This window comes from Hydractinia symbiolongicarpus, chromosome 13 (assembly GCF_029227915.1).
Source record: "Hydractinia symbiolongicarpus strain clone_291-10 chromosome 13, HSymV2.1, whole genome shotgun sequence".
Taxonomy (NCBI): Eukaryota; Metazoa; Cnidaria; class Hydrozoa; order Anthoathecata; family Hydractiniidae; genus Hydractinia; species Hydractinia symbiolongicarpus.
The window spans coordinates 10621639-10691945 of record NC_079887.1 but is presented as its reverse complement, the minus strand read 5'-3'; the positions used below and the strand labels follow the sequence as shown (position 1 = coordinate 10691945).

Here is a 70307-nt window from a genome sequence, read left to right as displayed (position 1 = left end):
AACAAAACACGCTAACAAAACAAAACCAAAAAACAAAACAAAACAAAACAAACAAAGAGAACAAACAAAACAAAACAAAACAAAAAACAAAAAACAAAAAACAAACTAACAAAACAAACTAATAAAACAAAACCAACAAAACAAAATAAAACAAAACAAAACAAAACAAAACAAAGCAAACAAACATACATCTGAAACCAGTTTACATACCAGCATTGCATTCGTACTTCGCATTTGGAGTTAAACCAACAACAAATAGTCCAGGCACAAATACGTTAGAACGACATTTTAGCTTAATAGTCTCTGTGTTGCTTCCAGGAAAGTCACAATGATGCCTATTTGATCCTTTAAAACCAACCTAAATATAAGTTATTTAACATCATACTTTGAAAAGTTCTACCACATCATTCTTCTTCATATCAATACCTATTTAAAAACTAATCATAGAAGAACGCTGTACATAGAAATAAAAATGGATTCTTTTTTATTATTTTATATCTTATGGAATGTACTTACTTTTGCAATACGCCCTCTTGGGGCGGTGTAATATTCAAGATTGTCGTAGGTTATCACAGCGTAAGATGTGGTTCCGTTTGAAGCGATTATTGCTTGAAATGTATTTTTCTATTATAATAAAAAATGAAAAAAGTAAGAAAGAATTTGAAAATTGATTAAAAATAATAAATAATAATGAATGAATAAATGAATAAATGATTGAATGAATGAAGCCATCATTTATTAAAAACAATAAAAACCAAATTGATAATAAAAACACATAAATATAGATACACATAAAAACCTCTTACCTTGATATTGTTATAATATGCTGGCGCTTCGTGCCATGTAGTTACCATCGTCCTATCACTCAAGGCTATGAAATCCGAGTCTTTCTGTTGTATTAAATCATTTATTTTATTCACATCAGCCGAAGAAATGTTCGTACGATGGTAGACATTGCAATCACCACATGCCGAATTCATTTTTGCATCGGCATAATACACGTATAACGAGTTGCCAGGTAACAGTTGCCATGGATGAGACGGATTAACCTGGCCGTAATTTTGCGAGAAAATTACACCATTACTGCTAATCTAAAAAACGAAATGAAAATCTCAACATGAGTCTTGATATAAAATTCGGTATTTGTATACGTTTTACTTCATGTTTTTGCAACATCTACCCAGATGAGAGCTGTGCGCTTATTTATAACAATAATGTGAAACACGTAAGACCTCAGAGACACAGTAGGTGGACTCCAGACGGGTTGTTCATTATGACGGTGGATTGAAAAACGTTTCAGATGTCTAACTTGAACTTTAAAACTTGAAGAGACATGCTGTCATAATTAAGAAGGCGCTAATGTAAGAAGATATACAGTTTAACTTCCCTAAAGCGGACACCTCCTTAAGACGGGCAAACAACGATGTCTTAATAAACTCTTATAATAAATCCTTCCAAAGGCGGACAAAATATTTGGTCATGTAAGTGCCGCTTTTAAAGAAGTTTCACTGTATATTTGTTTTGCGGTCAAAGAATTTTTCCATTAGTAGCGCCGGGAAATTGTAAACGATTTATTGTGAATGAAAAAAATTAACAATCGGTTTGGAGAAATACAATTAACACTTAAAGCAATTAACTGTTTTGCTAACAGAAGCACTTTTTATGTAATGTCATCAAAAGTTTCGAAACTAAATAATTGACAGAATGTCATCAAGTATTCATAAAATGACAAATATGTGCAACATGTGTGTTATACAGATTTAGATTAAAAATTCAGCTTGTGATTGAATACCTGTACAACCATTTGTTTCCAAAAAAAGTTTTAATAGGAATGTAAATGTAAACCATATTTGTTGCCTAGGAGGGCTTTGTGTATTAAATTCTCCAGATTGCCGAAAATGACTTTCCCAGCCTCCTTGTTGCTGTTTCAGGTAAGTTCCGAATTTTAAAGTTCCACTCCAGCCAAAAACAGTGGAGAAGGGAGAGCTCCTTGTTTAATACAACTTCGGTACAAGACGAGTGTGGCTCTGAAGTTACTACCCAGGTACTTACCCTAATATAATATGAATAATTAAATTTAATTGACCATGGCTGTGACAAAAATGGTAGGAAGTAAAAAATGGTAGTAGGAAGTAAAAAAGATTTTGTGTTCAAATAGTTGGCTCCTATTTCTTTTATTTTACTACTACTTGTTGTGTGTAAGGTGTCCTTGCTCGTTTAGATGTCAAGAAAGGGAGTGAGAAGAAGGTATAAAGAAGGTTAAGCCTGCAAAAGGAGATTAACTTACAATATTTTTTAACTTCAAAAACTTGGTAGACAAAGAATATTATTTTTAATTGATGTTTCTTGTCGATTGGCCTGTGCCTTCATTACTATAACAGTTCTGCATAAATGTCCCACAAAAAGTTTTATTAGTATTAATAGCAAATGGCGATCAATGAAAGTATTTTTTATGCATCTAAAATGATTATTTATAATAGAAAAGAGAGTTTCTTTCGAAGCTTATTAGTTTGTTGTTTCTTTAAAGAAAAAATCATAGAATACTCTTTCAAGTAACCGTAGCCACTATTTTGATACCATTTGACCTTTCTAATATTATCATTAACTTGTCTTCTTAACAAATAAAATATTATGCTGTTGTCAGGAATTTTTTGCAAGCTCAAAGTGACTATTTGTTGTTTACATGATTTGAACCTTGGAGGAATTGAACTCACCTCGTGTCTATCATATTGTTTTTTATTTTTACTATTGTTATTATTATTATCATTTATTTATTTATTTATTTTTTTTGCATTGCAGAAATAGAATAATTTTACCAAAATTAAACACAACCTTTGAAATTTAATGCATACTGCAATTATGAAGAACAGGTTAAACAGGTAATTTTCAGTAACTTCTTATTGGTGCATGCTATTAGAAAAGTACGCCGCGAGGAGGACGTACAGCTCGCCCCCTGGGTATGTCGCAAGGAGGTAGTATCCTCGCCTCGTCTGTTGCATAGGCTAGGAAGATAGCATCAGATCGTTGACGAACGTTCTTGGTTATAATTTCCACTCGATCCATTACCTTTGAAACACTTTGGAAGTCTATGCGCAGTGTTAGTATTAAGGAAAACACAAGTCTTCAAATTTTAATAAGCGAGGAAAATTTGTAGCAGTTGGACAATTTCATTTAATTTCACCTTAATCGACCTTGTTTTAAAAAATCGTCGACATTGTCAAGTCGAATGTCTGGAACACGGCAACAAATTTAAACACAACAGTCGTATTAAATATAATTTTAAAATTAAAGCTGGTAAATATTACTATCTAGCAACGCGTAGAGTTTTAAGAGGTGTTGGTAAATAATGCAAAAAAGGAGCTTGAGTGTTCTAATTTTTTGACCTAGCTAGAGAAACTCATTTGTTTTCAATCCGTTTCTGGCAACATTTGTGACGATCTTGGGCGTGCTACATTCTTTTTTGATCTATTAAAACTGCGCGCTTTAAATAACTTGTATTTTAGAGAAAAGAGTGAAAATCAGCCTTATCATCGTTCTTATTTTCTTCTTATTTTTCAGTCTTTCCTAGTTTAATTATTCTTATAAAACTATTCCTTACGTAAAATAAAAATAAAAATATTGTTCTTGGGTTTCATGATTCAATCAAAATTGTTCTCGACATCAAATTTATTCTCTTATTCTTATACTCTTGTTCTTATAAAACTGTTCCAATAAAGAAGGCATCACAACAAAAACTTACATAAAAACTTGTTCGATCTGTAGTCCAAAATCTAATTGGATTTGGCGTCGTAACGAGATAGTTGTTATCATCGTCTTGTCCTAGTCTTCGATCACCAACCGCCGTCCCATAGTCCAGAAAAGACGCATGGTACAGTTCAAAACTGAAGGCTAACAGCAGCAGTGCATTCAATTTTTTGGTTTTCATTTTAAATATGTTCTTCTTACTTGTGATCCTTCTTAGTTATGATGTTAGGAGTTTGCACACTCGCTTTTATATTTCACATTAAGGAAGTGTAAGTGAGGATAGGAACAATAATCATAAAAGAATTTAAATTGTGGTTTATTAAATCATCCGGCTATGAACGGGTAGTTTTGCGATGAAATTCCCTCCAATTGTTGCTATAGTTACCAACGCGTAAAGCAGTTGTCTTAATTTAGCATTTTCGGTTTGGTATGGGTTTTTTTCGATTTGTTTTGCGTCATTAAAGAAAATGGCATAAAAAATCAATTTTTCTGAGAACATAACTTGCAATAGTTTACCAGAAAGTATTCAGTGTTTTAGGTATTTCAAGTTGAAACATCTATCCCAGCAACAATGCTAAAGATGTATGTAATGTTACATGTCCGGGTTCGGATTTCTAGATTGTTTAAGTTTTCATAAGAATTTGTTTGCTTTTTGTTACTTCTTCAAACTTTTCGCAGGAAAAGTTACTATTTCTCCATGTTCAGAAAAATCGCTTTTGTCAATCTTCGTCAGCCAGGACATGAAGTTTGCATGGCATATAAATTATATGATTCCTTTAGAGGCCTTTCTGATTACAAGTGATTGAAGAAACTTTATGCCAACTGTAAGGATTAAATAGTAAAAGAAAATAATTCATCGAATTCACTTGGCAGCCGAAATAAAAGAGACATTAAATAGCAGGCGAAAAAAAGAGACACACCATTTCATTGCAGTTCGGTAATAGACAAATATAGACGTTCCTACTTGAGCAGCTCGTTCCTAGATGGGTACCTCAAACATTCGCCCAACAAAAAGAAAGACACTTTTTTTGCTTGCGAGAGTAATTTAAATTTAATTAATTTTGCTTAGTATGCAATTTCGCGGTGTTCTAAATTTACGTAAAATTTGCAAGCAACGGGCACGAAGTGACACCAAAATTCATAAGTTTGAATTCTGTGTGGTGACGAGACAACAAACAATGCATCATGAATCTTGTATTCTAAGTTCCAGAAAAAATCCATTTGTAAACATAACAAGGGCATAAAAGACGTCAACGGGTCATCAATTTTACGTTTACAATAGTGAAATAGCGAAATTTTAAAAAAAGCATTTCAATGTTTTTCTTACTTTTAATCACAAATATATATCGCTATATATTGCTATTACCCGTCTCGTGAAAGTATTATCTGTGTATTGATGTTATTAAGATGAGGGAGATAACAAAAGTAGTGTAATTGTCGCTTATTGAAATTATTTTGCTAACGCAGGCGTATGTGTCTGGTCATGACAATTAAACAATGCACCGTAGTGGTGTTTGTAATTGTATGTTTTGTTAACTGATTAAGAACTTGAAAAAAAAACAATTTATTTTCTCATGGCAATAGATCTTTATGTCAAGAACTTCAACCATCTTTTTATTACAATTGCATTTAAAAACACGGATACACTATTCTTAAAATTGCAAAAACAGAAGGAGCAATCACCTGACCGCCTATGATTATAGGTCCTTTTTTTCTCTCATAGCTTAGACGCTGCGTATTTTATCAATAACTACAGTTTCAAAGTCTATTTTTGACCTTATTAGGTCATTCCCCTTCACCTTTCCAGCTGTTATATTTCTTGTACCCGCCTATCTATCAATCATTTTGCTACTCTATCCGACTCATAAGAAAACTGTCAGTGTCCAAACATTGATAATTTGAGGGGCTTAGAGCTCATTTTAACAAATTATATAGGAGACCTATATGCTATGACAATACTAAAAGATTTGAGTTAGACAAAAAAATCATATTTTTCTGTCCTTTACTTCTCCAAGCTTTCCTTTCAAGTCTTTTTTTACCGGTTTGCAATTACTTGAACAATTTAGGATTCGTTAACATTTTTAGTTATTTTTGATAACGTTTTTTGTTTGATTTGATGAAACAAAAAGAAGAACAATGCGGTGCAAAGAGACAACATGCGAGAAGTTTCTATTCGGCGACAATAACTAATTTGATCCTCAATGATGAATAGCCTACGTAATTGGATGGATCCATGTATCACAATCCTATCATAAAACTGTTTGTACACAAAAGAGATCAAACAAAATTTATTTTTGTACAGGTCAACAAAAAGTGTAAGTGTAGGCAAATTTAAAAAAATACCCCATACAAACGATCAATTAACATATCAATTTAATTTGATGTTTAAAAAGATTGATCGTGTCAACCATCTTTCAGATTTTGTTTTTACACCTTCTTAAAACTAAACGTCTTTTTCTTCTTCTTTTTTTCATTGTTATTAAAGACTAGTTAATAGCCCGATGGTCGTTTTTCAGATTTTCGTTCGTTGTTTATATTTCACGCATCGGTATTAAGCATAAAGTACTTAAATTAAATTTCAGGCTATGTCCCAAACTTCCTAATAAAGATCAAGTTTATTATATGCCTGTTTCGAAACACATATAAATTAAATAAGTGTTCGGATCGTTTAAAAAAGTGTTCACGATATAAAAATATGTTTTTTCATAACGTTTGTACATTCTCATCTTTTTCGATATCGTCTGTTGCATAAGGTAAAGTCGTGCATCTAAATTTTTGTGAACTTAAAATAAACAATGTAAACAGATACACATTTCATCAACTTTAAATTTCCAAAAAATAAAAAGTTCAATTCAACTTAATTGTTTGCAAAATCCATTTTATAAATTCAAAGAGGAGAAGATAGTTTCGGGTGTATGGATCTCGGACAGTTAATTAAGGTGAATTCCCCGAAGATGTTACACTTCCTTTTACTTATTTAGGATTTATTAGAATTTAATAATTTAACATTAAAAAAAAACAAATTGTTACAATAGAAAAATATGTAATAACGATATGTAGGTAAACACCTTTGTAAAAGGATACTCACAAAAGACAGAAAGCTAGTCTTATCATTGAGAACCTGTTTGAATAATGTAATGCTTGGAAAGATTGCTCATGTTAAAAATATGTACGGACAAATAAAATAACATTATTTTAATTATTAAGAAGAGAGTTATAAATGTTGTGTTTATTATTCCAGATAAGAGGATCACGATGTGAAATTGAGAACTGACTGGTCTTAGTTTTCCTGTATGATTTTCTGTATGCAGACCGAGACCGAGTAAATTTCCTGTATGCAGACCGAGAAAGACTTGGCAGGAGGTTATAAGGACAGACTTGATACAGAGGAGGTTGAGTTTAGATCTAACACAGTCTAGATCAGACGTTAAGCCGAGAATAATGAATGATGATGATGATGATTGATAGTACTGACCAACTGACCTCGTTGAATATTTACTCTTTTTCTCCGTAAGCTTGACTAAACAATTTTCCATATTTGGTTATCAGAAATTATTGATGGTAAAATTTTCCTTTCAATTTATCAATAAAACATACGTTCTGGAGTATTTATCCGAAAAATATTTAATGTTTTATAGATTGTAATAAAGAACACCAACAGATTTTGAAACCTTGAGGCATACAGTTTTAATGTGTCTTCGCAAGGTAAGGTTCTCATCAAGTAAGTTCAAGAAATTTAGTTTCTGTTTAACTTGAGATTCTGATATCTCCGATTTTCAGTTCTGGTAATATCAAAAGTTATTGAAAGGTTGATAAATACACCCGCAGTTTATATTTTCTGTTTGAAAAGCTATTGCTCGGCATGTTAACTTCTAAAATGGTGCGTATTGAAATTAAAGTTCTCACATAAGACGGCTTAGATTGAAATGAAATTTTCAGAGGAAACCCTGAGTTTAAACCGGCGGACAGAATAAACAATATATCATTCACAAGCTTGTTTGCTAGCGCGACCATATATTACACTCGTAAAACACAGTCCTATGTTGACCACCAATACCATTCACTCTGAAAATGAAGAAGAGAAAGTGTTTTCAGCTTGAGCAAAATAGTAACTGGGTAAGTAATAAGCTGGACAAAACATCCAATACAGTCATCGGTATTAGCCAATATTTTTGTAATAATTATTGAATTGTCTTATCGTATTGTCACAATTCACTGATTCACCGTTACATTTTGCTCATTTGTCCCAAATTTAATCTGATCTGTTTCATCTCCTCAGATTAATCTTTAATCAACAATAAGAATGTCCATTGTTAACATTTGTATGTATATTGATCATCATGAAAGATATTTTTTCGCAAGTCATTTGTCTGAAATAGAAGCGATATGATTTGACTTTAAGACAAGATTTAAATACAAGATATAGTGATTATAAAAAGTTTTCAGTAACAGTGCATTTGGTGTTCCACCGATTACTTGAAATCTTGCAAAACATTTTTGTCAATCTTTATTTCAATATAAAAGGAAACATTTCAACCTTCAATTTTAACCTACATCTCATACACAACACGAGCCTCGAATATTTTAACAACAACAATAGAAACTTAACCGTTCTTTTATCATACCTCCTAAAATAGGTTTCTCTACCTATTTGGTTTGCAAATTTTTTTTTAAAAATTGAATATGGCGGAGCTATGCGTTGAGAAACAAGAAGTAAAGGTGAAATGTGTTTTTATCAAAAATAGAGAGATTCGGTTTGTTAAGCGAGCAGTTACATTGCAGTAAATTTGTATTTGTAATATGCATTTGCAAAATATACGCTTTGATTATTAAAAAAACCCAGCCAAGCCACTACTCCAAAACGCTATCCCAATTGGGGTACCCCACGTTTTTAATTAATCCGAAAATTATTATTTAGAGTTTGTCGTGGAAAACTTTTAGCCGGAGGAAACATTAGACACTGACTCTTAAGATTAGTCCCTTTTTCAGGGGCTTTTAGTCTTGCTAAGGTACCCAGTGCATACGTTAGTTAGGTTTTAGCAACTTTTTCTTCCGTTTTCCTTGGAAAATACACAACATCGTAAATCACTTTTAAAAATTAATCTTTCAACCTCAATATCTTTGCAGTCAAAGATACATGATCCTATAAATTTTCTTCATCAGCATTTTAAATTCTATACGATGAAGACCACAGGTATAAAAATTTCTAAAAAAAAATGTTTTGTGTTTTGGCGGGTCTTTGCTGACTCATTAACTCATCTCATTAACCATTTCTACCCTTATATCTCATTAACCGTTTTAAGCGCTACACAATAGACGCTACGTGAAAACAAGGTTCTAAATTTTTTGTGTGCGGATGGGCTGCTGACGTCATCAAAATTCAAATTACACTTCTTTTTCCATTGTTCTTCTACCTAAGTGAATTTTGCACGGGGTTTATCGACTATTTTTAATAAATAATTGATTCTATATTTCAAACCAGAAGATTAGATTTCAAAAGTCATTGCAGATGCGATTCAGATTGTTGCTAAAACAGCTGGCATTTAAACGCGTAAACTTGTTTAGCTGATTTATTGAATGATGCCAGAATAAAAATGTTCAAGCTCTGCGTTGGTTATATTAAAAGCTCTTTTTGGCTAATTCCCAGGTGGTAAAGATAATACAAACAAGTTACTTCACATTTCTTCCAGGTTTTATTACAAGCACGAGAACTAAAGTTTAAAGCAATAACTTTTTGACATGCATTATAATCGTGTTAATTGGGACTTTGTGGCTAAAAAATCGGACCTACTTAGCCAATTATTTAATTAACCCAACCAATTTATAAGTGGAACTTTGTCTAAAAAACGTTTTTAAAAGAAAATTGCGTTTAGGGAGAAGGGAACAAGCCTGTACCAACCACAATTTATTTAAAAATGTGTTTAAATTCCTTTTAAATGCAATGTGTTCTAATTTGTACTTTCTTTGTCTCTACATTGCATTGAAGTCACACTTAATGAAAGTTCTATGGTTGATAGGAGAAATTTTTCTCACTAAGTGAAAGTTCCAATTTAGCAAAGTATTTTTGTTTGAATTTAGTAAGATATTTCAACTGACCGAGAAATATGGTCCCAGTTAGCAATCGTTTAACTGACCCAGTATACGCTAGTCTATTTTGCTATCTTACAACCTTTCCAGTAGCTGTGCACGAAATTTATTTTGTCATAACAAGTATGTTACCGTGTTTTGACTCAGATCTAAATGGTGGGATAGTACAGACTTAGTTTAACAGATACATTTTGCACGGTCGTTTCACGTTTAGCAAATGAGAATACCTACTAAAGTTAGAAGGTAAAAATAAAACAAATTACTTTTTTGGTATTGTTATTGTTGGCATGGAGAGATATGAAAAAGAGGTCTGTTAAAGTAGCTGACAGAACTTATTAAGAAAAAAAGTTAAACACTAAAAAATCTCTTAGAATAGATAAATAATTCGCAAAATTATTTATTTCTAGAATAAGTAGAAAATAAAAGACCTATATAATAACTACAACAACAATAATGTAAAGAATATTTCATTTATGTTGTCAAACATATTCCAAATTGGCATGACCAATATGGAATATTAACAAAACGATAGGTGTAAAAATTTCCACAATTTCGCACAAGAACTTCTCCGTGTTTGTCTCCACAATAGTGTTTGTAATACCGAAGGTTTTGTGACACAATATCATCATCTACTTCAGGGTGAGGACCCTGCAACCAACCAGGGCTTCTTGTTCCACAATGATTTGGAGCGTTAATCCAGTTGCTTAGTATCTTTGTGCCAATTCCAACATCAAATCTATGCCAGCCGTATTTCAAATTTCTAGCATCGCATGAACTTTGATTAGTTTGGTCGTTACTGTTGTTATCCAGCTCGTATAGCCTCCATGATTCTTGATGCAGTGTGTAGTTATAGCATTCGGTAATGGTTAATACTAAAAAACAGAAATTAAGTCGGATAAAGTAATCCGATAGACAGTAGAACCCAACACGTAGTTTAAAGCTGAAGATATTTTCCGCCTTTCATGGTATTTGGAAATACACAGAGTAACGCATGTTACTGGTGTTACTAATTCCAGTTAGGTGTGTTCTCATTTGAAGATGTTTAAATAAAAAGTCAACACTGTTGACAATCGTTTTGACTGAAATGTATTTTATTTATGTCAGCTCAGCCCTGTAATGATAACTGTATTTTATGACTTTTACTACTTCCTGCAAACAAGCGAATCTTTAGAGCGAATCTTTAGATGCATGAAAATGTCTGGAATGGAAGTATGTCTACAATGAGCGAACTCCGTGGATTTTTTCACGGGCTAACATCTAGCTTTTATGAAGTAGCTGTATTCTGTCTTCAATATGGCTGCTTATAGTTCTTCAAGTAAAATATGCATCACTGGGTTAGCAAAACGCTACATCTGGTGCGTAACGACAAGGATCCTGGTTAGTTCTATATAATATTAAACAAATAGTGTCTTAATTTTAAGCAAGTACTTACAGTCAATATCGCATCTTTTCCCTCCAAAACCTGTTGGACAAATACACTGGTATTGATTGGTTCCTGTTTGTATGCAAGAACCTTCATTTAAGCATAAGTGAGCACAAGATCTTTCTTTTAAATTTGCACCTTAAAAAACAGCCAATGAAAAGGTGACAATGAGAAAAAGGTTTTTTTAATGTTAACCACGCTCTGCCAGCTTTTAAGAAACGCGAAAGGTCATGTGGTTTTCGCAACTATTAAACACAAATGTAAATATTAACACTGGTATAGAAAAGCACTTTGGCGATACCTTTTTCGCATTGGATATTTGCACATTCTGTACATGATACATCATCCCAGCCAGCAACATTACTTGTTCCATCTACAACAGCACAATTCTCTTGCGCACTTCCGTTTGATTAATTTGGTAACCACTTTTGATACGCAGACATTGATCCACTACTCCATGTCCATTTTCCTTTACTTTGAACATCTGTTAATCCAATCCATGTCTTATTAGAGGCGGAAGTTTGTTCTAAGAAGTACGCTTCCGCAGATCCTTCGACGGTAGGTAGTGCTGCAGAGATGCTGTTACATTGTTGTTCGGCTGTATTGTATGCCTGACAACCATCCATTGGTTTGTAACAGTTCCCCTTTACATAAGTCCAACCAGGTTCACATAATGCTAAAATACACAAGCTTGGTAAATTCTAATTTGTGAGAAATTTGATTGAAACTAATTAAATAACACATAAAGGAAGGGAACATATGATTACATATTTCCAATTGCGACAAAGTGAAGTTTGTATATAAATACAACATTGTTTTGAAACTGGTACTATTAAATAAATCTCAAATTTTAAAGTTGTGCAAGGAACAATCGAAGCATTCCGTTTTCATCTAAAGCAAATTTAAGGTTATGAAGATTACAAAAGTACGAGGAAGTACAGGTAAAAAAAAAAAGGAATTACCTGGAATAACTGTGTACGATACTTTAACTTGTTCAGTAAATTGATTGTTTTGGATTGCTTTGTAACAGAATTTCATGTAAACTGTACCAGTGTACTAGAGAAAGCAAGTGATAACAGTCAAATACATAAGCAAAGGTTGCATAAGAACCTTGTTGATGGCTGTAACACAGTATAGCTGCATGTACGAATTAACCCTACCTCTATCCAAGCTGCAACATCATTGTTGGAGTAGATAGACGATGAAGAAGTGGGTGTGGTAGCTGATATAATCACAGTAGGGTTAGCTAGTGTTGGGAAGTTCTTGTTGTATTCCACTTTCTAAACAATGAAAAGTGCGTCATGTGATTGAGTGTGCATAAAGTTGCAAAGAAAACAAGAGCTAGCTATTATTAAACCAGATGTTAGTTATTATTCCAAACTTCCGACTTGCAGTTTGATTTGCTTAAAGGTTTCCTCGAGCTACAGATGTTGTTTGAACGGCTGCCAAAGTTTTAAAAATTATTAAAAATCCCTTCAAAGAATTCTGATTTCACCACTAATTAATGGATTTATTGCCAATTTTTTACTTCATACACAGCCTAAAAAATGCTCGGTTTAAAGTTAGGGAAAGAGGATCTCTTCCATAAAAGAAAAGAAAATAAAGAAAAGAATTATGTTAGAGAACACAAAAATACATGTCGCAATCGATTGAAACTCGGTATAGCAATGTACTTTTAAAGCCGTAACCAAAAATAATTTCCCCCTTGCATTTAATATAGCTGGTACAAAAATTGTTTCGAAATTTTGCAGGTTTTAATAGAGTTGCTCATAAAAGTATTGGTGATAAATTGTTTGCTTAAGTGTATACAAATTGTAATTTTTTTTCTTTTGATTTCAATATTTATATAATGTGTGTATGGTGCTCAAAGCAGTCTCTCTATAAGGATAATACCAAAATAGTAGCTGATTGCCACTTTGTGTAACGGATGCACGAAATAGCGATGCTGGAAATAAATACGATAGGCGAAAGGTTAAAGGCCAACAGACTCGTTGATTCTTTCACAGGCTTACGAGCATATTAACGTAACGCATAAGTTTAATCAAGTGTTAGTTAAATTTTGTTAAAAAATCGTTAGAAAAATTTTGCCATCCAGGTCTTACCTTACAGAAGACCGGCATAGAGTCTCCAATAAGACGTCTTGGAAATGTGATCCCATCAGTCTCAGTGATAAAAGGAGGTGAAGTTCTGTGAATAGCTGTCCAATATATTTTCTGTTTAAAAAGCTATTGCTCGGCATGTTAACTTCTAAAATGATGCGTATTGAAATTAAAGTTCTCACATAAGACAGCTTTACTTCTAAAATGGTGCGAAAATGAAGAAGAGAAAGTGTTTTCAGCTTGAGCATAGAACAATAGCAAGTGGGTAAGTAGTAAGCAATACAAGTGCTTTGCCAAAAAACATTCATTACGATACAGTGTCTGTCTTTTCCCCCACCTTACTCTTCCATTTCTCATTTTTCCCAAATTTAGTTAAAGAGAATAACCCCTGGATCTCTTGAATCCTTCTAAATGGACAAAGAAACAATTCTAAATGTATAAATTATTATTTTTGATTTGTTGCCGAATTAAGACTGTGTTTTGAACATTGGTGAAAATGTGATAAATATCCTGCCTCGAATGCAGGGCTCTTTGTGTCTTTATTATACCGGTGGTCCTTAGGTCAAGGTTGAGAAATGCTATCAGGGAGATGAGAAGTTTTGAAGACAGACCTGGAATCAAACAAGTAGGCGAATTAGAATTTTTGAAATAGGCCACTGACGTAATGTTTTGTGTTCAGAATAAACACAATTCATTCCTGTAGGCACAAATTTAAACAAGAGACCACTAAGTCAACTAAATCTGTTTAAAAAACAAAATATTTTCTTAAAAATAGTAAAATATGGTTTTAAAAAAAAATAAAAACTTTAGTTCCTTTGGATCTTATGGCTTAAACAAATCCTTATAAATTCCAACAATAGCCAGTTTTCCCCATATGGTCCTGCTTTTTAACAACGTTCCAAAATCCGCAAAGCTTTGCAAACTTTTGTGAAACTAGCAAGTCATCGCTATTAGCTAGCACTTTTGAATTATTAGTGAATTGTCTCATCTTATGGACACAATCCACTGATGACGTTGTATTTTGCTTATCTGTCCAAAATTTAATCTGATCCGTTTACCTCCGACTAATCAGTTTTTCTTTCCACAGATTAATCTTTAATCACCAACAATAAGAATGTCCATTGTTAACATTTGCTTGTATTTATTGATCATCATGAAAGATATTTTTTTGCAAGTCATTTGTCTGGAATAGAAGCGATATGATTTGACTATAAGATTTGCAAAAGAGATATGGTGATCACAAAAAGTTTTCAGTGACAGTGCATTTTTTGTAACACGAATACTTGAAGTAAATTCCAAAACCTTTTTGTCACTCTTTATTTCAATGTAAATGGAAACTTCAGTTTCTATAAACTTTTTTTATACAATAAGCTACATTTATAGACAACATGAGTCTCGTATATTCTAACAACACTAATACGGAATTTTAACCCTAATTTTATTTTATTTTATTTTATCCGAAGTAATGTTTCCACCTCTATCTGTTTATTTTTATAGCCCTTGTTTTGTTTTTACATTTTATCGGAGCTGGATATAACATAGATTTACATAAAGAGACATTTCTTTTGATTTAAATATACTTGTCCTGGACGTATTAAAGGTGAAATGGGCAAATATGAAAACAGTGAAAGTGTCTGAAAGAATTAAAAAAGTTTTTTGGAAAAAAATGATGCCATCAGCATAAATTAATTGACGTCAGCATTAAGTCAAATCACTTCTTTTTTGGTTAGCTACTGTGCCAAATTACATAGCCATAGACAGCGTTTGTCCTTTCTGAATTTAAGTGGTAGTCTTAAAATTATCACCCTTCCCCCGGTCACTTTTATGTGATTCCGAGCAAAATGCTCACCTCTGTGTTGTCCCAAATAGGTTTTTAAAAAGGGTAATAACTTAGGAAATAACTTAGGAAACATTTCGCATTCACGTGCAAACCAATCCCGTTAATTCATAATGGTAACTGTCCCAAAAACATGTTCTGAGAAAATAGTAAGATTGAAGGTAACCTAAACTTTTTAGGTAGTCAGAGGAAGTTTTAGTCACCAATAGTTAGCCGCTTTCCACAACTAAAGCTGGATATTTTCTTTTGTTATCTTTTCTTAATTGGCAAGAGGCATCTCGTCTGCAAATTATTTTTTAAAAACTAAATATGGCGGAGCTATGCGTTGAGAAACAAAAAATAAAATAGAGAATAAAATAGGGAAGTTCGGTTTGTTAAGCGAGGTAAAAGTTGTTGTGTTGCACTAAAGCTGAACCCTAATGTATATTTACAAAATATACGCTTCGCAAACAAAAAAACATAACCTAACCGCTACCCCGAAACGCTGGAATACTCTATGTTTTCTATTAACCCGAAAATTATAATTAGGAGTTTGCCGTAGAAAACGTTTAGCCGAAGGAAACATACACCGACTCTCAAGATTAGTCACTTCTTCCCGGGCTTTTAGTTCTACTAAGGACAGCGCATACTGAAGTTAGGTTTTAGCAACTTTTTCATCCTTTTTCCTTGTAAATCACATTTAAATACCAATCGTGTGCTAGATAAAATCCAAAAACAAAAGCTATAGAGTTTTCTTATAAAACCACAACTGACATATTATGGGCTGTAATCTGACGAATCTGTGTTATAATCGTTTCATTTTGTCTCTGCTTCTTTTTGTCTAAGACATTTTAAATTAAACCCGTTGTTGTCAAGAAGAAATCGACATTGCGCGGGAACAAATAAGCGCGAATAATTTTATCTGCCCAATCAGACAATTATTGCATGTGGAAAGAATTTTGAGAGAAACCTTCGCAATGTTAAAAAAAGCTGGTAATAATCTTTTCTTTTTCTTCTGATTTCCTCTTATACAAAAAATACGAGGTCACAGGTATGAAAGTTAAATGATCAAAATAGTTTGGATAACTGAGTTTAAATCGAACGTTAATTAAAATTTATCGAAATTATTTACAATTTAAACACATTATTTAAACACATTGCTGAAAATCACGAAAATGCGTTTATTTCTATTGTTATTATTTGCAAAATTGTTTTTTAGATACAAACATAACTAAAAAAACAACAAAAAATTAAAAAAATATTTTAATTTAACGTGAATATAATTTGTTTAGCGTGGTATCCTGAATCAACAAAAACATTCGAAACGGGTTACAAATAATCAAATTAGCCATTTTTTATTACTAATCTGTTGACACAGAATATTCACTAATTACATTTAAAGACAAAAAAAATTCTACATCTTATATTTATATTTCGTTTCCAGCTCTAATTTTACTAATATATACCACGAAATTTAACACTTAGTTATTTTCAGATAAAACGGTACCTGGAAGATAATGGCTATCTTCAAAGTAGTTTTTGTTGTTGCGTTGGTCGCCATCTTTGACGTCAAAGGAGATGATGCAAAGGTGATTTGTCTACTTTGATATCAGGAGTTTGTGCAGTTAAAAAGTTTCGCGGGTTCTTCCTGCGAAAGTATCTTCCTGTAAAAATTCAAAATTACATTAGGGTTTTAAGAGCAAAATTTAATTCCGTGTATCCACGATATTATGTTGCAAATTGTCAAATATTATGTGTTTATTTTATTTTCATATATTTTGTTATCATTATCATTATTAATTTATAAACCGAGAAATTTTAAAACATAATTTTGTCTTTTTATAATAGTTGCGTCCCAGCTTTACTTCGTAACCCCTGTCATGTAATTTACTATTATTTGTCCACGGAGTAACGACTTCAAAGTACTATCCGCTGTGTCTACTTTAGGATTATCTGACCAAATATGGTTATTACAATCCATTTGCATTCGATGGTGGAGACGGCATGGCAACTGCTATTAAACAATTCCAAACATTCCATCAATTACCAGTTACAGGAGTGTTGGACACTGCAACCAAAGATGAGATGTCGAAGCCACGTTGCGGTATGTCTGACGTTGTCAGTACCAACGCTTATTTCGCAACACGAGGGAAATGGAGAACTACCCAGTTGACGTATTATTTCGAGAATACAGGTAAATAAATAAACTTAGGTACCAGTGCTCTCTATATACATACACTATCTTATAACAATCCGAACTTAAATCGTACATCTTGCCAAAAAACAAGTTAAACTCCATCCTCGTCCCAGGCCATCGGGGCGTCGATCGTCTTATTGCCATCCCGATGTCAGAAAAAATACAAGATACCGTGGGGACGAGGTTGGTTGAACCCAGTTCAAATAGTTTAAATGTTTATCTCAAGAAACTGTTAATTTCTTCGAAAACACCTTACTAGTTTCCGAGATTTAGATCGTTCTGCTAATTATGCGAAAATACGACATCATAAGTTTAAAGCTGGGAAACAATTGCTGACATGAATGATAAGTAAATATTTATGTAAATATGTTCACGATACTGGACAAACTGAAATATCTTGATAAAGCAGGCCTATCATTTATATCAAATACATGATGCCATGCATAATTAGCATAATTAGCAGGCAAAACTTTTGAGTCTAAAATCTTCGTGAGCAAAAATGTTTTTTCACAAAAATAAGAATATTCATCCTAGACTTCGTTTTCAGCTTCTTTATATGATAATAACTTGTTTTGCGGATGGTTTGAGATCATGAAAGTTCCAGTTAGCCGGTGTTGGAGTTACCGGGAGTTAACTGATGTCCCTGAGAAGAGCTATTTTTGTACGACTATTAAATTCTGCGGATTAAAAAACCGGACACGCAATACTCACAACGTATGATAAGACAGTACATTTCCTCGTTTTTGTTTTGCGTAAAAGCGACGTGCTTATATTTTTTAGGACGCGATTTGGCCATGAATGTTGTCAAGAATGAAATTAAGAAGGCTTTTGATATGTGGGCTGCAGTGACACCGTTAACATTCCGAGAAGTTTCATCACGTGGACACATTAACATTGGGTAAAAAGAAGTATTAACTTGCAGTGTTTACTCCAATTTCGTTTCGTTTGTTCCATTTTAACTAAAAAAATTAAAATGGTAGAAGCGACCGACTCCATAAAAAGTTAGAAGACATGAACCACTTAGTTTCCATTCTTTCCACAGCTCTGTTCTTCTCTTATTAAACAATTTAGTTCTAATTGGATCCTTTTTATTTATAGTTGGTATGTCGGTAACCATGGTGATAATGGTCCATTTGAAAGAAGACGTGGAGGTGTTTTGGCGCATGCGTATTTCCCAGAAAATGGTCGTCTACATTTTGATGAGTATGAAGATTGGGCAGTCAATGGAAACCGAGGTACAGTGTTGAAAAACAGTGGCGAAGTTCTGAAGGGTTACATTTTCATAGCATAGGCGATAATAAAAGTGGTGCACATAGCTCAGTTACCCGCAGTCTCGCTAAGCTATGATATCGCTATACTAGCTACCTAAAGTGTATTAGCTTTTGCGCGGTTTTAACTTTTGCGATAAACACCAATATTCCCGACTTAAGTTGTGATCTGATCAGTGACAAAACCATTGGTTAATATAGTTGCAAACTTTTTGGTGGTTGACAAATCGTCGTATTTTTTTTGCTGATAACGCGTGTGTTAAAAACTGGTGGCGGTACGCCCTTTTATCAAGGATTTTAGTTTACTCAATCTAGCTCAAGATCAGCTTAACAGACTGATCGTCCCTGAAAAACCAATGATAGCAGATCCAACCGAACTTGAAATAACAAAAAATACCAATTAAAAAAAATAGTATTTTGATTATCTTTTTCGTTTTTATAGGTACTGATCTACTTTGGGTAGCTGTGCATGAGATTGGACACGCCCTGGGTTTACAACATTCACGTGTTAGCGGAACAATCATGTGGCCTACGTATTATGGCTACAAAGCTGGTTTGAAACTTCACCAAGATGATATCAGTGGTATCCAAAGTTTGTACGGCAGAGGAACAGGAGGCACCGGAACAGGAGGCACTGGAACAGGAGGTTGGACTTATTTAGAATTCTACAAAGAATTTTCTAGTTACTTTGAGTTTTGATTACCGTACCGTAACTAACTAATTATTCATCCTGAGCGCTTATTAAAATCTTCACTTCTATGGCGTGTGTTTACCAACGTTGGACATAGCATACAGTTATCTTTCTTTTTAGGAGGTAACTGCAATAATAATCATAATAGATGCGAAGAATGGGCAAATCGTGGCGAGTGTCGTATCAATCCAAGATGGATGTTAGTAAACTGTAAGAAAAGTTGTAGACAATGTTAAAACAGATCCTGTCGGTTTACAATAGGAATTCTTTAATTCTTTCGCCCCTTCTTATTTCCATGACGCTTTTCGCAATTAGCTAACTTGCCTTATCAATCTGCATTATTTTACCAGAAAAAAAAAGATGAACACGATTAAAAACATAGATAACCAATTTAAAGGTTCCGGAATAAAGTAACCAATTTTACACACTTTGAAGGAGAACTGTAAGGCTCGTGCAGATGTTTACTTCTGAAGTTAATTCAAAATGTCTTGTGATATTTTAATAGAAAACAAAACAAGAAATGAATTTCGCGATTTTCGACCTTTTTAAAATTTAATCTCGCGAAATCGTTCAGGATTTCGATTCTCGAATTTAATTCGGAGGTAAATTTTTTTTTAAAAAACCATACACAAAAGTGGAGCAAATGGCGGTGAATAAATTGTTGAACACTGTGAAGATAAAGACAACATGTAAAATCATCTTATATATCACGCATGACATGCAAATATAACTTAAATGACAAAAAAATTCCCTTATTTTTTATCCAAAATTCAATAAATCAAGTTTTCTGATAAAATTAACTTAACTTTTTTTGCATTAGCTAGCTAGATTATTTATAAACAGGTTGTCTGTACAGTTGTCACCGCTTTGTTGCCGTGGTAGATTTAGACAACTGCGCCTACATGAAACCGCCGAGGTTGCAGGGGCGCTGTCTGCTAATTAATTTAATGATAGGCAGTGGCCTAACTTACCGCCTTTCTTAACGCGATGCTTAACAAGTGACTAGGGTCGCTCAAGATAATGCCTCTGTAAGCGCAGCAGATTTATGTAGACGCAGTTGTCCAAATCCGCCACGGTACCTTTTACTTTCATTGCTCCGGTCAAACATAAAATTCGCATTATGATTTTGTTGGCGTTAAGCGAGCGCATGACGATCAAAATACTTTTTGCGATGTAATTTTGTTTTCCGCTAAACAAACGATAAAAGAAAACTACCATATCTATCGAAAACATCTTTCGTCGTTTTTGTCAGATGAATAATTCTATCTTGCGAAAATGTTTATCTATTTTCAAATTACTTCTAACTTTCCGAAGAAGATGAAAAAATGTTTATAGGTAAGGAAGGAGCATTTATGTTTTCTACAACAAGGACAATTTTTCGATAGTACGACGAAAAATTCCATTTATTTCTCAAAATTTAATTTAAAAGAAAATCTTTTGTGGGACGTAGAAAACTTGTATCTCGATTATAGGGAGATTGCCCTGTCAATTCACATATTTCATACATATACAAAAAAATAAATACTAGAAATATTAATACTCATATTCTCATTTAACTGATTCCAAAAACAACTTCTGGTACAGCTCAATATCAATTTCATCAACAATAAAAACATTGCATTGTTTCGACTCACCCACCTGTCGAAATTCGGGCTCCCAATCAATGACCACCAGTCCCTTTGTAAACGAACCATGCATTTCCACAGTGGCGTATACTTCGTGCTTTTTTCGAATAACCTCGCGATTGGTTGCCACAGCAACAGCCAACGCATCGCAAAAACTGCGTTGCGTTGCAGGTACAACTTCATTCATGAATTTCGATTGCTTATTGTCATGGCTACGATATTCCTCCAAGTGACTAAGTTCAAGAAAAGGCTGTTTTGACAGTTCCCACGTGACTAAAAATTTAGGACACGTGAATTCTTCCATGACAATATGAGCTGCAACAGGATCGACAAAGAAGTTAAATTCGGCAGACATTGTGATATTTCCAACTCCTTTGTAATTTCCTCCCATAATAATAAGTTCTTTCAGATCGCCTGGTAGGTTTTTGTTAATCCTAAAAAAAATGTTTTTTAAAAATCCTGACGCACTTAGAGTAAAGAGGACCAGTGTGTACTCAAGCTTTGACTATGTTCTTAGGATCCTGCTATGTACCAGAATCAAAATATAAATGAAATGTGAAACATGTACCCGAAATCAATTTATGTGCCCAGCTATGTTACCAAGACCCAATTAAATACCTAGGATCAAATAATGTACCCATATAAAATTACGTACCCATGGTCAAATTATGTACTCGGGACTAAATAGGTACTTAAACCAAGGATACAAAAATACAAAATTTAGTTAATTATTATGTAGCTACTTGATTCCATCTTCATCAAGTTAAACAATTTCTGAATGGGTATTTCAATCAGCTTTTGCGAAATTAAAAGAAATCAAAAATGTATTTTGTTAATCGAAATAAAAAAACTAAAACTTTTTACAAGACAAGCAAATAGAACTTATAAAAACCAATTCTTTACTGTGGCTCACCAAGACAGAATATTCACAACAACATCTCACCTCAACGCTAGAGCTAAATTAGTTAGTGGACCTAACGCAATTAAGGTGATTTCTCCTTTATGTTGATGGGCTAGACGGTTCATTGCAATCGAAGCATTTTCTTCTTGTAGTGGTGTCGCATTTGGAGTGGAGCATTTGACGTTTCCCAACCCGTCGTCACCGTGCCAATATGTTCCATCGTGTGAGCAAGCTAAAAATATGTCGAATTACAATTTCCTGCCTCCGTCCAACCACATTGAAATACTAGCTCAATTTTGTATTTATATGGGGTTCAGGTTACTAAGAATTGTGTACAATAATACAGAATGTACAAAAAATTGCTTTCGAACGTCATAAAACTGCAATAGAAAGAAATATCGTTTAAATCTTATAAACAGAAAAAACTTTTCTGAGTTTTCCAAATAGAGCATGTACAGTATGAAATGAACTCTCACTTTTCGAGATTTTTTATTTTGAAAGAGTTCCGGTCTTACCTTTCTTAATGTCTCTTGTCGTCATCCAACTTTTGTCAGAAATATTCGATGGAAGAAAGCTTCGCGGTTTCGCTGGGTTTTTTCTCAAATCGCGAAATTTTTTTTTTCTGCAAAAATTCTTGACAAAAACTAAGTCATGCATTAAACATTTTGCGGATCCCAAAATTACTATTGAGCAGCAAATCCATTGGCCAGCATAAAAATACATTAGCCAGCATAAAAATTCATTGGCCAGCATAAAAATTCATTGGCCAGCATAAAAATTCATTGGCCAGCATAAAAATTCATTGACCAGCATAAAAATACATTAGCCAGCATAAAAATTCATTGGCGAGCATAAAAATTCATTGGCCAGCATAAAAATTCATTGGCTAGCATAAAAATTCATTGGCCAGCATAAAAATTCATTGGCGAGCATAAAAATTCATTGGCTAGCATAAAAATTCATTGGCCAGCATAAAAATTCATTGGCGAGCATAAAAATACATTAGCCAGCATAAAAATTCATTGGCGAGCATAAAAATTCATTGGCCAGCATAAAAATTCATTGGCTAGCATAAAAATTCATTGGCCAGCATAACAATTCATTGGCGAGCATAAAAATTCATTGGCCAGCATAAAAATTCATTGGCCAGCATAAAAATTCATTGGCTAGCATAAAAATTCATTGGCCAGCATAAAAATTCATTGGCCAGCATAAAAATTCTTTTACTTAAGGTTTTGGATTCCAGGGCTGCATACTCTCATGAAAAAATAGTCTATGAAACTATTTCAACCTCTTCAGGTTTTCGACTGTATCATAATTCTTTAACAACAAAACGGTCATTTCTCGATTAATAAACGAGTGCTAAAATCGCTCATCTTACGTATAATATAACAAACTAGTTCTCAGCCCGAGGAAAAATCCACGGATTTACCGCCCTTCAGACTTATTTTCCGCATCGATATTTCGTGCATCCGTAGCACAAAGTGGCGATCGGCTACCAGTATATCAAAGTATATCAGTAGCAGTATATCAAAGCCAGGGTTATCAAAGCTAAACAAAAACATGAAATAAAAAAATTAAACCACAAACTTACCAACCAATGGGGAATACGCCCCTTTAAAAACTGGTATATCCTTTCGATCGAAAGCTTCTAAAATCTTCAACGTGTTAATAGTTGATTTTTCCACATCGACATTTCCATTGACTGTTGTGATGCCTACAACTTCGATATCCTTCCGGGAAATCACCATCCCTATGGCAACAGCATCATCTATGCCAGGATCTGTATCGATAATCACCTTCATAATTTTACTATAGTTTTTAAAGAAAACATATTGGATAACAACCTTGTTTCCATATCTTTATGATTTTGTTACAAAGAGCAAGAAAACAAAATCGCTTTCTTTTTTATACATGTAAATACATGACATATTTATAGAAGATTATAAAGTCAGGAATGAAGGTGATTGATTAGTACAGCATATTATGAAAAGTTATTGTAAAATGGAAAACATAGGTGACGAATTTAACCGTAACAGCTCACTCCATAACCTCTCGTTAAAACTTCAACTTATTCCAGTGAAAAAAGGCCGCGACCGGTACTCGGATTAAAAAAACACGTGTGCGAAATAACGTGTGCCAAAATAAACAATCGCCCCAAAATTGCCAAAAATTAAACAATTACCAAACAATTTGTTTGGGACGAAGTACAAAAAATCAAATGGTTATATATATAAATCAAAAGGTAAATAAAAAGGTATATATAGTTAATGTTTTCTGCCTAGGTTAAACATCAACATAGCTATCTGGTTTGGTTTCAACAATGATAGGGCCCCTGTTATTAGAAACCACCATATTTTAATGTTACGATATCTTGCAGAAGTCTGTTTCCACAAGTAACCTCACTAGAAAAAACCAAATTGAAGCGTCCTTACGATAAAGTAAGTTACAATAGCATTCTTAACCTGCCCGCAAAATAGTTAGCGGGCGGTACAGGATTCAAAACGGGCTGACAACACTACAATTAAAGTGCAAAGTACTTAAGCCTGCAACTTTATGATCACAAATGCAATGCTCTACTACTAAACCATCCACCATCTACTACTAAACCAACTACTTATTCTTCGAAAACGCGTTAGAACACTGGCTTGGTCAATAAATTACTTTAACAATGACCAAGTAATAAAAACTCACATCGTGACTAAAATACGAAAAGTGAAACAACAAACATATTTACTACTTTGTGAAAAAACACGATATGTGGTGAACTCCATTCTACTTACAAAAACAAATGTGAAGTGCTGCTTTGTAGAACGTTGTTGAAATATGTCATGCGTAACCTAGCGGATTTGAAATTCGTCAACAATTTAAACATTGAAGATAACTCAACAATAACAAAATTTGAAGCAAATGTTTTTTAGTTTATAACTATCATTACTGCTGTAAATAAACACAATATTTAAATAAAACCACGAGTTTAAAATTTGTCAAAAATAAAAACAAAATGCGAATATTCTTAATGTACTGTAGATTTACCATGTAAAAATATGAACAACTTACGCGGAGTAACATCTTTTAAAAAAAAACTTGTACAAGTAAAATCGATTTACATTACTAAAATCTCCATATAATACATAATTACACGGTCGAAAAATTTTAAAACAAAAGAATCGTGTCATACCATTGGTTATACCACAACAGAATAAAGTAATTTCTTTTTCTCAATTTGATTGTTTAGAGCGGAATTTTTTACCGATAAATTATTAGCTGTCCAGTGACAATAGCGTCGTTTCTAATTCATGTCGGTACACGGCATTAGCGAATACTGACGTGTTAAGTAACAGGCTGGCAAATAAAAAAAGTTGAATTAAATGGCTGTAGAGACCTTCTGAGGCTCCTTTGCATAAAGCGCTTACGACCACATCTCCCATTGTTCAAACGTCGGCATTTAACATGCTTAGTGTCCATCACATTAAGGATTTCTTAAATTTTTATTAAGTTGTTGGGAAAGTTAAAAAAATGCAACTGAACTGCGAAAATACAGGGTCGCTAGGAGTAAAAGAAAACGCAAGAACACTATGGTGATCAAAAGACTCTTCTATCGGAGAAATTTGATCAATTAAACAAAGTGGAAATAAAGCAGAAGGACGCGGAAAAGGTGGTAGAGAATTTAAGTCGAATTTTCAACGTTATGAAGGACTTTATGAACTTGGCTAAAACACGCCATATTTCGAATAAGTTTTACTATGGCGACGGCCTAGACAAGATCTACGAACCATTGGGGATGGAAGAGTAGCAACACTAACAACGCTGGCTCTCATTACAATGTGTTTTCAAAAGAAAATTATGCATTGTATTTTTGTCCAAAACATTTTGCGGAAAATTTTTTCGCGGCTATAGAAATATGTTGAATACTTTTCATCTATTTATTTCCAAATAAGAAAACTATTGGAGACTATTTGTAATTGCCACATTTCGCGGGAAAACTTTTGCACTTCACGATTAACCTTTTTCCGCACACACACTTTTTCCCAAAGTACTCTCAATTTACCTCTTGTAATTTATCTATGTTTGACATGTACAGACCAAAAAATGTCAGACAAATGTGACGATATTTTTCAGGATTGGCAAAATTTTTGTCCGATGTATTTTGTATTGAAATACCAAAGTTGTTTTAAGCGTTTTTTGACTTTTGCCATAGAAAATTGACAAACGATTTTTAAAAACGGAAAATTCAAAAAAGTAATGGAATTTTTTCGAGGTTAGAAGAATAACTTTTCACTGTAACCGTTTCGTGAAACTTGTCCCATATTTTTGTCCGATAATGCCTAATTTTTTACACAGAGTGAAATTTTCAACGATAAAAGAAAGATAGATTAAGAAAACAACATCATCTGTCACACTCAATATTTATTCACACTTTGATACTAATTTCTGTACATATAAAATAAAAATAAAAATTAAATGAACATAAAATTGAAGTAAAACGAAAAACTTAGGATGAGATGAGGCATGAATGGAAAGAGCGTGTACCTAAATTAATGTCAGATCTTTCTTGTAATTACGAAATAATTTGTTTGCAAAATATAAACCAGGTTTCCAAAGTTTTGTAAGTTACACTTTTTTATTCCATAAAATCGCAGCAGCCATGTTTTTTTTTCTAACAGAGAAATTTCCTTCCTGCGAGAATTTCCAGCATTAACATTAAAACATCTTGCAGTCATAACAAATGTACTGAAAAGACCTTCTGTTCCTAATATATATAACGTTCGATTTTTCGCTTTCTGTCCACATGATTTCATAGTTAATATAAAATACTTATGCGACGAACATCAGCATTTCTACCATAAAAAACAAGTTACTAAAACGATGAGTCTAAACAATGGTTAACGTGGACTTGAATAATATCCTCATCGAGCATTTTTGAGCACAGTGGACATTCAACTAACCTGACATTATCATAAGAGTTTTCTTCAGTGTAATTCGTGTGTGGTATGGGGTCCAACGCGGTACCATCGCATACTGATGCGTGTATACCTATGCGATATTTTTCAATCTGCATGAGGCATATAGGACATTCTTGAGTAACTGTAGTATCATTTTGTTCTTTAGTTTTAATTGCTGACAAACTTTTCATAGTTATTCCGCTTTTAGGTGCACTCCAGTCGATATTTTCCATGTCTGAAGTATTTTCTACTTTTTTGCAATTTTTTAATTTGTTTAATCCATGGTTTAATTCCACCTCTGATTTCTTGACTTTATTAACATTTGTTTTTTGTAGTGTGTTTGTCCGACTTTGCACGGTTGACTGTTCGTTATCTAATGAAATATAGTTTGATTTTTTAGTGCGACTGACCTTATTATTTACAATCCCTCCGCCAGGTGGAGAGTCCACCAAAGAAACGATTTCCAAGGCATTGTCAACAGACGATAGTCTTCTTCTGTCTGCAAAAGAACCGCTTGCTTTTCTTTTGCCACGGGCCGAATATGAACAACGTCTGGATGGTATAGAAATATTCTCAGCTGTTGGGGTATGAAGTAAGTGTTGCATTGCACTATCGGTAATAGAATTTGGAGAGTTTAAAGTAGAAGATGAGGAGCTGCGTTTTGCAGGCGTCTTTATTGTATAGGGTATCGGATCTTCTTCGTCAGATAACTGAATAGGCAGCAAATCCGTTTCACGATTAACCCATTCTTTTCTCGCACAGGTGTTAGATGACGCGGATAACCATTGTGATTGTAACGAGCTTGTTATTGGAGCACTACTTTTCAAGGTTTTCTCTTGATTGAAGCTACATTTGCTTGTTGACTTAGCGTTTTCTTCGTCGGAAGTAATCCCCATATCCCAACACAGACTGTTTCGGTTTTGTTTATTTTGTGTGGCGTTTGTTTGGGCGTTTTTCGTCGTGTCTCTTGTGGCGGTTGGTGCTCTCTTAGCGCAAATTTTAGTATGAATAGAAATGATGGATGCTGGTAATCTAAACAAAACAAAAAAATCAAGTTTTATGTACACAAACTAAAAACAAGGTCATACAAAAACATTGCCATTTTGATTTTCGGAGAGACCTATCAGATCCCCACATTTTTTCCTTATTAGATCAAATTTGGACCATTTTCTCCTTTTTTTAATTCCACATTTCCAAACATTTGAGAACAAGTAAACATTGTAGAATAGTAGAAACTTACATAAGAGGCTTTTAACCAACACGTGGTAAAAAGTTGAAGTGGAGAACCTACTTTATACGACAGGTAGAACAATTGTTGAAATGTAGAACCTACTTTATACGACAGGTTGAACATTCCACGTCATCAATATCATCGTCACTTAAAGGAGGAGTAGATTTGATAGAATCTTTACTCTAAAAAAGTGTTTAGTGGAGACCGTGAACTTTTCTTTATTATTTTTATTCGTCGCGGATATTCGTTTTATTCTCCGCCGTTGCAGACATTAATTGCGCCTTACACCTCCTTCCACTGTCCCAACTCCCCCCTTACTACATTAACTAACACACACTCATCATTTCAGCATAAATGATCTCCTCACTTCCTATTAAAGCGGCTATTTGTTAAGAGGGTTCTATATTTTATACTAAAATTTAAGCTACACAATCCGCACAAAGCATGTTAATCGCTGAATCGTAAGACATCACTCTTATGTCAAGTCATAAATAGATCCATGATCTCACTTGCCGTTAACTCAAGCACTACAACTACGTACCAATATAAATCTAGATTAAATGTCCTATGAACTTACAAATAAATTGTTTACAATAACGCTGAATAACAAATAAAACTTGCGGAATCAATTTCAGGAATTTTAATAGCGACATGTGATTACAAGTTTCTAACTGTGCTTATTGGCTACGTATTCTTGCATTTAAAAATGCCTAAATGTTCGACTTTGTTAAATTAGCAGAAATGACTCTAGCACGGCAAACTTTGTTTTTCGATTTTTCACGTCTTAAAACGCTCTTTAATAGGTTATTTTTCCGGCGAAAAGCAGAATAAAATGTTTAGGCGCACCTTGGATTCCTTCGACATCTTTGTAAGCAGATGCTTGTTATTTTTTAGCTTTTCTGTGATCATCTAAATTAAAGAAACAAATTACCAGTAAGGATTTAATAATCCTTAGACAACGTTTTCAAAAAGATGCTTTGTAGGTCAAAACATTATTAGGCTTGCGAAAGTTAAATAGAAATTTTCTGCTAAGGAAAACACATGAATGGTTTGGTACTGTTGTACTGCTCCTTGAAACGTGAAAAATTCTTTTCATAACGACCAGATCCCCATGAGATTTAGCAGTTTAACAGCAGGGCGATTAAAAAGTTTATTCATCACATTTGCGACAGTCTCCCTAAACCTATTTTCGGCGAAATTTTTGACTATCCAAAAAAAAAATCACCTCGAAACTCATTGAACGTGGTCAATCGCAAAAATGACGCGTTTTCTTTAGATTTGCGAACTTTTTTCAGCAAAATATCAGATATGTTAATAAAAGAGAAGTAAACTAGAAAAGCAAATTGGCGTAAAGGATGATCTTCTTATCTAGTACCTTATTTCGAGAACCAAAATAAATTTAAGCTTATAAGGGAGTAAATATCTTAATCAAATTTCTTTCCCAACATTCAGCTGGCAGGTATTAGCATCTCTCCCTTATGTTAAATCTTACCTCCATAAACATGCGTTTTTGATGCTTGGACAGAGGAGCTCCTCTCTGATTTTCAATTCTTTCTCGTAAGTCTAAATATAGTGAAATATCAATGTACAACCACTAATGTAATGTAAAATGTACAAAGACTAAATGATTGTACATATACAACCAAAGAGTAAATGGTTGTACATATACAACCAAAGCGTAAATGATTGTACATATACAACCAAAGAGTAAATGATTGTACATATACAACCAAAGAGTAAATGATTGTACATATACAACCAAAGACTAAATGATTGTACATATACAACCAAAGACTAAATGATTGTACATATACAACCAAAGACTAAATGATTGTACATATACAACCAAAGACTAAATGATTGTACATATACAACCAAAGACTAAATGATTGTACATATACAACCAAAGACTAAATGATTGTACATATACAACCAAAGAGTAAATGGTTGTACATATACAACCAAAGCGTAAATGATTGTTCATATACAACCAAAGACTAAATGATTGTACATATACAACCAAAGAGTAAATGATTGTACATATACAACCAAAGACTAAATGATTGTACATATACAACCAAAGAGTAAATGATTGTACATATACAACCAAAGAGTAAATGATTGTACATATACAACCAAAGACTAAATGATTGTACATATACAACCAAAGACTAAATGATTGTACATATACAACCAAAGACTAAATGATTGTACATATACAACCAAAGACTAAATGATTGTTCATATACAACCAAAGAGTAAATGATTGTACATATACAACCAAAGACTAAATGATTGTTCATATACAACCAAAGAGTAAATGATTGTACATATACAACCAAAGCGTAAATGATTGTACATATACAACCAAAGCGTAAATGATTGTACATATACAACCAAAGACTAAATGATTGTACATATACAACCAAAGCGTAAATGATTGTACATATACAACCAAAGACTAAATATTGTACATATACAACCAAAGAGTAAATGATTGTACATATACAACCAAAGAGTAAATGATTGTACATATACAACCAAAGACTAAATGATTGTTCATATACAACCAAAGAGTAAATGATTGTACATATACAACCAAAGCGTAAATGATTGTACATATACAACCAAAGCGTAAATGATTGTACATATACAACCAAAGACTAAATGATTGTACATATACAACCAAAGACTAAATGATTGTACATATACAACCAAAGACTAAATGATTGTACATATACAACCAAAGAGTAAATGGTTGTACATATACAACCAAAGCGTAAATGATTGTTCATATACAACCAAAGACTAAATGATTGTACATATACAACCAAAGAGTAAATGATTGTACATATACAACCAAAGACTAAATGATTGTACATATACAACCAAAGACTAAATGATTGTACATATACAACCAAAGAGTAAATGATTGTACATATACAACCAAAGACTAAATGATTGTACATATACAACCAAAGACTAAATGATTGTACATATACAACCAAAGACTAAATGATTGTACATATACAACCAAAGACTAAATGATTGTTCATATACAACCAAAGAGTAAATGATTGTACATATACAACCAAAGACTAAATGATTGTTCATATACAACCAAAGAGTAAATGATTGTACATATACAACCAAAGCGTAAATGATTGTACATATACAACCAAAGCGTAAATGATTGTACATATACAACCAAAGACTAAATGATTGTACATATACAACCAAAGCGTAAATGATTGTACATATACAACCAAAGACTAAATATTGTACATATACAACCAAAGAGTAAATGATTGTACATATACAACCAAAGAGTAAATGATTGTACATATACAACCAAAGACTAAATGATTGTTCATATACAACCAAAGAGTAAATGATTGTACATATACAACCAAAGCGTAAATGATTGTACATATACAACCAAAGCGTAAATGATTGTACATATACAACCAAAGCGTAAATGATTGTACATATACAACCAAAGCGTAAATGATTGTACATATACAACCAAAGCGTAAATGATTGTACATATACAACCAAAGACTAAATGATTGTACATATACAACCAAAGCGTAAATGATTGTACATATACAACCAAAGACTAAATATTGTACATATACAACCAAAGAGTAAATGATTGTACATATACAACCAAAGAGTAAATGATTGTACATATACAACCAAAGAGTAAATGATTGTACATATACAACCAAAGACTAAATGATTGTACATATACAACCAAAGACTAAATGATTGTTCATATACAACCAAAGAGTAAATGATTGTACATATACAACCAAAGCGTAAATGATTGTACATATACAACCAAAGCGTAAATGATTGTACATATACAACCAAAGACTAAATGATTGTACATATACAACCAAAGCGTAAATGATTGTACATATACAACCAAAGACTAAATATTGTACATATACAACCAAAGAGTAAATGATTGTACATATACAACCAAAGAGTAAATGATTGTACATATACAACCAAAGAGTAAATGATTGTACATATACAACCAAAGACTAAATGATTGTACATATACAACCAAAGAGTAACTGATTGTACATATACAACCAAAGACTAAATGATTGTACATATACAACCAAAGAGTAAATGATTGTACATATACAACCAAAGACTATAAATGATTGTACATATACAACTTAGGAATGTGTCTCCTGCTTATGTTATTAGGAAAAAATATGTCTGTGTGCAATACAAAGACTGCCAAACACATTCAATAATACCTGACACTTTTAATTCGCTTCTATTTAGAATTTCATCAAATTTAATATCGTCTAGAAAGCAATCAACTTCTTCAGCAAACTAAAAACAAAAATCTCTATCATTAAGAGTACTGGAAAATTATTTAACAGTATTTTATGTTTACTCAGACTTTTCTGCATTGCAGCGCAAAATGATGAAATATTGCTGAGTTTACTAAAAACATTAGTCCCTGGAGATATTGACTATACTATAACTACAGGAAAACAGATAAACAGTAAAAGAAAATGCAAGTCTAAGAATTCAGGAAAGACGAGTCCGATATTTTCCATTTGCAGTAAGACAAAAAACAATAAAGTAGCCCGTGTTTACTTGTTTTTACCAACAGAACATACACTGCAGCGTTTTACATGTAATAGGTTATAGCTTTAACATATATGCTTGAAAAAAAAATTTTTTTTTTTTGGGGGGGGGGGAGGAGGAAATTTTGTCTATATGGACATTTTTAGCTTAATGTTTGCACTGAGTGGAAAGCAGTCCCCGAGTTGAGGTTCATTTTACTAATGAAAGCCATATACACATTATATAAAGACCCAAACTTATTTTATATGTTAAAACAAGATTGCTTCAGATTTCCTCTGAAGAATTTCCTCTGGAGAATTCTACACTAAGGTTCCCCAAATATTTTTCTTGCTTCGTAGGACTTCCTAATGGATAATAAATCACGCCACTTTAGTTGGATTTTTCAAATAAAAAAATGAAATAAACATAACATTCAATTAAATAAATAAATAAATAAAAATTACCTGAGCCTTAGCAGCAGGAGATATCATTTTGGGTTTGGATTTTTTTGAAGCTATTACACCTAAAAATTAATTTTATTGAACTGAAATATACAAAGATACAATAGTATACAGTTGTCACTGGTGTAAGGTTCATGAAAACCCGGTCGGTCAACAGTTCATTTAGTTCTGGTTATTTTCAATTGTAATTCGGAAATCCTGAAGAATTAAAACTTGTGTGTGCAGCAGTCACCATAAAAAAAATCCAAAAAAAATTTAAGCTTTACTATTTTTAACCTTTAGTTGGGTGACAGCAAAAATAAATATCCTGAAGTCTATTACTACATAATTAATGTTAATTTACCATTTTCTCCATTCACAGGTGAATGTTTTAATAAATTTGACTTTGTAGAACTTCCCAGTCGGTTTTTCTGGGCTGGACTGGACCTTGGAAGTTGAAAGGCTTTTGGGCTAAAAAACGACAACTTGAACATTACAGAATTGTAATCATTTCTACCTCTTTTTTATAAACAAAAATTGGAAACATGCTAAATATTTGCTAAACATTGTCTAAACATTGTCTAGGATAAGTAAATAGTAAAATATTGTAAGGGTAAAAATAAAATAAAAATGCTTTTAAAATAATCAATTCAAAACTTATTAAGTACACAACTAATAAAAAATATTTCTTTTCAGGAGTAGGGTGAAAAATGAGAATATTTTTAAAAGCAGAGAAAAAAACAATACAGGGATTGCAAATAAATAAAAAACAAAAAAGCTGTTTGGATTGTAATAACTGCCACATGATTCCTTTAAAACAAAACTTAAAAATTCCTCTCTGGACAGAATAATTCCTGGACATGTTTTCCCTTTGGGCTTGAATTGAAAAAGAAATAATTCTTTATTCCAGTTTTTTTTATTTGCAGGATAAAAACTCTAATTCATAAGGAACAGTTAAAGGACGGCAAGACAAACAGAGTTGAATTCTTAAATGTGAAAAAAAAGCAACAGTATGTATAATGCAAGCAAAAAGAAAATTTGGTATATACATTTACATACCTTTCCTCAAAAAGGCCAAAAAAAGAGTTTAGTCGATTCTGATTGTTGTTAACCTCTTGCTTTTCTGATTGAGGTGACACTTCATTAGACTTTATGCATAAAAAACTTAAACCAAATTGCTTGCCTATCGCGTAAGGTTGTCTACATACAATTTTCACCCTGTCCCAGGTTCTTTCTTTAACATCTGCCATCATATTAACTATAAACAAAGTTATATAAACCATAATATTGGGATTTTAGCAAAAAGTATCACTGAATTTGTTCTGTAAACCTTTTATACTGGCAAATTTTGAATTTATATCTCATTTAAAAGTAATAAATTATGACCAGAAAATATTAGTATATAACTTTTGTGGGGCCAACATGACATCATAATTTATGCAAAATAATTAAATTTTTGAATTGAATATCTTGAGAAGAAAGAGCTGTTCCAAAATTTCGAAAAAGACATGTTAGGCGTAAGTGCAAAATTGTTTACTACTCTGAATTTCCTTTAAGTAAAAGCATATGTCACTTACAAAATGATTAGAACTAAACTAAAGACATACTAAGTACATGCTTAGTAGCAGCCTATCCTGAAAGTAAAGATATTTCTACGTAATCATGGATCATCATTATGTCATGATCCTAAAATCATTTGCGTTTTTCCACTCGTTGATCTCATAAATAAAAGACTTTTCTGACTTTTCCAAGCCTGTATTTTGGGTAAATTTAAAAACACTGGACCAAAGTGATTTTACTGATCAACGTTACTCACTTTTTTTAAACATCATCACCTTCATTTTGTTGATACCTTGCTTGCTTTCCTGTACGCTCATAAAGTTAAACATTGGAATTAGTGTGACAAATTCTTCTTGGCAACGCATTGAGTGTGACACCAATATATTTGCAGAATGTGATCCATAGTTTCCTAACAGAGACAAAAGTGTCATTTACTAGGATTGTCATTTCAATCCCCACAACAATAGGGGTTGTTCCTATGGAAAATATTTCCTCTATTATCAAGAGAATGGTGAAAACCATGATATCATTTTAGATTTTTGTGTAGATGGTAGGGATGAAAAAACTTTTTTCTGGAAGAGAATATGCCATGTGACAGAGTAATTTTTTTTTGGTTTCTGAGTAAATATTTTCCATATGAACAGCAGTGTGTCCCCATAAGTTCCAGACCTAGCCCTCTCACTTACATGCCCATTATAATTGCAACACCACAACAAATTTAATTGAAATGGTCAACATGAGGTGCACAATGAACTGACAAGTTTAATTAGGGAGGAAGTAAAAGTAAATACCAAGATCAATGAATGATATGCAAACAGCCTTCTCTAGCTGAAATTCTATTTCCACCCTATCCGATTTGTTTGTTTTTGCACAAAGCCACTTCTTGCTATCAGCTGATTTCCGCAATAAATTTGAAGCTGGGTTGTAAGGGTCCTGTGAAAAACCAATCATATTTTATCTCTTTTAGAAAACAGATTTTTTTATTATAAATCGTAGCTAAAGAAATAGTATTCTAGTAACAATCTTCAAAGCATCAAACGTCAATATAAATGAAGCACAAATACATGATGATAACATCCTAATAACAAAACATTTTTTTCAATATATATATAATCGAAAAAAAATAAATAAATAAAGATAGAAACATAAAAAACGTAAATATAAAACCTTGAAAATTCCTGACATTTTTTTTCTGATATATCAAAGAAATTGCTTATATTCCTGACATGATCAATAAAAGTTAATACTGTTTTATTTGTAAGGCTAAGAAAAAACTTTTTTTTCAAATTAAATAATCATTTGCCAAGAAATTTTGCAGCTGCATCAAAAAAAATTAATTGTCACCTGACAGGTACGCTTAAAATTTTCTTTTAGCCTAAACGTTAATACTTACTTCAGAACTGCATCTAATGACATCAATAATCCTTACAGCCATTACTCTTTGGCTTCTCCATAAATCTTTGCAATAATCATTCAAACCCAAAATATTTATACTATTATATGGAGAACATAATTTAACTCATGTTAATTGCAGTTCCCAGTTAAGTTGCTAGCTGGTTGAGTCAACTAAAATATAAAAACACTATATTTAGCTTCAAAATTGGTGCATGTTTTGTTTATCCACATTGGGTATTGTCTCAATTAACCAGGCCACTGAGTGTAGCCTCTGTTACTAACGGCATATAAATGGCATTGTTCTAGACAAGATAAGTCAGCGTAATGACTTATGATGCTTCATGAGACTAGGATAGGTGGCGACTAGAGGAGACTGTTAATAATTTGGGTACACACACAAGAAAGTTTTGTGTATTTTTGCTTGCTCAGCATCCTCACCCCTCTTCAATGTTGTGATGTTAATATCCCTTTATATTAACATCACAACATTGTTAATTGAAATATTTTTAACATTTTGGAATAACTGTCAATGATTTTCTTTCTCGAATAAAAGCCGAGGCGTTTATTAAATTTTTTGACATTTTTGGGGGTGTCTATTTGAGGGGGGGGGGGGCTTTTAAAAGAGGGGGCGTTTATTAAATTTTCTACACTTCCTCTCTTTCGCAGTTTTTAGGGATACCATAATATAACTTTACAATATATCTAGTTCATCGTCGTCTTCGTCAATAATATTGAAAAGCCAAAAACTAAATTTCCAACCTTCAACCTAAGATTTAGGAAATCAGGTTTTTATAGAAAATTTCCATATTTTACTACCAATGTATCAAATATGAGAGATTGTGTTTAGTTGTATTTATGAAATTTCTATAATATAATAGCACCATTAAAACTGCCTCTTTGTTAAAAGAGCAAAACAATAACAGTTATTGATTTTTTCATGAACTTTTACTATCGCCTCGAATAAACACCCCCTTATGAGGTCTATTGGAGGGGGGCATCTATGTATTGCCGTATTTTCCGGTATATAACTTGCACATCGTATAACCCGCAGCTCAGCTTTTTTAGGGAGTTATAAACTAGTTGCTATCAGATAGCCCGCACCTTCGTATAACCCGCATAAAATTTCAATCAATGTGTTTTACTATCCCGCACCTTTGCATAACCCGTATTATGTTAAGGAAAAAATTCAGCGTATTTTTACATACCCTAATCATTTTATAAACATCTGCGTGTGTTCTGTTTTTTCATGCTGGAGACAAGTGGGTGACATTTAAACTCGTGAACCCCAAACTCGAGAACCGAGTGTCTGAACTAACAACTCTCTTAGTCTTAACTTCCTTGTCTCCAACTGCCGTAATAATAATGAATTAAAATTAATTTGACAAGTAGATCTTCTAATGCCGAAAGTACTAAATCAGACAATGCTGTTTTCTTATTATTTATAGACATTAGTTTCAGCCAATAATAACTCTTGCTTCCTGCGATTAAACAAACAAACAAATAAAAAACCATTCTATCAGTTTATAAACCTAAAGTAAAATCTCTGCTTTTTATGTATATTTAAGTTCTTTTGGCATAAAAATAAACAACATAATAATTATCACGGATTGTCTGTAACAGCGATGTATGGATCGTTCTTTTCTAATGTTTATAGAATTTTGTTATCTATTTATATCTCAGCAATTACAGTGCACATGATAAAATTTATGGCGGCAATGAGCAGGAGATAGTTATGTGTCTTATTGTATTTTATATTTATTTTTGATATTTTCAGTGGCCACCTGTTGCTCAAAGGTAGCGAAGATAAAAAAATAAAATTATTATCTATACTTTAATTTTAACATTTTCCAAAAAATTTAACAGGAATTTATAATTAAGTCCTGGGCACTAGGTTGTGAAATACGTGTCAATTAAACCTAATAATGATACCTGCTATATTGCTCTATTACCAAAAGCAAATCATTTCAATGTGCTTAATGTGATTGCAAAGATATAAATAGATTAGAATTACATTCAACACAAAAGAAAAATGATCTCCAGAATTGTGTTTCAGAGAGAGCTCGTAATATTAGCAATGGGAAGCAATAGAAAGTCAAAGAAAGAAATTTCACTGTGTAAAAAAAATTAAATCACGTAGGTGAAGTAAGATTACGTAGATATAAGATCGCGCTTGCAGTTATATTAATGTACGCATTTTATCCCGTTGGTACTATTTTTTTTTTCATTGAATGTATAAACTTTAAATTTCACAATAAATGACAGAAAATATAAAACTTATCACATAACCCGCACCACAATATACCCGCACCACCGGTGGAAGTCGTAAAAATCAACTTATAAGCCGCGGGTTATATACTGGAAAATACGGTAGAGGTGGGTGTTTATTTAAAAAATGGCTGAAAAGGGGAGTCTATTCGAGGGGAGCGTTTAATAGAATGGGGGCATTTATTCGAAGCATTACAGTATACAATATAATCTGCAATATTAGGAAAAAAAATCTAAATGTTTAAATGTCAACATTGAACTATGTTAAATTTAAACATTCACATTGGGTGCTTAGACTTGGGTTTATATTTTAATGCATTAAAAATTTAGCACCTAATGTGAACATGGGCGCATTCATAAATATAAGCCACCAATGTGGACATTCGAAAAATTACAAAAAGTGTATTTTGTCATAAAATGACTAAAAATTGACTAGAATAGTGATAAAATTTAAAAACGTCATTTAATTGACAATATTTGTGTGAATGATAGCACAAGCAATAAAACGCTCGCTCAAAGTTCCAATAAGTTCCTAAACGCATATTTTATTACAAAATCTTTTTTATCTATTTTACCTTGCCCTTTCTGCATAATTTATTTATTTTTTTAATGCAAATAATAAGAAAGAGAACATTGATTTTTATGTAAGATGAATTGATATTGCTCAGCTAAACAAAATTTGTGGAATTGGAAGGTTAAGAGCTGACATCCAGTTTGTATGCAAGCGTTGCAAAGGTGAGATTATAGAGAATGAAGTATTTCCAGCTTCAATGATGTACAACAGTGGCTCGTTAGAGATAGTTGAGAACTTCTGTTACTTAGGTGATAATGTTGGGCAGTGAAGGGGGTGTTGGAAGAAGTGTTACTTGCAGGATAGGTTCTGCTTGAAAAAAGTTCAGAGAGTTACTTCCTTTGTTGACTAGGGGAGTCTTGTCAATTGAGTTAAAAGGTAGGTTGTATAAGGCCTGTGTAAGAAGTGTTAAGTTATGCGGTAGTGAGACATGGGCAGTGAAGCAGGAAGATCTTGACTGTTTAGAAAGGAATGATATGAGAATGGCTAGGTGGATGTGTAACGCCAGTCTGAGAGACAGAAAGAGTTCAGATGAGCTAAGAAGCAGGCGAAGTATCCGTAGAATTATAGATGTTATCCGGATAAGAAGATTGAATTGGCTGGGGCACTTGGAAAGAATGGCGGGGGATAATTGGGTAAGGAAGTGTAGAGACTTGATAGTTCCTGGGGCAAAGCCCAGACAGACCGAAAAAGACTTGGTAGAAGGTTATAAGGACAGACTTGATACAGAGGAAGTTGAGTTTAGATCTAACACAGTCTAGATCAGATTGGAAGAGGGTCATTAATATACCCGTCCAACCCATGCTAGCATGGTAAACGGACGTTACGCAGGGAAGGATGAAATGATGATTTTGTTTTTGTAATTAGTTACAGTACAGTCTAAATGTAATCTACTGCGGACGCTCAACTCGCACGAATAGTTACACGGAACAAAAACATTGTGATAGCTTTTGTTTTTTTAAGAAAATAATTGCCTTGCTAAAAAAAATGACGCCACGCGATCGATTGTTTATTCACAATAGGTTGCAAAATCAATTTTAGCAATCTATTTTGCGCGAACTCTTTAGACATTTTTAATTGCATTAATTAAATATAAAAGTTTAGTTAGATCGTATTTCCTAAGTTTAAAAATGAAAAGCGGCGATAGAATTTTTTTTAAGTCGCATTTTAAAAGTTTAAAAACGAGAAGTGGCGATAGGAATGTTTTTTAAGATCACATTTTGAAAGTTTATAAACGAAAAGCGGTGATAGAAATGTTTTTAAGATCGCATTTTAAAAGTTTAAAAACGAATAGCGGCGATAGAAATGTTTTTTAAGATCACATTTTAGAAGTTTAAGAACGAAAAGCGGCAATAAAAATGTTTTTTCAAATCGCATTTTAAAAGTTTAAAAAGGAAAAGCAGTGATAGAAATGTTTTTCTTTCACAAATGCCCTAAAACTTATGCAATGTTATGTTCTTGAATTAACTGGTAAAATTGAAAGCAATAATTTGAGACTTGTCCAGTCACTGGTGACGTTTTTGCTTTGTTCCATCCTATATTTGATGGTTTCAAAACAATTTACAAACAATATTTTTCAAGATCCCATTTTGATGGTTTTTAAACATTTCATGGTGCTACTGTTTTTTCTGATCTTGTGAAATCTCCTGTAAAAAGATTTGTTTAATAATAGAAACACCTGTTTTCTCCTGTTATTTCTTGGTTTTTCTTAATGTAAATTTAAATTTATGGCATGAATCTAAATGAACTAGTAGCATCTTTGTATTATAACTCAATTGTTTAACTTATTCCTGTTATTATATGTTTAAAATTATTAAGTTTTTCTATGATGGTTTGCAAATGATTACAGAATCTCATATGTGTGCGCATCCTAAAAGCAATAAAAGAAGGACTAGCTAGGCCAAATTGACTATTTCCGCTAATTTTTAGTTTTTTTGGAATATACGATTGAAAATTATTGGAATTGTGTTTTCTCATCTTCTCTGTTTAAGATTCTCGCTTTTGCATGACCATTGTTCTTGATGCAAAATCGAAACATTGTGTCAAACCGCAACTCATCTATATATACATGTGTGTAATATATGTGTCCAAACACTGGACTGGTATTTTTTATCATAGGAGGAATGCGGGGTTTATTGTAAGTAAACTTTACCTTTAGTGTAAATAAATAATGTTGACCTATTTTTGTAAGCTATGATTATTTTTTCATTCATCTTGACCTTGATTGTCAGGCTACAAGTACAAAAGTAATTCTACCGAACCACCTATCCTATGCTACAAAACAAACACAAAACAAACTGGTCTTTTTTAATTATTTCCGTTATAATACGACACTACGACAGGACTATTGATCACCTATGAGACAACATGTTTCTAAACGACAAAACAAAAAAAGTTAATTATGATGATAGCATAGCAGTTAAGATTAGTCAGTAGAGTAGGGAAGTTGGATTTCATTTATAAGTACAGTGTTCCATCATTTTCTCTGTTTGTTGACAAACATTAGCGCCGTAGCACACGCGTGTTTCGCGCCAGAACTCTGTATCTTTCAACATTTTTATCGAGATAACTCTTGCCACACTTTATTGCAGCTCGAGTACTAATTATTGGTAAGTGTTGATCCTGGGGCGTGTGACCAGCCTTAAATCGAAAGAAAGATCAACAAACCCCCCAAACATGGCTGTTTTTAAAAATAAACAAATCTGTTTTTAGTTTACCCAACTCAAGCGGATATGACATGGTCAAGTAGGTAAATTTTTGACTGCAAATACAAAAAAACTTCATATAGCCATAGCGTCACAAATTTTTATGCTACTGTATAGCTACGTAGCTAGCTACATTTAGCTAAAGTCTTGTCTGAATTTTGAATTTGGTAAATTGTTGAGCTCTTGATAAAGGAAATTATGCATGTGGAGTTTTCATTGATCTTCAAAAGGCTTTTGGTACGGTTGATCATGAAATTTTGCTTAAAAAGCTTTTTCACTATGGAATTCGTGGTACCCCACTCTCACTATTTAAGTCTTATTTAACAGGATGTCAACAGTTTGTATCCATCAATGGAAATATATCAACTAGTAATCTTATAGACCTTTTTGAGTGTTTACATTTTCCGCGATAAGCTTTAACAATTGCGTGGCAGGCAAAAAGATGCAGGCGCTAGGTGAATTGAGGTCCTTTTTAGTCTGTCTCTTCGGGCGAGGTATCATTATGACTTTATATGATTATATGTCAATCAGAAGTTATCTATTTACACTTGATAATAGTTTAAAGCCTCGAAAATATTTCCCTAGAAAGAAATGGACTAAAAAAGACCTTTCTTCAGCAAGCTTCCGCATCTTTCTGCCTGCCATGCAGTTGTTAGAGCCAGAAGGGCTTACCGCAAAAAATGTAAACATTCAAAAAGGTCTATCAGGCATGGTGTCTCTCAGGGCTCTGTTTTAGGACCTCTTTTATTTTTAATTTATATTAACGACCTGCATTGTTCAATTAATTTTTCTTTGGTGCATCACTTTGCTGATGACACCAATCTCTAAAATTTCAGTAAATCTTTGAAACAACTGGCCAAACAAGTGAATTTTGACCTCAAGCTTCTTTGCCATTGGCTGAATGCCAATAAAATTTCTCTTAATGCTAGTAAGACTAAGTAGGTTGTTTTTAAACATGCACGGACCCCTCTTAATTACGATTTTAGGGTTTTAATCATTGATAAAAGGCTTATACCTAGTAATTGTATTAAATATCTTGTGTTCTATTAGATTCTGATTTAAGCTGAAAGTCTCAGATCAATGATACTTTTGCCAAGCTCAAGAGGGCCAATGGAGCTTTAGCTAAACTTCGTCACTTTGGTCTTTAAATGTTCTTATTCTAGTTTACTATGCCATTTTTCATTCGCACTTGCAATATTGTAATCAAAATTTGTCAAATCAAACAGTCTTGATGTTAATCGTATTACTGTTTTGCAAAACCTGTATGGTAATCTTGAATTCTCTGATATTGTCCAATGTCACAATATTCTATTTTTTCATAAACTATTTCATGAAAAATTGCCTGCTTCTATTCCTAATACATTTACGGTTGACTTCACCCATACTCAAGGCACTTGGGCAGAGAAGATTGGTTTGATCAATCTCCCTACCTTTAATACTATTTCTTTTGGTAAAAACTCATTAGATTTAATGCCATTAATTTCTGGAATAAGTTGCAGTCTTTGTTGACTAGAAAATTTGTTTCCCTTGATTATTTTAATCTTAGAAGTGATCTGAGAAAGTACTGTTTCCTCTTACCAATCCTTTCTGAATTATCAGACTTGACCATTTGTTTCTCGCATGGTTGTTTATCATTTGACCCACTATTATGTGTGTGTTGTTTTGTGGGTCTCGTATCTTTTACTGTAATTCTCCAAGGGTGGCCATACCCTTTGCCTTAGCTTTATCCTATTAGGTATGGTCTCCCTTCAAAAGCATTATATATTTTAATTTTGTTACCCTGACTAATTATTATATTTATTTTCTTTTTCTTTATATTTATTTTATTTTTATTTTAATTATTAATAACTGCTATTGATAAATAAAATATCTATCTATCTTCAGTTTGTGTAACTACATACCAGAATTTTTTAAAACAAAACCACAACCCTGATATCATTCATGATTGTCCTTTAAGGACTTTACTGCTGAAGAAGAAACACAATTCTTAAATTCTCCATTAGCACTAGTAGGTCAAGGTTAGTAGTAGTGGTACTAATACTGATTCAACTTTTATTCTTTACTATGCAATGGTGGTAGCTAGGTAGCGAATTAGCTAGCTATGTGCTGACCTACTTTGTGTGCAGTGAATTTCCACAGAACTTCTATCTGTGAAACCAAAATTGATGACACCATCATTGACAATGACGTTAAAATTGATGGCTATGTTTTTTATATAGGAATGATCAGAATAGACGTGGAGGTGTTGTGATTTTTGTTAATGAAAACTTAGATAGGCACCTTTTGAAACACCTATACTTCAAAAATGTTGAATCACTATGGGTGAAAGTGTGCCTGAAAAAAATTAAACCTATTTACGTGTATGGGGTGTACAGGCCACCTGGAGTTAGTGATTTGCAGAGTACGGAAAACCTGTGTACTCATTTTAAACAGTGTTTTAATAAGCTCCAAAAAGATAAAGAAGTTTTTATGTTGGGAGGTTTTAACTCTGACATGCTTTTAAAATATGCTCTTTCCTCCAAAATAAAGGAATTATGCTCCACTCTTTTCCTAAAACAACATGTTATGGAGTCGACTCGTGTTACCGAAAATAGTAGCACTCTTTAGACTTGATTGATACTTTCTAGCAGTTTTTGTATTTCTAAAACTGGTGTCATGGATTCAGGCATCAGTGATCACAATTTAGTCTATGTCATCAGAAAATTTAAAAGCCCAAAATTTAAACCTAAAACTACCAAGGTTTGTAGCTTCAAGAACTTCAGTGAAGAGGCTTTTCTAAATGATATCAGAAATTTAGACTGGTCATATTTTAATAATTATGATGACCTTGATGAAGCTTGTGAGAAACTGAATAAAAATGTTAAAACGGTGGCTGACAAACATGTTTATTTCAAGACACATAGATTTTTTAGCCGTGTGGAGGCATGAGTCACTGATGAATTAATAATAGCCATCAAAGAAAGAGACTTCTTAAAACAGAAAGCATCAAGTCTCAAAAATCGACTCAAAAACGAGTACTATAATGACGTTTTGCAGGACTTTTGAAAACAGGCCAAAACAACTTTGGAAAACAGAAAAAAAACTGGTTCCTGATAAGTCAAGCAATACTACCTCAATAAAACGAGTAGTCCAAAACGATGGTACAGAAACTTATCACTTAAAAGAAATTTCCAACACATTTAATTCATTTTTTGTCAGTGTTGGTGCCAAACTAGCCTTAAATTTTCTTTTGACACTACTAATGTTAATCCACCTGTTAGCCGACAAGATTTCCGGTGTACCCCTATTGAGACCAAAAGTGTCGAAAAGATAATTAGTTCACTGAAACTTAATAAAGCTACAGACTTGGACGGAGTTGGTTCACAGCTGCAACCAGCTTCGTCAGTTTTAAGTATTTATTTATCTAGTCTTTTCAACAAATCTTTATTTACTGATTACGTACCTAAATGTTGCAAGACTAAATGGGTCTCGCCTATTTTAAAAAGTGGCAATAAATCTGATACTACTAATTATCAGCCTATCTCCATTTGCCAATTCCTATAAAATTGTTTGGGAAGTTAGTGCATGAGCAATTGTCTCATTTTATTTCTGAGCACAACTTCCTGAATGACATACAGTCGGATTTCAAAAACTCTTTTCCACAGAAACTGCAGTAGTCGATGTCTCTGATTTTATTCTTACTGAGCTCGACCAACAAAACTTTGTTAAAAAAGCTTGTGACACTGTTGATAATAAAATTTTGTTGAAAAAAACTATGGTGTTTTGGCATCAGAGATGCTGCTTTTGACTGGTTCAAGTCCTACTGAACGGGCCGAATGCAGCTGACTCTTGTAAACAACACAGGATCAGATCTGCTTCATGAAGACCTTTTTGGGGTGTCGCAGGGATCTATGTTGGGGCCCCTGCTCTTTCTTTTGTTTCTTGATGACTTAAAATCTGTCATCAATTCAAACTACCATCATCTATATGCAGATGATACAATAATAATTTCCTCCCATAAAAACTTGGATACCCTTGTCTCCCAGGTTGAGTTAGAACTTTCACAAGTCAACCTCTGGCTGAATAATAATAAAATGACTATTAATACAGACAAAACTGAAACAATCTTTTTCGGCAACCACAGGCAGTTAAAAAAAGTTGAGAACAAAACTATCAACTATATGGGTATTTCTTTGAAGAGGAGCCGATATCTTGGGGTAACTTTGAAAATGCAATCGTAAGAGCACATTAATGACATAGGCAACTCCAATTTAATTAGTTGTTCTACAGGCCTGACCGACCCTAATTTTCACGAAAACAAAAAAATAATAATATCAAGCAAAAAAGTTTTAAAGAAAAAAGAAAGGAAAAACAACAAATTCTCATCCCATCTTGTGAAATTATAATGAGCATAAAAGATAATCAATGATGTTATTTTTTGTTGGTTAAGTATCAACTAGGTGAATCAATAACATTACTTTACTTAGGACCACTGTTGTTAAGGCCACTGAAAGTTGATTCTTAGTTCATGGTAATTTGTTGCAATAAAACTGAAATGCGCATTGCGCTAATTTTGTTAAACAGAAGTTTTTAAATTTTTATCTGGTTTATAACAAAAATTAGCTACTTTCGCTAAAATAGTTATAATACAAGCGAAAAACAAGACAGATTATTGTTGTGACACCCTCCTTCGTTATGATTAATATATATGTTTAAAGTTACGCTAGCTAAACTGTAATACAGTCGATACCATTTAGGAACTGTAATACAGTCGATACCATTTACGAAAAATACTTAAAACAAGATAGAATAAGCATGTCGTAACACCTTCCTCCGTTATGAATTTAAAAAAAATGATTTTACTGCTGCGAAAGTCTTTAAATATTCTCAACTAACTTAAATTAAATTTTTAAATCACTTAAATTTAGATTTTCCTACAAAGAACACTAAAATTGTTTGTTTTATTATTTAAGTAGGAGAAGAATAACTTGCTGTATAAGTTTCGAAACAGCGCAAGTATAACCTGCTGTAAAACTTTCAAAACAATACAAGTATATTCTGTACAACTTTCAAAACAACACAAGAAAAATTCTTGCTGCATAACTCAAGTTTTTGAGCATGCAAGTATTTTTACCTTTTCACCTTGAGAACTAGATATATATTTTTAGTGAGACAAATTATTATAATTTTTTCTTCGCAACTAAAAAATATAAACTATACGTGCGTTATGCAAAAATACATAGAAAAAAACACTCCATTGTTTTTTTTTATTATTTTTTTGTTGTTCCGACCATACATTCTCAATAAAATTATTTTTATTTTACCGACCGAACGTAAGCTACTATCGACTTCCCCCGTAGAACAACTAATTAAATTGGAGTTGCCATAAATAGAAAAATACTAATTGAATATTCTAAAATTAGAACCATTGCATCCTGTTTAACACCTCAAACAAAAAACCTTTTAATTAATGCACTTGTCATGCCATATTTCAACTACTGCTCCTCGGCATGGGCTTGTTCCACCCAAGGTGAGAAAACTAGAAAAACGATTAAAATGTGTCCGTACCTTTCTTGGGAAAGAGAGGGAATATTCACTGAATAATTTACTCATCAAAATAATGCCATATTAGTTTTCAAAGCCATGAATCACATTGCTTCTGATTACATGCGCTCAAAATTTCTTTTGGCAAAAAACGTCATAAACATAATCGTCAAAAACAGGTTCACACTTCCCTTGGTCAACACGGAATTTGGCAAAAAAGCCTTCCTATTTAGAGCTGCAAAAGTGTGGAATGATCTTTCAGACCAAGTGACCTGTAATGGAAGTCTGCTTTTGTTTAAGACTTCCGTCTCTAATGTATTTGGCAAATTCTAATGGAGATCACTTTTTAACTTTTTAATTTTTACAGATTAAAAATGTTATTATGTTTGATTGAGCTGAGGCAGCCTAAAGTTTATCATTTTTTGTTTCTCTTTTGTTCTATTGGCCCCCAGTGGAAACAATCCACTAACTATAGGTTTTTGTGATTTTCTGGCCTAGCCACTTTAAGTATTTATTGTTATTATTATTATTGTTATTATTATTTATGTGATGCAAACAAAGTAAACCAGCTGGCAAAATGGACATACTGTTTTAGGCAACTTCAAAGAAAATTTGACTACATCAAAATGAAAATGAACACATTCACTTTGCTTGTTACAGACAGACAGACACACTCTCCGTATTATTATAAGAGATAAGTTCACACAATTCTGTAATATTTTAAAAGTTGTTTTTTCGTGGCTGAGTCGATAAAGCTTTGTTTTGCATTTCGAAAATAATTTTGGTGAATTCTAGAATAATTCATGCGAGTTTGAGAGTCGTTGCAAAGAGTCATTCGAGCTCCTCATCTTATATACTGGTGGGTTTTTTAGAGAGGTGTCACCTGTTTTGATAGTTTTGTGATAATATCTGATAATAATCTTTTTTTTATAAACCAGCAACATTTGACATGCCTGGTCAGGAAAATCACCCTGCAATGGTACTTGCAAATTAATCTGTGGTTAGAAAAGTTTATGTAAATTAATTTGCATTAGTAGTCAAAGTTTTAAAAATGTATCTATCTATATTTCTGCTGTTTTACAGGTAACCCAGAATATGCATTAATAAGAATATGCATTGATAAATGCATTCTTAAAGACATCTCAGCTTGATAAGTGTATTCCCTTGTAAATTAAAACATTAGTTTTCAGACCTTTCACATGAGATTAAAGATCTTATATAAATGAGTGTATAATCTTGATGAAATGCATTAAAGAATAAACAATAGATTTTTTTTTAAAATAAGTTAGGAACAGTTAACTTGATGAATCTTGATCCTGTGTTTTCAATATATATACAGCAGGGTTTATTAATTCATAGAAAGAATGGCGAAATTCATCAGAATTCCAAAATTTATAGGAAGTAAAAATAATTTTCATTTTTATGCGATGAAAAAACAATAATTTGCATGTTTTTTTCAGTCCATTACCACTTTACACTTTCTTATTTGTCTGAGCTTAAAAAAGAAATTCATAATAATATCTTATACTCAAAGACCTTGCATTACCCTTCAGGTATAATGTATCATTTTATTTTTACATATCAGCAATGTGTAATACTGTCAGCATACCTTGTATGAGATGAATTGCTAATTGACTGCCTTTACATATACATGTGTAGCAAAATTTGATGGTAATGTCATAATCCTGAATGGTAGTGAATGTTTCTGATACAAGTCTTATTTAATAATAGAAAGTTTGACCATTGTACATATTCTTCTTTAGTTAAAGACAAATAAGTTGGAATTATGTGTTCAAAGTATATCCAAGATATAAAAGTACTTGGATTAGAAAAAATCAGAAAAGACATAGCCGGGAAGAGATATGTAAGTATAAATAAAAATGTTATAGCTCTATATTTTAGATTTGTTTCTATCTTCCGCATGTAATTCTTGTTTTTAGGAGTTTGTTCTGCGTGTAACATGGAGTAATAATGCAGAAGCCACAATATACAGACCACACAGCATGTTTTTTGATTTTCAGGTGAGAATGTATCTCTTTAAAAGAGCGTTTGTTTTTCAATAGCAAATACTAACAAACAAATTATTTGTATTTTTATGCTCTATTACTGATGTTTTTTTATAATGTTCTTTTTTTAGGGAGTACTTACAGAAATGTTTAAAAATGAGAAAATCCCAAGTGCTCCTGGTATAAATGATTGAAATTGTTTGTTATTTATAAAAAAAATTTTGCAAAGAAGAGAGGTTCTAATGGATTTAGTTGCCATTATTATTTTTTCAGTTGTCAAGTTCCATTGGGCACTTCTTGGTAAACTAGGACATGAAAAAGAATGCAAGAGCATGGAGGAATTTTGCTTGGTAGGGATATATAAATTAAAGATTTTTACTTACTTTAAATTTGGCTAGTGGTTTTCATAATTACTTTTGATATTTTTGTAGAAAATAATTCGGCTGCCACCTGTTGTTTCATCAGCATCAATCGTACTTCATTTTTTCGAAACCTGGGGAACTGATTTAAGAACCAATCAAAAATCATCGGAGCTATTCGACCCAGTTGTTGGCAGGTGAGATTAAAAGTTTTTAACATTGCAGCTCTGTTTTGATCTCTATGAAATTAAAATGTTGCTCAGAATGATCATTAGAAAATATGATCCTTTCTCTAATAACAACAGAGTTCCTACCACAGAAAAATGTGGAAAAATCATGAAATTTTATATCGATAGAAAAGTCTGGACTTTTTGAAGGATTTTAGATTCACTCTGGAAGAAAACTCGAAAAATATTTGTTAAATGAAATTCAAAGAGAATGATGTGTACTAAGTGGTGTGGTGCATCTTATTTTTTTGTTTGTTTACTACTTATAAACACTTCATCCCACCATTTTCAAATAAACCACAAAATATTTTTAAATTGATGGTGTGTGAAAAATACGAAAAATGTATTGTTAACTTGTGTTGTGCTAACTTGAATTAGAAAGGCTGACCAGAGGTAGAGTACAATGTTTTTTAATTCCATTTTATTTTCTGGTAAATGTTGTTTTTGCGTTTTATTAACACCTATAGTTTTCTTGTAAATGGTACTGGTATAGGAATAGTAAAGTATCAACAAACCCCATTTTTAGGCCCAGCATACAATCTTCACAAGAAAGAGGAAGGACTAACCAGATTTCAGGTATATACATATTAAAAATTATTTTATTTATAAAAATAATTCACTGGAATGAAAATAAATCCTAAGTATAGTTAATATTCCTTTTATTTTAAAATTTTCTTTGTTAAAAGACATGATTCTTTTTATTTTCTCTTAGGATTCCTGTACTATGGAATCTTGTTATGAATAGTGTAATGTTATCCTCGGTTTAATATCCATTTATTCTCTGTGAAATCTCTCATATTAAATTTGTCTCCATTGCACCATATCTTTGTTCTTTTGCTCACAGTCAGTGATTGTCTATAATGTTGTAAAAAATACCCTAAATCTCTGATATTAAATTAATGCACTAAAAAACCTAAAGACGGATGTGTTATTGTGTGTATGTTCTAACAAATATGTAACTTTTTGATTTTGTCACTTATTTAGATGAAAAAGAAGATCAATATCAGATTGTTGCTGACTATCAAGCAACAAATGTTGGTGAAATTTCATTAATTGAAGGAAAACAAGTCACAATAATAGAAAAAAATGAAAGAGGTTTGTCAGCAATAATTTATTTAAATTTTTTTTTCTGCAATTTTTAAGTGGCTTTTTAAGTAAGGTGTGCAGTAACTTGCGCTCATATCCAAGACAAGAAGAAGAATTGAGGTGAGGTATTAAAAGCAAGATTTCAAGTACTTGATGTGTGCTTTTTGCTAGGCTCATCAAAATCCTCCTTTAAAGAGAAGTAAAAAGGGTTTACAAGATTTTTTTATGTTCAAAAAATTCTAATTTTGTTCATGTTCAAATTTTTCTTATGCAATTTTGGCTTCAGGTTGCATATATACTATAAAAATTTAAAAATCTTGTTTAATCATTCTCCAGCCCCTAAAATTTGCATCGGCATTCGCCACTGCCTACGTAATTGCCGACCTAAGATACAAAGATAGCGTAGTTGCATCGGCAAAAAAATTACTGACGTAATTTTGTTGTGAAATTTTTAAAAACAACGATTGTGGTATTGTTTGAGCTACTCCCACTCATTGCCACTGAAGAAAAATTACACTCGATATATCACTAGCCATTATCAATTAAGGTACAGAAATACTGTGGTGATTCGCAATAATAATCGAAAAAAATGTGTATCATATTAAAAAGAAGTCCAGAAGTTTTTTTTCCCACACGAGACAGCAGGCAATAAGTCAGTCCTGTCATCGGTTCTGTGAGAAGATACGTTCTGCGAAGACTCTAACATTTGAGTCTCCTGTTTAGTTTTGCTTAATGTTGAACTGTGCCTGTGGCAAGCATTTTCGAAGCATGTCACCGGCGACTTCTGCAACTCGAAACATAAAAAGCTAGTTGGCAGTGAACTTTTAACTTAACGAAGTTGACCATCAGGAAGGTATGGCAATGACACTTGTAGTCCATTTCCATTTGTCATCTTCTTAAGAGATCAATACATAGAATTTATGAGAAGTTCAGTCCCAATACAAGGTGAATGGCAAAAGTTTTAGCCAGCTGAAAGTTTTAACTACAAAAAAATATTGCCTCCGCAAATCGGTTGAAATGTATCTCAGTTTTACTGCCGACGTAAAAAAAATTCTAGTTATAAGAGCTGTTCTCAGATCAGAATAAGATCTGCTTTTTAATTAATTTAGTTTTTTAATAATATTGATTAGTCTTATTAACCATCACTGGAGACATATCCTTTTGATCATCAGTCTATTCATTCTAGCGCATGCGTTCACACTTGCTTGCCTCCACACTCACCTAAAACAGAATCGTGTGCTGTATTCAGATCTTGATTGCATAAAACTAATATCAGACATGCAAGATTGTACGCATATTAATTGATCTTTAATCACACGTCAGAACACCATAAAATACCTTTTAGCGTGTCATTTATCACACATTACCACACACCTAGCCTTCTTCATCGACAAGACTCATCTTGTGTTTAATGGAGGACAATGATTATTAAACATTACTGAGCTGCTTATCGTGCCATAAACTATTTTAATATACTTTTTTAATTTTATTATAGGTTGGTGGTTCATAGCTGATGATACTGGAAAGCAAGGTTGGGCACCTGCTACGTACTTAGAACCGATTGTAGCAAGCAGTGATGATTTGGGCTACGATTGGGTGTCGGTCAGGGATTCTAATGGAAAAGGTGAAAATAATTTCTAGTATCTTTTGTCACAGAAAAGATATATTTAGATTTTTGTTAGAATGATATATTTTTTTTGGGGGGGGGGTGTTGTAAACATGTTTTACAGTAAATTTAAAAAACAGCAAGTAGAGAAACTCATTAAAGTCTTTTCTTTTTGTCAGATTTGAGACATACAAAAAATCTAGAATGTGATTTATTTCCAACTTTTATTATGTTTCAAGGTATATACTGTATAGAAATTAATTTGAAGAATTGGCACAACGTTAACATTAATATAAGCTATCAAGCAGTTTTGCTGTTATAATGATTTGACCCTGCAATTTTAATTAACTTGTAATAATATTACTTGTCGTTAACCACGTGAAATATTTCTTTTAAACTTTGAACTTTCCTAAATATCAGTGATATAAGCATGCTTGTAAAGTCTGTCTCAGTATACAGAGTTGTGTGAAAAGCTAGAACGATGTTTATCTTGATGACATTACCGGAATGTAAGCCCAATTTTATATCTTGAATCATGTGTGTTGACTTGAATTTACACTGGAGACAAAATGGAACTGAATGAAAAGCTATGTGATTGGTTAATTACCTTTCCATTCCTATCCAAAGAAGTAGTTAAAATTAGTTCAAAATTTAATGCAGGCATAAACAAACTTTTTTGTTTATAGCCATTTTAGTTTCACTAGATATGAACGAAATTTCGATGTTAAAGTAAATTTTATTTCTAGGCGAACAGTATGTTGCAATGATCTCATATGATGCACAAAATAATGACGAACTATCTTACAAAGCTCAAGAACAAATAGAAGTTTTGGAGAAAAGTAATTATGGTTGGTGGAGAGTACGGTATGAAGGTTCCTTATATTTGTCTTGTTAATCTTAAAATTAAAATTCAATGTATTTGAAAATAAGTTAAAAGTACATAACTGTCAGTTTCACTCTGAACGATTATCAAATGTTCATTTGATAATCGTTCATAAATGCAACTTTTTGCGTAAGGTAAATCTATTTTCAGTTTGGTTTTATTTTTTACTCTTTTGTAATTGCTGCAACTTAAAAATCTCCTCATGGTAAATCATATGTCGAAAATGAATTATTTGTGTGATAAGTTTCTTCACATTTTTTTTAACAGGATAAATGATAAAATTGGTATTACACCAGCAACAAACCTTCAAAGAGTTGATGACACTTGTATTTATCAAAGTGCAGATGAACTTAAAACAAGGGTGTGTAGAGTTTATTGTGTTATTGTACTTTTTTAATCCATTAGAATTACTATTCATCTTGGCTAAATTTTGCAAATGCCAGACTTAGGTTTTTTCAGATTGATTTGATAAATGCAGAATTTTTTGTTGTACAGCAAAAGTAGGCTCCAATAGAAAGCTTTTGCAAAGTACCCAAAATATTTAACTTATAGTAATTGCTATACTGGCTAATTTTTGCATATATAAACAGTATCTTGAAAATTTGGATATAGTTGTTAACTTATAGATAAGTCAACGTGTTTGCCCTTTTTCTGCAGCCATAGCACTATCGTAAAACCACACAGAAACAGACAGACTGTAGTGATTGTGTACAAAAGAAGTATTTATGAAAGTAAAAGCTTACAATGCCAATATAGGTCAACTTTTGTAAACTAAAATTTTCTTGATTCCTATTTAGAAGAATGCAACAAATTTTCTGTGTGTAGTCTGGATTGTGTGAGAGAGAAATAATTGACAATGTATCTCTCATCTTCTTTCAGGCTGTTTCCATATCTAGTGCAAGTGGATTGTATGCTGTTATTAGAAAACCACCACCACGAAGGTGTAAATTTAAATTTAAATATTTATTCACTAGGGCGACTGTGCTCTTTGTTAGTAAACTTTGCAAAAAATGCAGTTTTCAACAAGTTTAAAGTCTCTTTCTGCTTCAGTAAATTACTTTTTCAGTAGTGTATTGATTTTTTTTTCGTTTCTCTTTTTCATTTTGTTTTGTTTTGTGCAGAGAATCAGTGAGAAGTCGTTCATCTTCTGGTATTTCTCAATTACAATCACCAGCTGGTTCGTTAAAGAATTCTACAAATGGTTTAACAGGAAAGAAACCTTCAAGATGTATGTATTCTTTTCACCTAAGCAGAATAAGATCTAACAACTGAGTCGTGTTTGCACCATCACTAACTTAAACACGACTTAAGGGTATAGCTTTATTTCGGGAAGAATTATTCTAGTAGCATTATTGTAACAGCTAGGGCGAAATTTAATAACCTAAAACTGTAAAAATTTCTAATGTCACCATTTCTTTTTCTCTAGTTGTGTACAGTGCAGCATCATTTGCGGGTGGGAAATTTGTTATTGGAGGTAAGAACCGAATCTAAATAAAAATTGCACCATGTGTAAAATTACTTTACGTCTTCTTATACAGAGGTTTTGTTGCTAATGCAAGGTGGTTACTTTTTTAGACGATGAAAAAGTGAACAGTCAAGAACAAGATTCGAAGTAAAGTTCTTAAAATCCCATTTGTATTTTCCAATCTTCACCAAATATTTTATTTACAATATTAGCCATTACGCACTTGCTTTAAGACAGCAACTACACCTTACATAAAAATCAGTACATTTTCCTAAACAGTTTTCTGGTGGTCCTCCTACCCACCCACACTACCACCCACATACACACACACACCTGTTATTTTTGATAACTGTTTTAAGCATTTGCTAAATTTAGTTTAGCCTGTGTTTTTAAAAAACGTTTAATTTTATTTAAATGTGCTTGTTTGTTTTTTTCCACCCTGCCAGCCTTAAATGTTCCTATTTGCATTCTTCTGAAAATAATAGGGAAATGTAGGAAGAGTTGGTGTAGAGGTTACCTAATACTCACATATTGTTTAAAAATATTTCCTTAACTTATGTCTTAAAGGAATTGCTGTTTTGTTAAGTCTAAGACTGGACACTCTTGTAGAAGCGACACTTATAACACCACTGTTTACACACATATGAGTCTACTTAATAGATTTAGTTGAATGCTTCCCCTTTTTAGAGAACTATCAAATACTGATGAGTCAGCACAAAATGGTGACATGTATGTCAATGTTAATTCTGAATCGTTGAAGAAAAATAATTCCCTCACACCGATGGTAAGTTCACCTGCCTGGTTTTAAATTATGTCTTTTTGCAAAGAATGACATTACGTAGGCTGTTGTTACTTATCATGCTATGAAGTATGGAAATATTAAAGCAAATAAAATAATAACACTTATGGCAAGCGTGTTCTGTCCGATCAAATAGGCTGGGATGTTTATTATGAGAAAAGTTTGTCCTGCTTATCAAGTATGTTATGTTTTAATAGGATATAACATTAGCAACTAGTGGTGTGGTGAAATGTAATTCTACCCCTGAAACTTGCTTGTCAGCCTTTATTTACGTAAACTTTTTTGACCAAAAAATTTGATTTGTTGAGTGGGGAAAAACAAATTTGTAAGATATAGATTTTTTAGGTGCTTTTAAAACTCTGGATTGTCAAAAGATTTGAGCTAGGAACAGAAATTAAAATGCTCAGACAGAATGCTGACCTATAATAAGCAATAATAAATTTGAAACAGTGTGATAGTCACTGCCTTCAATGGTTAAGGTGTATTTTTATTGTGCAGGCATCTTGGAAATACTATTGTTCAGTTGATGAATAAAGGATAAAATTTAAAAAAAAATTCTGATATTTTATTTCATGTTTTTAGAAATCTGTTCGCAGCAAGTCAACAGAAGATGCACTGCTTTCGATCCATTTAAATCAATTTCAACCCAACATGCACCCATCATATGCTAATCGAAGATTTAGTAAACCTGGTGAAGGGAACGTAAGTTATTTTATTTTCACAAGTTCTTTTCCTCATAAGAACACACTACAGAGAAGCGTGTGTTAGCGTGAGATTGATCATTCACTTTTCGCCAGATAACATAAAGAGCAAAATAGAAATACTCTAAAAAATGAGAAATTTCTAAGCCATAAAAACAACAGTGGAGTAAAGTATAATTATAACTATGCTGTAGAAATGGAGAATAAAAAATTATCTTAGGCACAAAACCATGTGCAAGATTTTACAATTCCCTTAACATACACAAAATCTCACACAAAGTGAAGCATGGTTGTGTAATTAGAATTGATAAATTGTTGTGACTGATTTCCCATGGACTATATCAGTTTGATCAAATTAATTAAGATTGGCTTAATTAGTTTTTTTATTCCCTTTTATGACCTCAAGATTAAATGCATCTTAGAATGCAACTTACGTAGGTTAAACTTATTCAAATGATGGATTTTTCAGATTGTTATGCTTTTTGTAAAAATTAGAAATTTTCACTGTGATATAGTCTTCTATATTTTAGAGATTTTTAAAAGTAATAAGATTCGAGTTGTCTTAATAGAACACAGTGTTTAAGGTGGGGTATTGAAGTACAAATATTTTGGACTAAACATTAGCTAATTATTCCTCTACGATCGACTGTGATATTTAAGAACAGATGCTATTATCTATTTCTAAAAAAAGATATTCATTTTGCAAGCAAAAATATAATTTTTACCATTCTCTTCACAAATCAAAACAAATTTTGACATTTTTATTTTGCAAATAAAAAAGATAAATCTGAATATATGTTTACACGTGTTACAATCACAATAAAAATCTGGATTTAGAACTTGAGAAACGTGCTATCAAAACGAGAAAAAAATCCGTTTTTAGATTGTCTAATAGTCAGATGTAGAACAACCTTTGTAAAGTTTTTCGCTATCTTGCAAGGCAGGAACTCCACGAGATTTAAATTTGCACAGAATTTGCAAGCATAATATATGCTATTGAGAAGAAGGCTTATTTAAGAAGAGCACTTAATAACACCATGTGGTATCTGCAAATAGATTAACTAGAGATATTGCTTACTTAGACAAAGACAAAAGAAAAAATACAGTTATTTGATTTTGACTAACCGCGGATTAGGAAAAGCGCTGAGAGAAAGTGCACTACAGATTATTAGTAAGACGGGGAAGCGCTGAAGGTTTATTCTAGAGCGGGGGTGGAGCGCTGTATGGGAACATTATTCAAAAAGGGGGATAGTGAGACTTGTTTTACATAGAGTGCTTAAGAGAGAAAAACTTTAGTCAACGCTGGTCAGTATCTGCTTTTAAAATCCTGGTATTATAGAAAACTTTAGTTTTTTTAATCGATTACAAAAGCGAATAATTTTGATTTTAATCTTTTTGAATGACCACATATATTTCCAATGTTATCAAGGGCTTAATAATAACTACTTGAATTTCTTATGAAATGCATTTATACTTAGTTAAAAATAACATATGACAACATGTCGATACGACATGACTTAATTGCACTTAATGAGAAACACCAAAGCAATGAAATCGATTTGTTGGTTAAATTAATCTGCTATCCTGTTGTGGAAATAATAATTTAATGTGAAAAGCATCTCATTCTTGTTGTGTGTCGGCAAAAACAACATCAAGTTTTTCTTGATTTTTTTGGTTGTATTTCTGTTTGTTTGTTATTTTTGTTTATTTGTTATTGTTTGATTTTTCGGTATTTCTTTCTTTGTTTTGGTAATTCTTTAGTTGTTTGTTCGTTCGTTCGTTTGTTCGTTCGTTCATGCAGGCGTTTGTTTGTTGCTTGCATGAACGCTTGTCTACGTTTTATTTAAAATTCTTTTTTTGATATATACTCTTGCGTCTATTCTTAAGTTGAGTTTTTATTAGTTTCACAAATAATAGATTTTGTGGATTTTTTGAGATTTATGCGATTTTTCCATTTGCGAAGATAAACCAAAGCTTCTCATTGGGACATGTATTTTTCAAATTTCGCGTTTTAATATACGTTCTGGGAAACTGGATGTAATATAAATTACATTTTGAATGCGTCTTGACATTCGCAAATTCTCGAATATATCTTTCCTTAATGTTATTAGTGACTAGAAATCGCTAATATGTTTTTATAACTAATTAAATTTCAAATCTTTCTCCATGTATAAAAACCGTGACAGTGTCCTTAGCATGGAGAAACTATAATAATTCTAAAGAGGTTATAATGTCATCAGATTTATTACAATGTGTTATTCTTATTTTGATAAGTTCTATACATTTCATGTGAAGTGCTGTTTGTTCTCATTTTTTTACGACGAAGTTGATAGTGTTACATCAGACGTTTGTTACAACAGTCTTTCAATAAACTGTGATCGTGTATGAAAATGTAGTTTTATATTTGTGATTTTTGTAATAGTTTAGCAATATAGAGTTCCATCAAAGTGTCGTAGGTTTTTCTATTTAAAATGAAGAAAGAAACTGAGGCAATTTTTTAAAGATTTTTACTTGGATTAATTAATAGAATGGAAGTCACGATAAACAACCAAATGTCCAAAGAAGGGAATAATATTTGCAGTGCGCTATGGTGAATTGTTATTTTGCAGCGACTTCAAAGTCTGAGCATTTTACTTCAAAGAAAGGGGGTAATCTGGGGGATTTATGTTTGTGACAAATGTTTCGATTTTGTTGCATAACCTTTTGTATTAACTCTCTATGTATGAACCGCTCTTCAAATTAGGAGACACACATGCGCTTTTACGACTACCATTTTAAATCAAATGGATCGTTTATGTTGGTAAATGCTTCACAACTTGTTAAGAAACATGCTTCGTTTGGTTGTTTTTATGTAACATATAATATTTGCATGCTGGAGTGTGGTCGGAACGAATCTTTAAACATGTTTTATTGAAATTTCCAACTTGATTGACAAGCTGTATTTCTTGTTGTATGTCAAGAAGTCATTTTAATTAGCGATTGATTTGACAGCTATTAATTATGTGGTTATTGTATTTTCTGATGAACTCTGACATCATTAGTTTGAGGAATTGACCACAGATGCTCGATCTACTGTAGATGAGCGTCTCGGAGTTTGCTTTGTGTGGATATGTTGATGCCTTATTAAATTGTTTGTTTATCTGTTGTTTTTTTTTGTTTTCAATTGTTTGTTTGTTTATCTGGGTTTTTTTGTTTTTGTTCGTTTGTTTGTTTTTTTGTGTTGCTTTTTTCTTTTTTCTTTTGTTTTTTCTTCTTTTGTATGTTTTTGTATTCTGCGTTTTTTTTTTTGTTTTTTTTTGTTATACTTTAAATAATGAAGATAAAATTCAGTCAATAGTATTTTCTGTACAAACTTCCGCCTACATGCACTAAAATTTGCTAATTGATTGATTTTCTTTCTGCAAAATATTAACTTTATTATCCCGCTGCATTATATTCGTTCGTTCATTCATTTATTCATTCATTCATTCATTCAACCAATCGCTGTCTAAAACCACACAGCCAGTGCTGCATAAAATGTTGCTTATTCAGTGAGGGTTCCAAGTATAGGTTTGATTCCATTTGTGTGTACATCCAACCTGCTTCGTGTTTATTTCATTCCGTACCAACGTACTTTTTCAAATATTACCACCCTCACACGCCATCAATTAAATATTTTGTAGAAATCAATTTCACTTGATTGTTTTATATTGCAATATGAATTCATGTGAATATCGTTAAAGTGATTTGCTTGTTGTTGTATTGAGTCGTAGTTGTCGCCTACGTTTGGTTATATGTAATCGTTCGTTTATTTCTTCATGTGTTAATACATTGAAATATTTGTACGTTCAATCGCTCGTTTATTTCTTTCAATCACGAATAAGGGTAAATTGCCGTATTTTTTTTCTTGGTTTCTAATTTTAATTTAAGTTTTGTATTTTTCTATGATAGTTTTTTCTTTTCTTTTTTGACTGATTTCCCTTTTTTTTTCAACGTGCACTAAGACCAAATATGTTTAGTCCGAGACGTGAATTCGTTTTATTTAGTAGACAGCATTCCTGATCTCTGATCTTTGTATTTCATTACTATCTACAAAAAAGAGGATGCAACTTCATTAATAACAATCATCATTATCTCTCAACTTCCTTTTCGTTATTTTCCCAGCATTTAAATTAATATGACTACCTGGTTTCTACAAAGTGCTTTCAAATTAATACACCTGGTTTCTACAAAGTGCATTCAAATTAATATATATGTGACTGGTTTTCACGATCTAGTATGAAATGTTATGTTGCTAAATATATACTATGTTATAAAAGGGTTATGTTATATATACTTGCTACTTAGTTCGGTAAATACAGCTGGACACATTTTTTTAGAATACCCATTTATTTATTCAATCATTCGATTATTCATTTATTCAATCATTCATTCGTTTCCCTACTTAATATTTTAGGAAGTTGAATTTTATTCCGCTTTGTTGGATTACATACCGACCGGTAAAAAGAAAGAAGATATAGCCCTACAAAAGGGAGACATAGTACAACTCATCTCTACTGATTCTGGCTGGATGTTTGTCGTACGGATGAACGGTGAAGGTGAAAGGAAAGGCTGGGTACCTGAAAACTATTTGGAACGTAGATATGATATCGACTTAGAGGCGTTGTCATGTAGGTTATGCTATTAATTTTTTGTTTGTTTTTTCATTTGTTCGCCTGCTTGTCTGTTTATTGATTTATCTATTTGTTTTTCTTTCCAAATTTCGATAAAATACATACATTTCTTTTTTCGTTGCACTTTTATGCGAAAAAGTGAGTTAGCCAGATCAGACAATCTTCAATATTCTTCCATCGATATATTCATTCTGCAATTTTGCAGCAACTGCGTCATTCTGTGGTTAAGATTAATTTTCAACTGTTTCAAACTGCGTAAATATTGACAAACATGATGTATTTTATTATTGCCATGAACCCACAATGAAATATTAAGTGGTTGAGTGAACCTGACTAAAATGCTATATTGTTGCGAATGAGCTATTTGCTGTTACGTTTTTGTTTTATTGGGAATTAACATTTCTTTTTGTTTAGCTAAAGGGAGTGATCCAAGACCCAAACCACGCCCAAGACCAGCACCTAGACCCAAAAATAAACTACTAGACCAAAACCAGCCTGCTCGAGGGCCACCGGCTCCACCTAGGCGTGTTTCGTTAGCTGAAACCATGGAGGGAAGGCCCTTACCACCCATTAGTCACTCACCCGACTCTCGCAGTAATGTAGCAAAGAAAATGGCCAACAGACCACCTCTACCTGCTCCGCTGCTAGATGATATTAAACATATACGAAAATATGAAGAAGATACACAGGAAGAAGATTTTTACGATGAACCGGAAACGCAATTACGATCAGGTTAGGTAACTTGATATGTTACGAGCGCTTAATTTTGCTAATTAATCCTGTTACGGGTATGTGTCTTACTAATCAGTCGTGTTGAAATCAGACCTGTCGCAAAAAACGGTAACAATAAAGCTGCTGATGAATTAACAAATGTTTACTACTTTTACTATTTTTAAATCGAAGACAGCAAGAAAAACAGGTTGACTTCATCTGAGCACACCAATCTCAAATCGTATTTTTTGAGTTTCCCACCTTATTTTATTCGATGTGCTTTGCGATACTTCATCAGAGTCGTGACGACTATTATTTTCTTTAGTGTACGATTGCGAACCATGGTATTTTGGAAAGATGTCACGTGCCGATGCTGAGCGAGTTCTCGGAACAGTAAGTGTCAATGTTTGTTTTATTTTGGTTTGTCTCATAGTTTTTTTTCCTTCTTATTTTCTTTCCTCTTTATTTTGATCTAAACTCTTTTTTTGAATTGCACTTTTTTTTATAGTATGGTCGACAACTTGAATTTCTCGTGCGAGACAGTCAAAGGGTAAGTAATATTTCCATAAAAATTAATGTTTTGTTTCGTATATTTTGTTTTTGTTTTTGTTGTTATTTTTTGACGAAAAATCTCGTAGGCTGATGATGGATTTTGTTTTTTATTTAGCTGGCAGGTTCCTATGCCTTATCAGTGAAATACTGCTACAGGTAACATTAGAACAATTTTTGTTACGTTTTTTTTCATCTTTTTACTCAGACTTGTTTACATATTGATTTGTCTAACAACGCTCCACAAAACCTTATATTTTGTTGAGCCAATAATAGTATCAGCTAAAACACGTTTGAAGGTTCTTATTGGCTAACAGAACATTTTCATCAGCTAATTGAAATGTGGAGATATTCCAGTTGAAACAATTCCCGTCTCGTAAAAAACGGATCTCAGTCTTAAGATGCGTAGAATGTGAAGCCAAAAAATCTGACTAATTTTATATTTTTCTATGTCAATTATACTTTTTGCTCACTATACTCCCACTTCTTAGGGGCACTATATGAGAAGCCAGGCAGGCTAAGAAAAACAAACTGACTTATTGAAGTGTTTTTAAAGTGTTTTTATGGTAGGGTGTGATAGCGGGATCGTGAAATAATTTTCCTGATGAAAGAGATTAATACGTATATTGCATTATATTGCATTATATATAATGCAATATACGCGTACTTCCAAGTAACCCTGACAACACAACAAATATACAAACATTTTCTATTGTGACTTTCTTTTTTTAAAAAAAAACAATGCACCCATTGACAAAAAAAAATGACGAGAAATCCTAGTGTATCAGAACCCTCAAAACCTGCATTCAACTTTCAGAGAAAAAAATAACTTCGCATGTCCCGCACAAGCCAAGTTGTTTCCATGTAGACACTTTAACCTTGCTAGTTCCTTTTTTATGTTTTAGAATCCGTCATTTTCCTATCAAGTTAACCAAAGACCAAGGTTATTTAATTGGAAACTTCACCTTTCCAAATTTAATTGATATTATTGCCCATTATCAGAAACACCCGATATTTTTTTCCGAACATAAAGAACCAATCATACTTGGTAAATGTTTCCCGAAAGAAAACTGGCCGGGAAAGTAATTATTGTCGGAAGAGATAATTTATCATTATCGTAAAACGACGAATTGAATAAATCTTTGAATGCACTAGCTAAGATAAATTTACCGCCGCTGGTTAGACGTCAAAGCATCGCGCGTGTGATTTAATTTAATAGAAGGTCAACATACGTTTTTCTAAGCATCATCTACCCAAGGTTGTGTGATGTTTCGTATCCTTTTGTTTTTTTTATATATTTTACGTTATTCTTCATAGCTTTTACTTTCGGAACGTGTACAAATTTTAACAGTGAATTTTGTACTTACTACGTGAAAGCTATCGATGCTTCGTATTGCGTGTAGAGACATGTATCGCTTTTTTGTATATCACTATTTTACATGGAGTAAAAGCGTTTTTTGTTACTTTGGCGAAAAATTTCAGTTTTTTACTTGTATTTACTGTGAATATATAAAAATTTTGATTAGTTTTATTATTTCATTTTTTTTTTTTTTTTGCTATGAGTTACGAAAACTTTCATTTATATATTTTTGTACATGAGTCAAACAAAAAATTTTATTTTTATTGATTAACTGCTTCATATTACAAAATTGCGCCTACTACTGCTTAAATTATATTTCATGTACGCCACTAAAGTTAACTATTTCGTAGCGACAGCTCACAACGCTTATTCTCATGTTTGGAATAATACGAAGCTGAAACAACTTAAAATTTACGTCACCAGATTATGAAACCCAATCATTAGGCTTAGTAAAGAATGATGCAACTCGTTTTTCGCAATATCCGATCTGTTTCTGTTTTTGGAATATTATGTCCAGTATATTCACAGCACATCTATATTTTGCTAATTCGTCAGCCCATGGAAACCACGGGTTCGCTTGCCGTATAAATCCGGTCATTAGATTTTTCACGTCGTACGTATTCCGGTCATTATTTTATACAGGCTTATATATATGAAACTTCAATAACTATAAAAGCTACACAGATTAGTATAAAAAGCTTTAGGAATCCCGCCGGACTAAATTGGGTCAAAGAATTGCTAGAAAGTAATCAGAGTTTTAAAATTTTTGTCCACGTAAAGCACATAATTTCTGTTTTTAATTTATATACAATCCTAGATTGAATTTTAAAATATATTGTTTCCATTGTGGAGGTTTTTATGGTAACCGCAATTTTATCCTCGATCTAAAAATGTTTCTGTTTTGTTATATTTTAAGAAATTGAATTAATTTTGTAAAGTTTTTATCGATGCAATTTTAAAATAGATATGATATATTTTTGTACAAATACATTATTTTCAATATTATGTTAAACTGTATTCATCTTATTTATCTAGTCACCAAACGACGCTTTACGTAAACTGTAATATTTAGGTTGCGGGTTTGAGGTACCCAGGCAAAGGTCGAGGGGCAATAAAGTCCTTGTAAATCCTGTCTTTCTTTAAAGTTATTGCATTCTCGTCCCCAGAGGTCTTTAAGATAAACCTTTTTTTATCTTCAAGAGCTCTGGGGCGAGAATGAAGTTATTGATATAAATGCTACGCTTTTCGCAACCTCGTTTTCATGCTGTGCCACGTGCAAAAAATGTAAAATGCTTTATGAGTATTATTTCTTACGTTCTTACCGCAAAATGAAAAAAGAAATTGCGTAAACCTTGGAAGAAGAAAAATAAGCTTTTGAGGTAAAACTTTTTTAGGATGTTAGTCAATACCACAGTCAAAGTCAGACAAGTTTTCATGTGACAGAATTCCAACGAACTGAACATGAAAAATCGTACTTTTTAGTTTTAAGTCAGTGTTGAAAAGTTAGTGTCGAATCTCCAACTTACTAGCACTCTTTTTATCCTGCTAGCTAATATTAATTTTTTTTTTACATTATTATTACCTGACTGATAATTAACATGAAAAAAATGCTTTTCACAACAGCAAAATCGTTCAATATCCGTTTAGGATAAAATAGATTTAGTTGAATGACTAAATTTTATACAATACTCCTCCCTGCAACTTTTTTGGCTTCCATATATATAGAACAGTAACAAAAACATTGAAGGAGGTTGCTAAACTAGAATTCACTGATATAAACAAGGATAAAACGAAACCTAACAAAGGCATAGTTTCTACTTTCGTTACTAGCGGAACAAATATATATTATCTGCTTCCTTGCAAGGCGAAACCTCTTTAAACAAACAGAAATTATCATGATGGATATAATTTCGACGAATATTTTGACCTCATCACAATTGTAAGTATTTACAATAAAAGAAAGTTGTTTAAAATGTAGGTTCATTATATTTCACAGGTGAGTTCGGTTAGACTACTTGTTCTTAATACACGCTTTTTTTATGACCAACATGAAATGTTGACATTTATTTAATACTTCTTTAGTTTTTGTATTTTGTTGGTGGACTATCTCTACTAAATTTACGTGCTTACTTGCTCCGTTAAGCTAGTGCGACAATCGAAATCAAACTTCTGTTTTCACCATATTGATCGTTGAACTTTCCTTTAAAATATTATTGTTTTACAATCCTTAACCTTGCTTTTTTTTTCATTTTATTATTTTATTATTTGCTCACTTCGTGTTGTGATTAAATGGGTTCCTTGCATGTTGCTTCGTTTTTTGAGAAATTACTTCGCCTACCGTCCTTACTCGATGATATATGTATTAAACCTCCTTAAATTTAAAGAGGTTTAATACAGGAGGCTCTACTTATTGTGTCCAGGGCCTTAGGTGTTTTTCAGTTTGTACGGTGTCTTCGAAGCCTTATAGGCAAGTTTGTTTACTGATCAAAATGTGTTAAAGTTAACTTGAACACAGGTTAACTCGAACTTTTATTAACTCGAACCATTAAAACCTCAGGTAACCTCAGGTAACTCGAACATTTGTTTTCTACGCGTCAAGTACTGTACTCCAAGACATGAAAGGTGCTGATGAAGACTTCTTACGCTTTGAAGTATTTGTAAAACCTTGTTCCAAGGACATTTTGCCTCTTTGACTATTCTGATTGCCCTATAAACAACAGATGAGGTGCCAAAAGACCCTGGAGACAAGGACAATATTGATAGCATATTGTCTAAAAATGAAATTGCCTTAACTCGAAATAGTATCTCATTTTGACTCGCCTAACCCTAGTCGCTTGGAGACTCGTGAAATGTTTAAAATATATACAGGAAGGATAATCCTACAACATTGTGTTTTAATTGTTTTTCTCCATCTTACTTCCTGCATACTTCTTAAACATACGAGGGAGTTGATGACGTGACATGAAAAGTCGAATTGTTTTGTCGTGTGACGTATGTTCCGCAATTTCAGTTTTAATTAAACGACGCAATCATTTTTTTTAATTACATTCACATGATGTTTTTCTTGTGAATTCGATATTAAATATATAAGATCCCACAGTTTTAATAATATAAACAACTGACAATAGGACGGTTAAAGCCGTATGAACTTTCGTTCTTGTTATAATGTATTGATGTAGTGTTGTTGCTGCTGAAGGGATTTGCTGCAGAAACTTGTTGAGAAACGCTGTTATTTTGTTTTTTGTTGTCGTCTACTGCGTAGAAATCTTTTCTTTTGTAATTCTTGTTGTTTTTCGTTGGCGTCGTCGTCGTTGTTGTTGTTGTTGTTGTTGTTGTGATGATTATATTTATTAAGTAAACAATTTGTCATTTAAATTTACTGACTTTAGAATTATTAAAGAAGAAAGAAAAAAATGCATCCACATTTACCAAACCCTCCTTTGTTTTCAACAAAACGCATTTCAACCGCCGAATACATGGCAAGACGTCCTTTGCCTCCAACATTGGATGAGAGAGATCTGATACAGCATTGTGAACCACCACCCCGACCTCCACAACCTTGTTCATTAAATAAGGTGAAAAAACTACGAGACAACGTTGGGAGAAACATGGTTCGTAAAGAACCAGTAGTAAGCTATGATCATGAACCAGCTTTACCGGATCAAGTTAACCGATGTAGCAACAGTGTTGTGGGAAACGTAGTTCGACAAAAATCAGAAGTAGAATTTAGATCAGGTAATTAAAATGTACCCCACGATCACTGCTTCTTGACTAACTCACCCAATTACTGCTTTTTGACATTCCCACTTTTAGCGTTCCCACTCACCGCTGACTTTCCCACTAAAGAACTGCTGTTTGGCTTACCCATTTTAGTAGCTAATGTTTTTTAACTTACGTCTCAATTGCTGCCGTTTAATCTATACACACAAAAATATGTTCCAAATATTTAACTTAGTATATGTTATCACTTTTTACGACGAGCGTTCTTATGTTCGCCTATGTATCTGGCGCCGTAACTGTTTGTTTGTTTGTTTTATAATTTTTATTTACATTAGTGTATGATTGTGAGCCATGGTATTTTGGAGATATATCGCGAGTTGATGCTGAACGAATTCTTGAAACAGTACGTGCTTTCAGTATAAATCTATACAACCTTGTTCTCAGGGTATTTTGCCCTTATGATGTAATCGATGGTAACAAGGGGCTCTAAGAAAGAGAACATGGGAACTTGGCTAAAGTCTATGTTCTTCTTCGTAGAGTTTTCTGTAGTTACTTACCTTCACTTTAGTTAGCATATCAATAATTTCTTTGTTTTATTTACAGCATGGAAAAGATGGAGATTATCTTGTGAGAGAAAGTCGAAGGGTAAGTGGATTGCGTGGATTCTAACTCCGGTCGTAACGCAAACGTTATTTTCTTATATAACAGTTTTTCGTGGTCCTTCTTCTTTTGCCAGTCAGGATACGCGCGCATTTATGGAGCTTCGTAAACGTTTGCAACTCATCTATCAATAAGCTCCTGTTTTCAGAACAAAAAAATAATAAGTTCTCTAATTAATAAGATGTTTAATTAATTCTTGCGGTATTTTGGCTTTCGTTAGTCTTTTAATTCAGCAATTAGCTCAACATCAATACGAAAGTTTTTAACTCATATGGTGAAAAAATGATCGCTTAATAGTCAACCTTGTTCCCAGTCCAGAATTGTTAGAAGAAGAAAAAAAGGACTGTATACAAGTTACGCGAACTATATCATACTTTTTGTGTCAGTCCTTATTGATAGTGCTGGTTTTTTTGTCACTGTGTGATCAACATTTTAAGTTGTAAAAAAGTATTGTAATATTAAGAGGATTTGTCATAATCTCTTCTTCCTTTTCTTTAGATGGCCAATTGTTATACTTTAACCGTCAAATATTCCGACAGGTAGGTTTTCTCTAGCGTTTTCCCAGATAATTTGGTGTTATTGTTGTTGTTGTTGTTGCTATGCACTTGATAAAGTCTTGTTCATGTTCGTGTAGTGATTTGATGAAACTAAACAAAGTGGAGTATCGTTAAGTCAAAAATATCGTTCCACTTAGCGGGAAATTCACTTAACTGGCGTCTTAAGTAGGCGAGTTTTGTCCGAAACTGGCATGCAAAATTAACAAAGGTATCATGAAGAAATTTGCGCACTTAAAAAAATTCTTTTAGAATAAAACTTACGGGTACAACTTGTACTTTTTGAACTTTCTCAGTCGAATTCGATAAAGTTCTACTGCTAAGTAAGATTATACAACAAACTATATTAAAAAATAACTCTGGAAATATAATCAATGCTTGTGAAGTCGCATATCGTAATTTTTTAGGGTGCTTCATTTTCCCGTCGATGTCAACAAGGACAAAGAGCTTACTATTGGGAAAGTAACTTTTCCAAATATGATGGACGTAATAGCGTTTTATAAAGTGAATGCGTTATGTCACTCGAACCAAAGATGTGTGACACTCGGGGACTGTCTTTCAAAAACTTTCTACAAAATACAATGAACCTTGACAATCCCATTTTAATGGTTGTATCACGTATGGTTATGGACGTTTCATTTGTTTTTTTGCTTTGCTGGTAAAGCTTAGTGTTAGCTTCAACCTTAACTTTAAAGCAAATTTTCCCAACAGTCTGTGAAGTGTAAGACCTATTTTATATCCTAAAATTATTTCTTTCCATTCCTTCGATTTTTACCGAGTTAGCAGTGAAACAGCGAGGGTCTTCTTTGTAATGAATTAAATTTTTTTCCACAAAATTTGCGGTTATTTAGTTCAAACGTTTTTACAGCGCCAAAGGGTAAAATTGTCGATACATATTACAACAGCCTCATTTCCAGAGTGTCTTTCCTTTTCATTTAAACCAACCAGGGGAACTAGAAACGAGGTTGAAGGTTTTAGCTACAGCTTCACAAACATAATAGCTTTTATATTCTGTAGATATTATATATATTATAACTCTATTATTTCTTACGAATGTACTTTCACGATTACAGAAACCAACTTATGGTCCAGTTAGCTGACTAATTTTTTACACTACTTTTTGTTGTTTACAAATATATATTTTATTTATTATAAGTTATGTTTGTATTTATTTGTATATTTTTATATAGTGTTTTGCATTAGAATGTTTTTATTTGATATAATACGAATAGTTTTCCATAGACATCCAATAAGAATTTGTGGGTGGGTGCTAAATGATGGTGCAATGTAGAGAGGGAAATTTATTCCCGTTTAATCTCCATCGATTTGTTAGCTTGAATGTGCCAATTATTTTTCTGCTACAAATCGCAAATTTCGTCATAGCCGCCTCATTGATACCTTCCATGTAACTGTTATAGGAACAAAATCGTCTTTTATTATAGAGATCAAATTTGATATCAAGCCGAATCTCTGTCAAGTAACATGTAATAAAGTTTTTTAACGCTTCCAAGAAGTTTATTTAGACCTTACGCCCTGGTTAAAAGTCATCAGCTATTTTATCCGACAAGACTTTTGTCCTTACAAATGTTTTTTCACCAGTATACAGCAATTTTATTATTATTTTTGGGGGATAAGGATTACACACACGGCACTGATACTGCAAATTTCAGATTTTGATCAAAAGAAACTTGCTTTTTTTTAATGTTTAGATTGCATTTCGTACAAAAATCTCTTATAATAATTACCCAAGAAATGATATAAAAGAATTTCCCTTTTTTCTAACTTATTTGATTAGTAAAGTATATGGCGAAGTTGCAAAATTAAGACGATCAGTTATCTTCATAATTGCCATGGTATCTTGTGACCAATTAAAAATGGAACATTTG

The 70307-nt window shown here is 32.6% G+C and overlaps 8 protein-coding genes across 13 annotated transcripts in view; 3 read left to right on the top strand and 5 right to left on the bottom strand.

The window, feature by feature from the left end:
* The window catches only part of LOC130623591 (uncharacterized), a 17176-nt gene extending 12931 nt beyond the window's left edge, over positions 1-4245 (bottom strand). The window contains exons 1-4 of one of the 2 annotated variants that reach the window (XM_057439095.1): positions 3740-4245; positions 807-1091; positions 517-624; positions 211-358 (exon numbers count right to left, since the gene is read on the bottom strand). In XM_057439095.1, coding sequence (XP_057295078.1) covers positions 211-358; positions 517-624; positions 807-1091; positions 3740-3925 — 727 coding nt within the window. In that variant the 5' untranslated portion in view covers positions 3926-4245. The remainder of the gene's footprint in view (positions 1-210; positions 359-516; positions 625-806; positions 1092-3739) is intronic. The other variant, XM_057439096.1, reaches the window with a different exon arrangement.
* Positions 4246-10162: 5917 nt separating this feature from the next.
* LOC130623060 (oncoprotein-induced transcript 3 protein-like) lies at positions 10163-10863 on the bottom strand. The gene is made up of 2 exons (XM_057438564.1): positions 10830-10863; positions 10163-10703 (listed from the first exon to the last, which is right to left on the bottom strand). Exons 1-2 carry the CDS (start codon positions 10861-10863, stop codon positions 10303-10305), a joined length of 435 nt encoding a protein of 144 aa, XP_057294547.1. The 3' UTR covers positions 10163-10302.
* An 801-nt stretch (positions 10864-11664) lies between these two features.
* LOC130623059 (regenerating islet-derived protein 4-like) lies at positions 11665-12926 on the bottom strand. The gene is made up of 3 exons (XM_057438563.1): positions 12415-12926; positions 12217-12310; positions 11665-11930 (listed from the first exon to the last, which is right to left on the bottom strand). Exons 2-3 carry the CDS (start codon positions 12290-12292, stop codon positions 11665-11667), a joined length of 342 nt encoding a protein of 113 aa, XP_057294546.1. The 5' UTR covers positions 12293-12310; positions 12415-12926.
* Positions 12927-16598: 3672 nt separating this feature from the next.
* LOC130623516 (matrix metalloproteinase-C-like) lies at positions 16599-19583 on the top strand. Its single transcript, XM_057439002.1, has 6 exons — positions 16599-16758; positions 17117-17363; positions 18147-18264; positions 18465-18601; positions 19077-19280; positions 19446-19583. Exons 1-6 carry the CDS (start codon positions 16687-16689, stop codon positions 19559-19561), a joined length of 894 nt encoding a protein of 297 aa, XP_057294985.1. The 5' UTR covers positions 16599-16686; the 3' UTR covers positions 19562-19583.
* A 1264-nt stretch (positions 19584-20847) lies between these two features.
* LOC130623515 (nucleoside hydrolase-like) lies at positions 20848-23685 on the bottom strand. Its single transcript, XM_057439001.1, has 3 exons — positions 23446-23685; positions 21894-22083; positions 20848-21384 (listed from the first exon to the last, which is right to left on the bottom strand). Exons 1-3 carry the CDS (start codon positions 23654-23656, stop codon positions 20874-20876), a joined length of 912 nt encoding a protein of 303 aa, XP_057294984.1. The 5' UTR covers positions 23657-23685; the 3' UTR covers positions 20848-20873.
* Positions 23686-26246: 2561 nt separating this feature from the next.
* Positions 26247-36203, bottom strand: LOC130623513 (uncharacterized). The gene is made up of 11 exons (XM_057439000.1): positions 36018-36203; positions 35416-35557; positions 34881-35033; positions 34124-34322; positions 33429-33535; positions 33089-33147; positions 32306-32384; positions 29521-29591; positions 28875-28937; positions 28131-28210; positions 26247-27829 (listed from the first exon to the last, which is right to left on the bottom strand). The coding sequence occupies exons 1-11, from the start codon at positions 36057-36059 to the stop codon at positions 26713-26715; spliced, it is 2112 nt and encodes a 703-aa protein (XP_057294983.1). The 5' UTR covers positions 36060-36203; the 3' UTR covers positions 26247-26712.
* Positions 36204-41489: 5286 nt separating this feature from the next.
* LOC130623431 (SH3 and PX domain-containing protein 2A-like) lies at positions 41490-64504 on the top strand. The gene is made up of 23 exons (XM_057438920.1): positions 41490-41600; positions 48847-48947; positions 49024-49104; positions 49221-49269; positions 49363-49439; positions 49521-49645; positions 50202-50251; positions 50660-50770; positions 52257-52385; positions 53114-53231; positions 53518-53611; positions 54130-54191; positions 54372-54478; positions 54677-54724; positions 54826-54862; positions 55403-55499; positions 56097-56216; positions 60651-60864; positions 61282-61599; positions 61904-61971; positions 62087-62128; positions 62246-62286; positions 63033-64504. Exons 2-23 carry the CDS (start codon positions 48870-48872, stop codon positions 63211-63213), a joined length of 2247 nt encoding a protein of 748 aa, XP_057294903.1. The 5' UTR covers positions 41490-41600; positions 48847-48869; the 3' UTR covers positions 63214-64504.
* A 297-nt stretch (positions 64505-64801) lies between these two features.
* Positions 64802-69664, top strand: LOC130624092 (cytoplasmic protein NCK1-like). Of its 5 annotated transcripts, none has more exons than XM_057439661.1 (6): positions 64802-64866; positions 66877-67222; positions 67543-67610; positions 67811-67852; positions 68366-68406; positions 68829-69664. In XM_057439661.1, exons 2-6 carry the CDS (start codon positions 66901-66903, stop codon positions 69004-69006), a joined length of 651 nt encoding a protein of 216 aa, XP_057295644.1. In that variant the 5' UTR covers positions 64802-64866; positions 66877-66900; the 3' UTR covers positions 69007-69664. The 5 variants fall into 5 exon arrangements, with proteins under 5 accessions (XP_057295644.1, XP_057295643.1, XP_057295645.1 ...); XM_057439660.1 differs by lacking the exon at positions 64802-64866 and adding an exon at positions 65355-65426; XM_057439662.1 differs by lacking the exon at positions 64802-64866 and adding an exon at positions 65459-65483.
* The last annotated feature ends 643 nt before the right edge of the window (positions 69665-70307 follow it).

Bases quoted from the DNA above. Each gene is read 5' to 3' on its own strand.
- LOC130623060 (XM_057438564.1), bottom strand. From the start codon at position 10,863: ATGAGAACACACCTAACTGGAATTAGTAACACCA. The intron at 10,704-10,829 runs GTAACATGCGTT...TCTGTTTTTTAG, and splicing joins AACTGGAATTAGTAACACCA to TATTAACCATTACCGAATGC.
- LOC130623059 (XM_057438563.1), bottom strand. From the start codon at position 12,292: ATGAAATTCTGTTACAAAGCAATCCAAAACAATCAATTTACTGAACAA. The intron at 11,931-12,216 runs GTAATTCCTTTT...TGTGTATTTTAG, and splicing joins ATCGTACACAGTTATTCCAG to CATTATGTGAACCTGGTTGG.
- LOC130623516 (XM_057439002.1), top strand. From the start codon at position 16,687: ATGGCTATCTTCAAAGTAGTTTTTGTTGTTGCGTTGGTCGCCATCTTT. The intron at 16,759-17,116 runs GTGATTTGTCTA...TGTCTACTTTAG, and splicing joins TCAAAGGAGATGATGCAAAG to GATTATCTGACCAAATATGG. The intron at 19,281-19,445 runs GTTGGACTTATT...CTTTCTTTTTAG, and splicing joins AGGAGGCACTGGAACAGGAG to GAGGTAACTGCAATAATAAT.
- LOC130623515 (XM_057439001.1), bottom strand. From the start codon at position 23,656: ATGAAGGTGATTATCGATACAGATCCTGGCATAGATGATGCTGTTGCC. The intron at 22,084-23,445 runs GTAAGTTTGTGG...ACATATTTTTAG, and splicing joins GGCGTATTCCCCATTGGTTG to CTTGCTCACACGATGGAACA. The intron at 21,385-21,893 runs GTGAGATGTTGT...CATTTTTTTTAG, and splicing joins AATTTAGCTCTAGCGTTGAG to GATTAACAAAAACCTACCAG.
- LOC130623513 (XM_057439000.1), bottom strand. From the start codon at position 36,059: ATGGCTGTAAGGATTATTGATGTCATTAGATGCAGTTCTGAA. The intron at 33,536-34,123 runs GTATGTAAATGT...GTCGTTTTTTAG, and splicing joins TTTGGCCTTTTTGAGGAAAG to CCCAAAAGCCTTTCAACTTC. The intron at 29,592-32,305 runs GTATTATTGAAT...CACTATATTTAG, and splicing joins AAGCGAATTAAAAGTGTCAG to ACTTACGAGAAAGAATTGAA.
- LOC130623431 (XM_057438920.1), top strand. From the start codon at position 48,870: ATGTGTTCAAAGTATATCCAAGATATAAAAGTACTTGGATTAGAAAAA. The intron at 49,270-49,362 runs GTATAAATGATT...TTATTTTTTCAG, and splicing joins GAAAATCCCAAGTGCTCCTG to TTGTCAAGTTCCATTGGGCA. The intron at 50,252-50,659 runs GTATATACATAT...TCACTTATTTAG, and splicing joins AAGGACTAACCAGATTTCAG to ATGAAAAAGAAGATCAATAT.
- LOC130624092 (XM_057439661.1), top strand. From the start codon at position 66,901: ATGCATCCACATTTACCAAACCCTCCTTTGTTTTCAACAAAACGCATT. The intron at 67,611-67,810 runs GTACGTGCTTTC...TTTTATTTACAG, and splicing joins CTGAACGAATTCTTGAAACA to CATGGAAAAGATGGAGATTA. The intron at 68,407-68,828 runs GTAGGTTTTCTC...GTAATTTTTTAG, and splicing joins ACCGTCAAATATTCCGACAG to GGTGCTTCATTTTCCCGTCG.